Source organism: Salvelinus alpinus, chromosome 13 (genome assembly GCF_045679555.1).
Source record: "Salvelinus alpinus chromosome 13, SLU_Salpinus.1, whole genome shotgun sequence".
NCBI classification, from domain to species: Eukaryota; Metazoa; Chordata; class Actinopteri; order Salmoniformes; family Salmonidae; genus Salvelinus; species Salvelinus alpinus.
The window spans coordinates 936,394-1,008,482 of record NC_092098.1 but is presented as its reverse complement, the minus strand read 5'-3'; the positions used below and the strand labels follow the sequence as shown (position 1 = coordinate 1,008,482).

The window sequence follows — 72,089 nt, the reverse complement described above, 5'->3', positions numbered from 1 at the left end:
TCAAAGTTCTGAAATCGTGTCGATACGCTTCAGGGACCAACTCGTAGGACAGCGTAATCGTTGCTATCTGTAGGGCTAGTAGATGAGTAAGCCTCCTGAGTCTTACCGTTCAAAACACACAGTAGCATCAAAGTACAGTCTGCATCAGGCCAAGCCCAAGACTGCTACACGTTCAAATAACGGTAAAAAAATTATCAGGATCCTTTTCAGTAAATTTAGGCAACAACCGGAAATTACCAGCAACATCAAAAGGCGGAGAACGATCAAGGGAAGAGCGTCCCATTGGGTTACTTGAGTAGACATTCTCAAAAGAAAATTCACCTGAAATTCAGCTTGCCTTCTGACAAGTTCTAACCGCAGATCTGCTTGTTCCGTGTCTTGCTACAACCTTTCCAAATCACGTTATTTTTGCTGTAATAAAAGTAACTCATTTTTCCTGCTCAAATGTCAAACCAGCACTAGACAACATTGGTACACCCAACACAGCTGGACTAGGTTCACTCAATTCTGCCTTCAAAATACCAGCTGAAAGCAAATTAGCTGACAGAATAGACCTCACTGTAGCTTTGAGACGTGTGTCACTAATCCCAACATGATAATACTCACTCAACTTCAAAAGCTGTTCCTTCGTAAACTGCATAAGCAACTCTTCAGAAGGAGCACAGACAAAATCCTCAATAGACACCATAATGCCACAACCAAATGAACAGATTAGTAGCCCAAACTTTGAACTGCCCTAATGAGCACATCGACTACAGAACAAGAAGTATAGCTGACTTAACAGTGCAAAAACAGATGAGTGTATCACTTGAGTTCCCCCCAAATCCTATTGTTCAACTTTACCCTAGTCTTCAGTGGCTTTGCAGCAGGAATTGATGCACTAGAGCCCGCTGGCACGAAGGAGGAATCAGCTTGCTGGTAACCAACCCCGAACCACGGATGTGATCCCGAGACAACTGCTCTGACCGCTATCACCGCACAAAAGTAATAAACAACGCACAACGTGCTCCCAGCAGGAACACACCGCTATACCTAAGAGGGGAAAGACCATAGCTCTGGGCAATGAGTTATGGCTGCCTAAAAACTTCTCACTGTCATAATCCGATGACCCAACAGGGAACAGAACAAAGTGTCTCTAGACAGTACAGGAAAAGAAACTTTGTCATCTTCTCTCCACTGATGCACCAAATCAAAACTTGTAATAAATAAACAAGTCATCAAACCTATACCTTAGAAGGTAATTTCTCTAAACCAATTGAAGTGTGATTTAACACATCTACAAAAAAATACAAAAAACATGTAACTCCCAATATATAATAGCATGGCCAAATAGCCATACATGCTTCTGGGACAATACCAGAACTAAGCAAACCACAAGACCCACCAAAGAGTCACCAATTAGCGCTAATCAATTACCATATATACTCGGGGTAAAGTCAAAACATCCGAGGCAAGATCCCAGATGAGACCCCATTTGTCACAACTTGGCTCTTAGATGGTGACAAACAGGAGTGTCCACAAATCGGCAGTTAAGGGGTAACAAAAATATTTATGAAATAACTAACAAAGTATAAAACTACAAAGGAAAACTAACCTGTGAAGTGTGAACGTAGGCATGTGAGGGGTGTAATGGAGATGCATGGATGAAGGTAAAATGTGTGTAACTGTTGAAGGGTGCACCTAATCAAAAATAAATGAAACAAAATGGTGCTTGTGGAGAGCAAGAGAGGCAGGGCACCAGGACCTTTTATCTCCTATTTGATTCCAAACCCGTCTCCTTAACGACCCAATCAGCTCCACCTGTCCCCAATCTGCAAATATAAACATAAACACAGAAGGAGGAAGGGGGTTATGACATATTGGAGACTAAGATCACTTACCTTAAATGGGGTGGTGAACTCTTTGCTGCTGTTGTATGTATGTATGTATGTATGTATGTATGTATGTATGTATGTATGTATGTATGTATGTATGTATGTATGTATGTATGTATGTATGTATGTATGTATGTACAGTTGAAGTCGGAGGTTCCAGAAAATTATGTCATGGCTTTAGAAGATTCTGCTGGCTGATTGACATAATTTGAGTCAATTGGAGGTGTACCTGTGGATGTATTTCAAGGCCTACCTTCAAACTCAGTGCCTCTTTGCTTGACTTCATGGGAAAATCAAAAGAAATCAGCCAAGACCTCAGAAAACAAATTGTAGACCTCCACAAGTCTGGTTCATCCTTGGGAGCAATTTCCAAATGCCTGAAGGTCCCACGTTCATCTGTACAAACAATAGTACGCAAATATAAACACCATGGGACCACGCAGCCGTCATACCGCTCAGGAAGGAGAAGCGTTCTGTCTCCTAGAGATGAACGTACTTTGGTGCAAAAAGTGCAAATCAATCCCAGAACAACAGCAAAGGACCTTGTCAAGATGCTGAAGGAAACAGGTACAAAAGTATAATTTTCCACAGTAAAACGAGTCCTATATCGACACAACCTGAAAGGCTGCTCAGCAAGGAAGAGGCCACTACTCCAAAACCGCCAATAAAAGACCAGACAAAGGGGACAAAGATCATACTTTTTGCAGAAATGTCCTCTGGTCTGTTGAAACAAAAATGGAAATGTTTGGTCATAATGACCATCGTTATGTTTGGAGGAAAAAGGGGGAGGCTTGCAAGCGAAAGAACACCATCCCAACCGTGAAGCACGGGGGTGGCAGCATCATGTTGTGGGGGTGCTTTGCTACAGGAGGGACTGGTGCACACAAAATAGATGGCATCATGAGAAGGGAAAATTATGTGGATATATTGAAACAACAAGACATCAGTCAGGAAGTTAAAGCTTGGTCTCAAATGGGTCTTCCAAATGAACAATGACCCCAAGCATACTTCCAAAGTTGTGGCAAAAATGCTTAACGACAACAAAGTCAAGGTATTGGAGTGGCCATCACAAAGCCCTGACCTCAATCCTATAGAAAATTTGTGGGCAGAACTGAAAAAGAGTGTGCGAGCAAGGAAGCCTACAAACCTGATTCAGTTACACGAGCTCTGTCAAGAGGAATGGGTGAAAATTCACCCAATTTATTGTGGGAAGTTTGTGGAAGGCTACCCGAAACGTTTGACCCAAGTTAAACAATTTTAAGGCAGTGCTACCAAATACTAATTGAGTGTATGTAAACTTCTGACCCACTGGGAATGTGATACAGTGAATTATAAATGAAATAATCTGTCTGTAAACAATTGTTGGAAAAATTACTTGTGTCATGTACAAAGTAGACATCCAACTGACTTGCCAAAACTAAAGTTTGTTCACAAGAAAGTGGTTGAAAAACGAGTTTTATTGACTCCAACCTAAGTGTATGTAAACTTCCGACTTCAACTGTATCTATAGGTGCAGTGTTTTGCTTGCCTTTGCTCCACAAATTCAACCAAGACTACAACAATGTGTTGTCCACCTGTTGTGAGGTCTGCGGCTCCTCTAGTGTTTGGTGGGTGTGGGTTATATTGATTGGTCCATTCTGTTACTATGCCATGAGGCAGAAAACAGGTTTTGGGTTGAGGGGATCCGATTGAAATAAGAATTTAAGTGGAATGCAATTTAAGTTGGTGTAGGGTTAGAGTTAAGGTCAGTGAAAATGTGTGTATCTGTAGGTGTGGTGTTCTGTGTTTTGCCTACCTTTGTTGTAATCTTTGTTAAATTTGTGGAGCGATGTGTTATCTGGTTGTTCCACTGTAAAATTCTGAGAAGTGTGTGGGTTTGCTGCTCCTCTAGTGTTTGGTGGGTGTGGCCCAGGTGGTGTGGGCCTTTTTGGTTGGTCCGTACTGTTGCTATGCCATATGGCAGAAAACAGGTTTTGGGGTAAGGTGTTCAGATTAAGGTGGCAATTTGAGTGGGATGCAGGTAATGTTGGTGGGGGGTTAGAGTCAAGGTCAGGTACACATGACAACAATACATTGGTAACCCAATATGACAACGCTTGTTAAAACGTTATTCGGTATGGATAAAACTGTGGAGTGTGACAAAATGGGGATCACAACACATAAGGGGCAGACAAAGTTAACAACATGAGGTCAGGCACAGACACACACACACGTATATACCCAACTCTATACATTCACACATGCACACATATATAGGGGTTAGGTTTAAGAGGGTTTATTTTTGTATTGGTGTCAAACCTTGGGTTGCACGGGCCTATTGCACCTCTGACCGGTCTGGAGAAAGTGGGAGGACATGAGAGGCCAAGCGTTCCGAGGGGTCACCCACAACAGTTCAAAAGCAGAAGGAAGACAATCATCAAACACAACCTGGGAATAAAAGGTTTAACCCTAAACCAAATTCCATATAAAATCACATTAAAACATGCATACCGGATCAATTAGATAATAAAAAAAAATAATAATAATCAAGTAAATAATTAGAAATCCACCTCTGAAAATGAAGGGATCACATGCCATGCTAAAATGTATTATATAATAAAATTCTGCACAAAATACAAAAAAGACATCACCCGGTTGTGCAATCAAATGCTCTTTTTTTTTATATATATATATTTTTAAAATATAAATATGAACTTCCTCCTTGTTCTGTGGTCCCTCCAGCCCTCTTCATTAGGCCCCCACCCCCTCCCACTGTTAGTGTTTTCTGTTATTCTTTTATATTCATTCCCAGTGGAGTCAAAGTATTCCGTTTTGAAATCCACCTGGATTCGGCCGTTTTTCTCTGGCCTGTGGTCCAGGAGGATTTCGTCTCCAGACCGGTAATGCGGAGGGAGGTTGTTGGGTGGATTTGAAAATGTTGGACCAGGTGTGTTTGTAATATGTTTTTTCCAATTGTGTAGAGGTGCTGTGCTATTTGAGGCGTGTTAAGACTGTGTGACTGGTTTCTCCTATATAGATGTTATGGCATAGTGTGCATGTTATGGCATAGACAATATTGGTGCTTTGAATGGTCATGAGTTGTGAGACAGCACTGGAGGTTTGTGCATGTGGATTTTGAATGTGTGAAAGTTGTCTATAATACTGTTGTTCAATGGGTGGTTTAGGAGTGGGTTTATTTGAACATTTTGCAAAGATAAGAGATCCCTTAAATTGGGGTTTCTGGGGAAAGCTGATATGGGTCTGAATTCCTGAAGTGGGGGGAATGTGCGTTGTGTTTGGGTGAAAGCGACTTTGAGTCTGGAATGAAGGTGTCTGTTTATATCTGAGAAGGTGCTGATAATGGGTATAATCTGGGGTTCTGTGTCTGTTGGGAGAAAGGGAACAGGGGGTCTGGGAAAGGTCTGAGGGTGGAGGACAGGGATAGGATGGGGGGGATAGGGATACGGACCCAGAATCGGGAAAGGGATAAGGATAGGTCAGGATCTATATATATCTATAGTAAATAGGTGTGCATTTGCTGGGACTGGAATGTTGTGAAGCGTGTCTATGAAGTGGTATGTGTCCTTCAGGTAGCTGGGGTGCCTTTGTGAAATGGGATTGAGGAAGTAGTCAATAAACTCCGCTGCTGGCGAGGACTCACTCCCACAGTCCGACACAATAGGTCTTCCCTTCGGGACCTCAAAAGGGACTGTCCAGGCATCTGGTGTTTGATGGATCTTAGGAGGGAGATAGAAAAGTCTTTGTCTGGGTAAGTCTGGTCCATCTAGATATTCCTTTTATGTGTAATCTATTTCTTTTGATAAAGATCTGATATTATCTGTAATTTTTACTTGTGTCTGGATCTGTGTAGAGGCAGGGATAGGAGTATAGTGTTGTGTGTTAGAGAGTTGGCGGTGGGCTTCAAAGAGGTACTGTTGGTTGTCCATAATAATTATCTTTGAGCCTTTGTCTGCTGGTTTTATGGTTATATGTTTGTGATTCCTTAGTTTAGCTATGGCTTGTCTTTCTTCTACTGTGATATGGAATTCTCTGATGATGTGTGTGTTGGTTTTAATGAGTTTCCTAATGGGTGCTGATATTGTCTGTGATTTTGGTTCCCATCTGGATGGAGCTGTGAATGGTAGGGTTCGGTAGTCAGATGTATAGTCAAAGTGGTCCTCTCCAGCAGTCGAGTCTCAGGGTGATAAGTGAAATGTGGATGAAAGATTAAGGATGTTTGTGTCTTGGTGGAGGGGCTGTGATCTAGGCATACCCTCCCCCACTATTTTAGTTGTTCCATCCAATGTTGGAGTATTTTTGCCCCTGTATTTGGTGTCCAATATATGTTGTCTTTCTCTGTGTGGAAATCTAAATGGTGGATTTCTAATAGGGGGTTGTAGTGTGTGGCGATGTGTGACTTGATATATTTCAACATGGTTTGTTGATGGGGAAGTAAATGGTTGCATTGGGATACATCGCTGTTGCTTTACTGTGAAGTGATTGCAGTTGTCCTATGGGTGTTTGATCTTTGTTGTTCAGGCCCAGAGACAGCACAACCAACTTGGTGTTAGGATTTGGGGTAGATTTGTCCAATACCCCAGTAATGTGGTGGAACTGTGCTCGGGGATAACTATCAATTTGGATGTGTTTGTATGGATGGTAGGGTATTCTGTTAGGGTTGCGATGGTGGTTAGGGTTGGGATGGGGGTTAGGATTGGGATGTGGGTTAGGGTTGGGTTGAGGCATTAGGGTTAGGTTTGTGTTTGTAAGGAATCCACAAGGTCGATCTGATGCCTTCAAGCTAATGCAGAGGCCGGGGGGGTTTGTTTTGTTAGGGAATCCACAAGGTCGATCTGATGCTTTCAAGCTTATGCAGAGACGGGGGGAGGGTTGCACTCTGCTTGCCGAATGGGGGAGCCACAGATCCGCCCAGGTTGTAGAACCCTATAGTTGCCCACTTTAGTAGAGTTGGTTTTGGGGTGCGTTGGTTTTATGTGTCTTCATCCTTGGTCTTTCTTCTGTTTTAAGCAGGTAGGGGGTAGGGTTAGGGAAAGAGTGAAGTTAGGGTTAGGATAAGAGAGTGGGGTTAGGGTTAGGAAAAGGTTGGGGCTAGGATAAGGGTAGGGTTAGGGGAGTCCTTCTATTGGTCAAGGTGTCAACAGTGGTGAAAGGGCCACCAGAGAGGAAATCGACCACGAAACCGTCCTCCACTGCTGGTTGGCCAATTGTCACTCTGTGTCCGTCAGTCGTTGGGTTAGGGTTAGGGTTGGTTAAGGTTAGGTTTTGAATTTGGGTAGGGTTAAAAAGAGACTGGTTTGTCTTGTGGTGCGCAGGCCTATTGTTGTGTGCCCCTCCAATATAATGCTCTAAAAAAATCCACTGTTGAAATTAACTAGATTGCCTCCTAAGAACCTCACCAAAAGTAAGTAGGTTAATATTGTTTCTAAAATGATAGTCTGAGTTGTTACCTATGACCATGAAGGGACTCAGATATTAAAATATCAGGGTTGAGGTGAATTTTACAATGTAGGTATAACAGTCTGGGTCGTGGGGTGTCTGGTCAAAATAGAAAGTATTGTTGTTTCTTAGTGATGTGCCGTTTATCATGAAGTGTTTGTATGATTCTACGTAGTTTAGTCTGAGTCTGTGGTTGTAGGCTGTTTTCTATTGGTACATAGTACTTGGTGTTAGATAACTGTCTGTTTGCCTCATGTGTATTGATGTTTGTCTAGGATCACTGTTTTGGATCCCTTATCTGCTGGTTTCAATATTATGTGAAGGTTGTTTTTAAGTTCTTGTATAGCTTGTCTTTCTATGCGAGTGAGGTTGTCCTGTCTATCTGCCTGGGTGTGGTAGTTGTGAAGGGTGTCTTGGTCAGTTCTGATTAGATTCTATCTACCTGTGACAGTTTAGGTTCCCAGGTTGAAGGAAGGGTGAACGGTAAGTAGTTGTCATTTGCCTGATAGTCAAAATAGTCAAAGTTTAAGTCGTCTATGGTATTTGTGGGTGTCCTGTCCTTATGAAGTTCCTCCCAGTCTAATTTGACGGCACAGGGAATGAAGGACAACCCTCTCTCCAGGAGTTGGGTCTGTGCTGATGTAAGTTGAAAAGACTTTAACAAGTTCATGATGCTGGATAAGGAGGGGCGAACTGCCCCCTCTGCTGGGGGATCTAAGGAAGGAAGAGTGAAGCGGGTTGGGGAGAAGTCAGTGGCGCTGCTAGGTTTGTCCAAAATATAGGTAGGACCTATTCTAAATTTAGCTGATCACACCAATTCTTAAAAATTAGATCTGCTGTGGTTGTTGTCCAGTGTATCAGGTGTGTTGTTGTGTGAAATGTGTCATGCTGTATCTCCAAGAGAAATGGGCTATGTGTGGTGATGTAACCATTAATGACTAAGGTTTTGTTTCTGGTCTGGTGAAAGGAGGTGTGAGTGGTTAATGATGGGGATGTAGATAATTGGATTAGGGAAAGTGACTCTGGCTTCCTTGTGCATTGATGCAATCTGTTTGATTGAAGTTTTGTATGGGTGATTATCCATATTGTATATGCCCACGGAGAGAACCACTATGCTGGTGTCTACGCGAACCGCTGTTTTCTCCAGGACCTTTATGAAATGGTAAAAAGTTGCTCTGGGGTAGCTGTCAACTTGTATGTTTGGGTTGTGAAATGGAGGGATTCTGTTAACATTGGAGTCTCCCAACACATTCCAATCCACCACCTTGCGTTTTGGTCTGCCTTTATGTTACAACAGTTTCTGTAGGGTTGCTGTGGGTGGGGGTTGATGCTGGGATTGTGGCTGGGGCTGGGTTTGGGATTTGGACTGGGATGTGTTTATTGAGGCACCAGTTGTACAGGGGTCTCGGACTGACAGTGACATGGTGTCTTTTTGGGAGGGCTCAGATGGGATGTTTTTGGGGTGTTGACCATTGTTTGGCCCATCAATCGTCATTTGCCCCTGGAGCTGCCCAGTCCTAGTCTCACCCCCTGATCTGGCGCCTCCTGTTGGTGAGAAAGATAGGTGAAATCCTTTCCAAGATTTTAACTGAAACATTGTTATATTTATACACCTTGGTAGTAGGAGTGCTAGCCAGAGGATTGGGGAGTATTGCTGTGACATCAAGGGTTTCTGGTTGGCTGCAGGCCCTATGGTGGAACCACAACTGGGATCTGGATTAAATTAGAGGAGTTCATGGTTGTAAATTCAGGATTGGAGTCTATGGTGGGAGATGGGGGACCAATGATGCTAGGAATGATGTGCTCCTGAACGGTCAATGGGTTGTTTAATCTCTGTGGGCCGTGAGGGGAAGTGGAGGTAGGGGTTCTCATAATCCCCTCTCCTTCTGAATTGGGAGAGGGGGGGGGGGTATGGGTGCCGTGTTGTTTTTAGAGTGGGATGGGGATTTGGTTGTAGCGATGTTGCTGACATCTGTGTCTGCGAATGAGCAATGGGGGAAGAGGGTGTTGAGGTACGGATCCCTATCTCGGTGAAATATTGTGTCTGAGGAGGATGATGGGTTAGGGTTAGGTTTTTGTTTGTCCACAAGGTCGATCTGATGCCTTCAAGCTAATGCAGTGACCGGGATGGGAGGGTTGCACTCTGCTTGCCGAATAGGGGAGTCGAGGGGTCCGGGCACATATCCGCCCAGGTTGTAGAACCCTGTAGTTGCCCACTTTAGTAGAGTTGGTTTTGGGGTGCGTTGGTTTTACTATGGCCTCGTAAGTCGATCTGTTTCATGCTCAATGAAACACCCGTGAGAGTGGCCCTACAACAGCACGGGTCGATTCGGAGGCGCCTGGTGAACGATGACCGCAGCGATAATGACGTGGTGCCATCGGGGTTGAACGGGTATAAGGGTGAATGGAACAACCTAGCCCTGGGTAATCTCGACTTTAAGCACGTACCCTCTCACCTGATCGACTTGACTACCAAACACAGTCCTCGAGTTGGGGATATGTGTGTCAGACTCATGCCTATCATCAGTCAATCGGAGTAATACTTGTCGATTGTGGACCTGTACAACACCTACATCGCGAAAGGGAGCTCTCTGATAGCCAAGAGGTGTATAAACAGCTACACCGGTATCGAGGAGCTGTACATCCCCGCAATCCCTATCCACACCTTCGTCTCCGAGTGGAACAAATCGCTCCACCAGTTTCACGATATGATCAGGTGCGACGGCTTGGGTGGTCGTCAGACCCAGCGTCAGCGTTGCCTGACCGTTGTTTCCAACGTGACAGAGATTGCTCTCAGTAACGTACCCATTCTCAGTGACCATTTGTGGTTTGTGCTACACTCTATTGTGTCAAAGCCGTCCCTGGTCTGGCAAGTCGTGCAGCTGGTGGGCTTCATCGTGTTGATGTCGGGCATGGTGTACCACACATGCGAATTCGAAAACACCACGGTTCCAGGTGAGGACGCTATGCACGCTGTGAAATGGTACCTGATAGCGAAATCCGTCCCCACCATGGGAAACAATGTCACCATTCTGGGAGACGAAGCTGATGCGACGCTAGGTCTCATCTGGGTTGCTGACGAAGAGGAACTGCACGACCACCTGCGAAACTGCTATGTGCATATAGGTACGGAGACTGGGAACACCTTCAGGTGGAATGGGTTTTGTGAGTGGCGCTATTATAACCACAGCGTGTTCAATAGAATGACTACAATCGGACAGGAGATCGTGTCTAAGTTTGAGAGCACGACGCTGGCCGGTAACACGGGAGACTCCGCTAGAATGGTAAACCAAGACTAGCGGCCCAACATTTCATTTTTGGCACACATTAAAGATAGACACCACAGCCTATCGCTTTCGCTATCTATGGGACATGTTACCCAGAACGTTTTTACCTGATCACGACTTGATCCTGTGCGCCTCTCTGAACAGGACTATGTTGACAACAAATGGTCACCCCTTGTACTTGCCTCCCATCGTGTGCTGGCTCAATCGGGTGTGTCAAGGGTGTTGTTTTCAACATACTCAAGGTTATCTCGAGCGTGCTAGTTTTTGACACTCTCTTTGTGCACATAATCAGATTGTGGAACTTGTTCGCATGGGGTTTGTTGGGAACCCTGTGGTCTCTGATGGTCTGCATCACCTTGATTGGAGGTTCCATTCTTACCATCCTGAGCTCGGAGAGACGAAGCAGTCGCAGTGACATAAGCGTGATCGTTGACCCGATGTCAGGTGTATCCGTCTCCCATAAATGTAAATGTAAATAACGAGTTTAAGTCATTTAGCAGACGCTCTTATCCAGAGCGACTTACAAATTGGTGCATTCACCTTATGATATCCAGTGGAACAACCACTTTACAATAGTGCATCTAACTCTTTTAAGGGGGGGGGGTTAGAAGGGTTACTTTATCCTATCCTAGGTATTCCTTAAAGAGGTGGGGTTTCAGGTGTCTCCGGAAGGTGGTGATTGACTCCGCTGACCTGGCGTCGTGAGGGAGTTTGTTCCACCATTGGGGTGCCAGAGCAGCGAACAGTTTTGACTGGGCTGAGCGGGAACTGTACTTCCTCAGAGGTAGGGAGGCGAGCAGGCCAGAGGTGGATGAACGCAGTGCCCTTGTTTGGGTGTAAGGCCTGATCAGAGCCTGAAGGTACGGAGGTGCCGTTCCCCTCACAGCTCCGTAGGCAAGCACCATGGTCTTGTAGCGGATGCGAGCTTCAACTGGAAGCCAGTGGAGAGAGCGGAGGAGCGGGGTGACGTGAGAGAACTTGGGAAAGTTGAACACCAGACGGGCTGCGGCGTTCTGGATGAGTTGTAGGGGTTTAATGGCACAGGCAGGGAGCCCAGCCAACAGCGAGTTGCAGTAATCCAGACGGGAGATGACAAGTGCCTGGATTAGGACCTGCGCCGCTTCCTGCGTGAGGCAGGGTCGTACTCTGCGAATGTTGTAGAGCATGAACCTACAGGAACGGGTCACCGCCTTGATGTTAGTTGAGAACGACAGGGTGTTGTCCAGGATCACGCCGAGGTTCTTAGCACTCTGGGAGGAGGACACAATGGAGTTGTCAACCGTGATGGTGAGATCATGGAACGGGCAGTCCTTCCCCGGGAGGAAGAGCAGCTCCGTCTTGCCGAGGTTCAGCTTGAGGTGGTGATCCGTCATCCACACTGATATGTCTGCCAGACATGCAGAGATGCGATTCACCACCTGGTTATCAGAGGGGGGAAAGGAGAAGATTAATTGTGTGTCGTCTGCATAGCAATGATAGGAGAGACCATGTGAGGATATGACAGAGCCAAGTGACTTGGTGTATAGCGAGAATAGGAGAGGGCCTAGAACAGAGCCCTGGGGGACACCAGTGGTGAGAGCACGTGGTGCGGAGACAGATTCTCGCCACGCCACCTGGTAGGAGCGACCTGTCAGGTAGGACGCAATCCAAGCGTGGGCCGCGCCGGAGATGCCCAGCTCGGAGAGGGTGGAGAGGAGGATCTGATGGTTCACAGTATCAAAGGCAGCCGATAGGTCTAGAACAGGGGTGTCAAAGTCAAATGGACGGAGGGCCAAATAAAAAATTTAGCTACAAGCCGAGGGCCGGACTGTTCGAATGTTCATTGAAAAATGTCAGAAATGTCGGTGCTCTCATCCACAGCCAAGGAATATGCAATGAAATCTTTTCCCTTTTTCACAAGCTGCTCTTTTAGATTGATGGACAACTGGTCTACTCTCTCGGCAATGGTGTTTCTGCTCAGACTCACATTTAAAAAGAGTTGCCTTTTTTCTGGGCAAACTTCGTCACAAACTTTAATCATGCAGTTTTTGATGAAATCCCCCTCCGTAAATGGCCGGGCTGATTTAGCGATCTCTTCTGCCAAAATAAAACTGGCCTTGACAGCAGCCTGGCCTTGTGATTTGGCTTTTTTGAACAGAGCCTGTCGAGATTTGAGGCCTCGTTTTAATTCCTCTGCCTTTTGTAGCCTTTGTTCCATGTCCATATTCTTGTTTTTGTCCGCGTGTTTCGTTTCATAATGTCGTCTCAGATTATACTCTTTCAGTACCGCCACACTTTCTCCACACAGAAGACACACAGGTTTTCCAGCTACCTCCGTGAACATATACTCCGACTCCCACCTTGTTTGAAACCCCCGGTTCTCAGTGTCCACCTTCCGTTTTGCCATTTTTGATGGGTATCTGAAAGTTAATTTTACTGTGATGCTGACGACTGCTGTGCCAATAAATATTGAAATGAAGCAGCCTACTGCTCGGTGCGTCACCGTTGCATTGTGGGAAATGTAGTATTGGTGCGTGTAAAAGATCTGCGGGCTGCCGGCTTGCTGCGGTCTGCGGGCCGGTTCTAATAATAAATCAAGATCATCCCAGGGGCCGTAAAAAACCTTCTCGCGGGCCGGATGTGGCCCGCGGGCCTTGACTCTGACATATGTGGTCTAGAAGGATGAGAGGAGAGAGAGTTAGCTTTAGCAGTGCGGAGCGCCTCCGTGACACAGAGAAGAGCAGTCTCAGTTGAATGACTAGTCTTGAAACCTGACTGATTTGGATCAAGAAGGTCATTCTGAGAGAGATAGCAGGAGAGCTGGCCAAGGACGGCACGTTCAAGAGTTTTGGAGAGAAAAGAAAGAAGGGATACTGGTCTGTAGTTGTTGACATCGGAGGGATCGAGTGTAGGTTTTTTCAGAAGGGGTGCAACTCTCGCTCTCTTGAAGACGGAAGGGACGTAGCCAGCGGTCAAGGATGAGTTGATGAGCGAGGTGAGGTAAGGGAGAAGATCTCCGGAAATGGTCTGGAGAAGAGAGGAGGGGATAGGGTCAAGCGGGCAGGTTGTTGGGCGGCCGGCCGTCACAAGACGCGAGATTTCATCTGGAGAGAGAGGGGAGAAAGAGGTCAAAGCACAGGGTAGGGCAGTGTGAGCAGAACCAGCGGTGTCGTTTGACTTAGCAAACGAGGATCGGATGTCGTCGACCTTCTTTTCAAAATGGTTGACGAAGTCATCAGCAGAGAGGGAGGAGGGGGGAGGAGGGGGAGGAGGATTCAGGAGGGAGGAGAAGGTGGCAAAGAGCTTCCTAGGGTTAGAGGCAGATGCTTGGAATTTAGAGTGGTAGAAATTGGCTTTAGCAGCAGAGACAGAAGAGGAGAATGTAGAGAGGAGGGAGTGAAAGGATGCCAGGTCCGCAGGGAGGCGAGTTTTCCTCCATTTCCGCTCGGCTGCCCGGAGCCCTGTTCTGTGAGCTCGCAATGAGTCGTCGAGCCACGGAGCAGGAGGGGAGGACCGAGCCGGCCTGGAGGATAGGGGACATAGAGAGTCAAAGGATGCAGAAAGGGAGGAGAGGAGGGTTGAGGAGGCAGAATCAGGAGATAGGTTGGAGAAGGTTTGAGCAGAGGGAAGAGATGATAGGATGGAAGAGGAGAGAGTAGCGGGGGAGAGAGAGCGAAGGTTGGGACGGCGCGATACCATCCGAGTAGGGGCAGTGTGGGAAGTGTTGGATGAGAGCGAGAGGGAAAAGGATACAAGGTAGTGGTCGGAGACTTGGAGGGGAGTTGCAATGAGATTAGTGGAAGAACAGCATCTAGTAAAGATGAGGTCAAGCGTATTGCCTGCCTTGTGAGTAGGGGGGGAAGGTGAGAGGGTGAGGTCAAAAGAGGAGAGGAGTGGAAAGAAGGAGGCAGAGAGGAATGAGTCAAAGGTAGACGTGGGGAGGTTAAAGTCACCCAGAACTGTGAGAGGTGAGCCATCCTCAGGAAAGGAACTTATCAGGGCGTCAAGCTCATTGATGAACTCTCCAAGGGAACCTGGAGGGCGATAAATGATAAGGATGTTAAGCTTGAAAGGGCTGGTAACTGTGACAGCATGGAATTCAAAGGAGGCGATAGACAGATGGGTCAGGGGAGAAAGAGAGAATGTCCACTTGGGAGAGATGAGGATCCCAGTGCCACCACCCCGCTGACCAGAAGCTCTCGGGGTGTGCGAGAACACGTGGGCAGACGAGGAGAGAGCAGTAGGAGTAGCAGTGTTATCAGTGGTAATCCATGTTTCCGTCAGTGCCAAGAAGTCGAGGGACTGGAGGGAAGCATAGGCTGAGATGAACTCTGCCTTGTTGGCCGCAGATCGGCAGTTCCAGAGGCTGCCTGAGACCTGGAACTCCACGTGGGTCGTGCGCGCTGGGACCACCAGGTTAGAGTAGCAGCGGCCACGCGGTGTGAAGCGTTTGTATGGTCTGTGCAGAGAGGAGAGAACAGGGATAGACAGACACATAGTTGACAGGCTACAGAAGAGGCTACGCTAATGCAAAGGAGATTGGAATGACAAGTGGACTACACGTCTCGAATGTTCAGAAAGTTAAGCTTACGTTGCAAAAAATCTTATTGACTAAAATGATATAGTACTGCTGGCTGGTGAAATAGGCTAGCTAGCAGTGGCTGCGTTGTTGACTTTGTTATGTTCATCTTCTTCTTACCCACCTACATTTACACATGGTTATACCACGAATTTTGCGGCGGCTCGGAGGTCGTCGTCTCGTGGATCGAATGCTCAGGCAGACAAGGTCCCTCTCTGTTCCCGATTCTAAAATGGACGACGTTCGTGTTTGTCTGGATTAACACTATCGGCTTCGTCAGACTAGTTCGATCCAATTGAACTCATGTCATCTTACCAAGGGACTCGGTTATACTTTCTGTTCTTTTCCATCGTCTACCTGTCGTACGACCTGGCACGGGGGATCTGATGCAAAGGAACTCCATCTGGCTCGCCGGGTACAAGGTGATCTTCTTGGTAGCGGCTGTCAAATCCGTCACATCGCACGTATGCCTGGAACTGAACACCCTACTCGAGAGGATCAGGCAGCTGCAGTGCTCGGCCCTCTCGACCACCAGCAAAGGCGAGGTGCTCGCTCTGTACAGGGAGGAGAGACTGTCTGACAGCGCCGAGGCGCGCTACAGCAAGCAAGCTTTCGGACATGGCGAGCAGATACTATTTAACCCTCATACCAACACAACCCAGCTCCGGTCTTCTGATACACTCATGGCGTTCTTGGTCCTCTACAACACGGCCCATCTTGCTCTAGTTCCCTTTTTGTACACATCGCCTCTATTCTGCGGTGCGCCCACTTACGTGCTGTACTGGGGAGCTATGCGAACGACCTAGATGATGTTAAGCTGAACACGTTTTATTTTTATTTTATTAAGGAAAGAGGCAACCCGTCTCACTAGGTGCCAAAGGACATGTACTCGGATCTGCAAAGAGAGCCAAAAGTCAGCTCAAGACAAAGTGTATCTGTTTCACTGGAGAGTCGTTTGGATCAGTGTATTACTGTAATCCTATGCATACTGGTCCTATTGAACATCGGCCTGTGGTTCGCTAGACTGTGTTTCCATACCAGCGCCATAGTTGAGTAACAAGTGAGATGACTCGAGGTCTTGGCGAGGAATGGATTGTCTTGAGGAGGACAGCTGGTGGATGAACCTTTTGAAAGAGAAGCCCAATCAACGACACCGTGAAGACCTGTGTGGATATCGACAAGCCGATAACTGGTGGCTCGACATGGGACACGTGAATCTCCCCAAGATCACTAGCGAGCCGTGGTCTGATCAATGGTGGATGACCATAGCGTTTGGGAAAGGAGAGAGTGCTGAGGCTGCCGAGTCTGCTAACAACAGCCTAGTAGACAGCAACTCTAACCCTAACAACTCAATCGCGAGCGCCCAGGTTGTGAGCGACCTGACTGTGAGCGCCGGGGCTGCCAGTGAGTCTAACTCCGCCGTTGTATTCAGCAGTTCAAACCTCCCGTCGACACATCTACCATGCTTCAGATGTTGTATGCTAAAGTTGACAATGCCATCCCCGTCAGTCGCTACCGCATACAGGATAAGGATAGTCTGAAGGGCATCAAAAAGTTTAAGAAGGTCTCCTTTGGGAACCCTGAGCGCCACTCGAAAAATAAATATGTTACCAATTTGGTTTGATTTCAGTTTTGCTCCTCTGTTTATACTCTTTGTTTTGTACTCTTATCTTGTGAAAACAAATAAAGATATATGGCACAGGTATATGTCCTAGAGGGTATTTTATTTGTTCATCCTTTATTATGATACAAACACAACACCTTGTACAAATGATCCCAACCAAACAAACTTACAATGATGATACAAGATACAGTGGAACTGTTTACTACACATAGCCAAAACAGAGTAGGGAATGTCTATATCTTGTTCTCCATGGAACCTTTCACAAAAGCCATCTGTTCATATTGAGCTGGGCCATGAATATGTCACCAGTCTTGATTGTGTTGAAATTATAACCGTTGCAGGCTCGTACCACCTGTCCTCCTGCGAAGCCTTGCACACTTTCCCCGATGTTCATCGCATGCCTGACCGCAGTCCTCATAAACTGTTTGACACTGTCGTTCTCCACGATGGCGCTGATGGTCATCGGGTCAAAGTCCTGGTTGACGGCCACAGCGGCGCTGTTTCTCATCACATCAGTGACTTCGTGATAATCAGCCCCGTTGGCCACCAGCGTCATCATTGACAGTACACTCTGGGGTGTTAAGGTGAAATCAGTTGAAACATGTCGAACTCGTGCTTGTGCTTAATAGCCTGTATCACCTCTTCCACGGGGTCTCCGCCTGACTCACAATTCACTTTTCTAGTAGCCAGCAGTCCTCCCCAGATGCCCTTGTTCACGGACATGTTGTAGCCTAGATCAACGTCCACCTCCAGTTGAGCAGCCATGTCTTCTCGGATGGGGTGCTGCACTGTGAAACGGTCTCCCTGCTTCAGGTACTCGTGTCCTGTGTTGGCCACTTCGTACAGGTGCGAGGTGTTCAGGAACAGTCTATTAGCAATGGAGCTGCTGGTGGCGCAGACTGCCACTTCTTTTAGGTTTCTTATGAAGTCGGCGCTCAGCCCATGTATCGTCGGCACGTATGAATCCGCGTCTTTGACGAAGTGGAACTGGCCACCGGGTAGGTAGATCTTAGCTGACTCATATTTGTAGCACCCGTAAGAGACTTGGGTGGTACTGGTCCGACACTCGCTCAGATTGTGTGTGTGTACGTACGAATCGGTTGGTGTACTCTGGTGGACGACATAGCGATTAACATGAAATACGCAATACATGGGGTATACTTTATTGTGTTTCATAAACATCACAGCGTTTTTATTTTAAAAGAAGACATCTATCATGAAACACAGCCAGTTCAGGGATATGTTTGGCCAGGAATATTGTATCATTGTCTATGAGGACACACCACCAGTCAGTTTGTACACTCCCTCATTCGTCCGCTGTTCTCCCGGTTAGTTGGTAATGTCTGAGAACATCGTCAAGGGACAGTTACATTTCTGGTGAGTTACGACGCCTAGGACACCGAAGACCAATCCGAAGACCTTTAGTTGCTTTGGTATATATAGTATACTCGGCATTACATTCCAGAACCTCACCGGGTATATCCGCGGGGACCAACCTGGATTCAGATTTGAGGTGAGTGTAGCTACCCTCGAGTACTTCTGAGCTGAAGCGGCCGTCATATTTTAAAGATTCCCTTCTGGTCTTCGTTGGGTCCACCACCACCAACATTATTATAGGTGTTAAACCCATCCTTCGAACATTGAGTAGACGAACCCCTGCAGAGCTGTACCTTAAATCTAGCCGTATAGCAAAGATTTCATTTCGAGGCTTTATGCTTCTGGTTGGGGAGTAGACGTAGGTTCCACAATGAGGAAAAGTTCATTGTCTACCTTCATATCAGGCATAAGATTACAGGAAAAGTTGTGAGGCAGCCACAAAAGGTCGGGGCTTCTCAGAATCCGAATGTTACCCACATCCCTCTTATCTTCTCTGGGATATGTGGGACGCTTTTCAGCGAAAGCAAACAATGCTATTATCTGAGGATAGCAACAGAGGAAACAAAGAGAGAGAAGCATATTTCAACCCTGCAGGCGCGACACAAAACACAGAAATAAAAATATAATTCATGCCTTACCTTTGACGAGCTTCTGTTGTTGGCACTCCAATATGTCCCATAAACATCACAAATGGTCCTTCTGTTCGATTAATTCCGTCAATATATATCCAAAATGTCCATTTATTTGGCGCGTTTGATCCAGAAAAACACCGGTTCCAACTTGCGAAATGTGACTACAAAATATCTCGAAAGTTCTGTAAACTTTGCCAAAACATTTCAAACTACTTTTGTAATACAACTTTAGGTATTTTTTTACGTAAATAATCGATACAATTGAAGATGGGATGATCTGTGTTCAATACAGGATTAAAACAATCTGTAGCATGCTTTCTGGTCATGCGGCTCTAACAGTACACAACAAGTGACACTGATTCAAAATGGCCGTACTTCTTCATTACACAAAGGAAAAACCCTCAACCAATTTCTAAAGACTGTTGACATCCAGTGGAAGGAACTGCAAGAAGGTCAATTAGAAATCTGTATTCCCAATGAAAATCCATTGAAAAGAGAGTGAACTCAAAAAAATAAAATCTGAATGGTTTGTCCTGCTAAACTCACAGACATGATTCAAACAGTTTTAGAAACTTCAGAGTGTTTTCTATCCAAATCTACTAATAATATGCATATCTTATCTTCTGGGGATGAGTAGCTGGCAGTTGAATTTGGGTATGCTTTTCATCCAAATGTGAAAATGCTGCCCCCTATCCTAGAGAAGTTATCCAACATACCAAAAAACGGACAGTTGTCCAGGGCGTTCTTGATAGTGCCCAGGTCCTTGCAGTTACACTGTACCATGTACCGTTTATCTTTTACTTGGTACCCAAAGACGTTTTGCTTCGAATGCAATTCTGTCGACGATCCTGAGTTTGAGAGAAGACCGGTGTGTTTGTTGAGACATGACTACAACGGTAGTTATTTCAGCGAGACTACAAGAGCGCAAAGGACATTTATTTTATACAGCATTTATTCCTTCCACAATTCTACTTTGACCGCAAACCACCTACAACATTCAGTTTTCCAACCCTAGCGCATTTATCAACTGGTTATTTATCATACTATTATCCAACCATAGATCATTTGTCCACCCACTGTTGAGTCTATGGGAGAACTTTCATCTGACCATAGGTCATATAGCCAACCGGGGCTCCTTTATCCAACCCAGGATAAAAGATACAACTTTTAATATATGCATATACTGTCACGCCCTGACCTTAGTTCCTTTTTTATGTCTCTATTTTGGTTTGGTCAGGGCGTAAGTTGGGGTGAGCATTCTATGTTTTTTTCTATGTGTTTGGCCTGGTATGGTTCCCAATCAGAGGCAGCTGTCTATCGTTGTCCCTGATTGAGAACCATACGTAGGTAGACTTTTCCCACCTGTGGTTTGTGGGTAGTTGTTTCACCTTTCAGAACTGTTTCGATTTTCGTTGTTTTCACTTTGTTATTTTGTATTTCGTGTTCAGTTATAATAAATTAACATGGACACTTACCATGAGAAGATCGTTACATATACACAGAAATGAACTACTGCATGCCTGATTCCGCTTACCCGATTCTTAAGGTAGCAGCAAGTAAGCCGAGACATATATAGCGATAAATAAAAGGAAACACTCCACTCACACAAAGGGAACCGTTTTATTGTGTATCATAAACATCACACTATATTCAGTTCAACAAAGACATCCATCATGAAGCAAGAAACATATGATGACACCACCCCAGTCAGTTCGTACACCCACTTATTCATCCCCTGTCCTCCCAGTTGATCGGGAATGGTTGGGAGTATCAAGGGCCCGTAGCCGTTTATTTTTTGTTATTGTAAAATAAGTTTCCTGACAATGATGAAGACGCCTTTTTGTCTAGTACACCCTTTGACACGCCATGTGGTACTCCTTGTTCACTGTGTTGTCTATGTCCTAGATGCTTCGTAGATAAATTAATCTCCACGTTCATGAATGTGTGTCTTGCAACATCAATATAAAATCTTTATTTACATTCACTTAGCTATGAGGTATACATTACATACTCTACAATCAATGGATACATTTCATATAACATACTACTATGAGAAAGGAAGTTGCTTCCTCACTGCCCAAATCAGTCATAACTGTATTGGCTAACTACATATCAGGCACCTTCTCCATCAAGGACGCCACAGATAACTGAACATTTTCAGCTCGGCGCTTTATCAGGGTTACAGCGTCTTCGGAGAATCCATGAATTGTGGTTAGAGTTATTTTAATCTGTAATGGGTAGGGATTCATTTTCAATGTGGGTTCCTATTCCTTCTCACCTCCCAAAGTATCACCCCCAACCTGAAGTTTGAGATTCTTTGGTAATTTTTGTCAATGTTTCTCTTTGGGACTCAGACAAACCTTCCGTGTTACACTTAAACTTTTCCATATCAACACTGGCCCCAAACGTACCACCTGTCACCTCTGCTTTCGCACCAAAATCATTACAGTGCTGGCAGTTGAATTTGGGTATGCTTTTCATCCAAACGTGAAAATGCTGCCCCCTATCCTAGAGAAGTTATCCAACATACCAAAAAACGGACAGTTGTCCAGGGCGTTCTTGATAGTGCCCAGGTCCTTGCAGTTACACTGTACCATGTACCGTTTATCTTTTACTTGGTACCCAATTTTTGTCAATGTTTCTCTTTGAGACTCAGACAAACCTTCCGTGTTACACTTAACCTTTTCCATATCAACACTGGCCCCAAACGTACCACCTGTCACCTCTGCTTTCGCACCAAATTCATTACAGTGCTCTGTGGAAAAGTCCAGGCCTTCTATAGCCTTGTTGTTACAGGTTGAAAAAATATTGAATGAACTGTAATATCCACCCACTGTAATAGAGCTCACAAATGCGTAACCCCACTTTCGTAAAAAGTAATCTATGTTGTTGTAAGGATCTTTGTTCAGGGTGTTTATGTCTTGTTTGAGTGTGCTACTGGGCGTGTAGGAGGAAACAATCACAGAACCCACTTCACATTTCTACCAAATCTCTATCAAAATGCTAAATGTGCAACCAGAGGGAAAACATTTCTAGATCACCTGTACTCCACACAGACGCGTACAAAGCTCTCCCTCTCCCTCCATTTGGTAAATCCAACCACAACTCTGTCCTCCTGATTCCTGCTTACAAGCAAAAATGAAAGCAGGAAGCACCAGTGACTCGGTCTATAAAAAAAAGGTCAGATGAAGCAGATTTTTTTTTTTTTTCACCTTTATTTAACCAGGTAGGCTAGTTGAGAACAAGTTCTCATTTGCAACTGCGACCTGGCCAAGATAAAGCATAGCAGTGTGAACAGACAACAACACAGAGTTACACATGGAGTAAACAATAAACAAGTCAATAACATGGTAGAAAAAAGAGAATCTATATACAATGTGTGCAAAAGGCATGAGGAGGTAGGCAATAAATCGAATAATTACAATTTAGCAGATTAACACTGGAGTGATAAATCATGTGCAAGTAGAGATACTGGTGTGCAAAAGAGCAGAAAAGTAAATAAATAAAAGCAGTATGGGGGGTGAGGTAGGTAAATTGGGTGGGCTATATACCGATGGACTATGTACAGCTGCAGCGATCGGTTAGCTGCTCGGATAGCAGATGTTTAAAGTTGTTGAGGGAGATAAGTCTCCAACTTCAGAGATTTTTGCAATTCGTTCCAGTCGCAGGCAGCAGAGAACTGGAAGGAAAGGCGTCCAAATGAGGTTTTGGCTTTAGGGCTGATCAGTGAGATACACCTGCTGGAGCGCGTGCTACGGGTGGGTGTAGCCATCGTGACCAGTGAACTGAGATAAGGCGGCACTTTACCTAGCATAGCCTTGTAGATGACCTGGAGCCAGTGGGTCTGACGACGAACATGTAGCGAGGGCCAGCCGACTAGGGCATACAGGTCGCAGTGGTGGGTCGTATAAGGTGCTTTAGTAACAAAACGGATGGCACTGTGATTACTCAGCAAACTGGATGCAGTTTGAGTATTGGAAGCTATTTTGTAGATGACATCGCCGAAGTCGAGGATCGGTAGGATAGTCAGTTTTACTAGGGTAAGTTTGGCGGCGTGAGTGAAGGAGGCTTTGTTGCGAAATAGAAAGCCGACTCTAGATTTGATTTTGGATTGGAGATGTTTGATATGAGTCTGGAAGGAGAGTTTGCAGTCTAGCCAGACACCTAGGTACTTATAGATGTCCACATATTCTAGGTCGGAACCGTCTAGGGTGGTGATGCTAGTCGGGCGTGCGGGTGCAGGCAGCGAACGGTTGAAAAGCATGCATTTGGTTTTACTAGCGTTTAAGAGCAGTTGGAGGCCACGGAAGGAGTGTTGTATGGCATTGTAGCTCGTTTGGAGGTTAGATAGCACAGTGTCCAAGGAAGGGCCAGAAGTATACAGAATGGTGTCGTCTGCGTAGAGGTGGATCAGGGAATCGCCCGCAGCAAGAGCAACATCATTGATATATACAGAGAAAAGAGTCGGCCCGAGAATTGAACCCTGTGGTACCACCATAGAGACTGCCAGAGGACCGGACCACATGCCCTCCGATTTGACACACTGAACTCTGTCTGCGAAGTAGTTGGTGAACCAGGCAAGGCAGTCATTAGAAAAACCGAGGCTACTGAGTCTGCCGATAAGAATATGGTGATTGACAGAGTCGAAAGCCTTGGCCAGGTCGATGAAGACGGCTGCACAGTACTGTCTTTTATCGATGCCGGTTATGATATCGTTTAGTACCTTGAGCGTGGCTGAGGTGCACCCGTGACCGGCTCGGAAACCGGATTGCACAGCGGAGAAGGTACGGTGGGATTCGAGATGGTCAGTGATCTGTTTGTTGACTTGGCTTTCGAAGACCTTAGATAGGCAGGGCAGGATGGATATAGGTCTGTAACAGTTTGGGTCCAGGGTGTCTCCCCCTTTGAAGAGGGGGATGACCGCGGCAGCTTTCCAATCCTTGGGGATCTCAGATGATACGAAGGAGAGGTTGAACAGGCTGGTAATAGGGGGTGCGACAATGGCGGCGGACAGTTTCAGAAATAGGGGGTCCAGATTGTCAAGCCCAGCTGATTTGTATGGGTCCAGGTTTTCCAGCTCTTTCAGAACATCTGCTATCTGGATTTGGGTAAAGGAGAAGCTGGGGAGGCTTGGGCGAGTAGCAGCGGGGGGGGCGGGGCTGTTGGCCAAGGTTGGAGTCGCCAGGAGGAAGGCATGGCCAGCCATTGAGAAATGCTTGTTGAAGTTTTCGATTATCACGGATTTATCGGTGGTGACCGTGTTACCTAGCCTCAGTGCAGTGGGCAGCTGGGAGGAGGTGCTCTTGTTCTCCATGGACTCTACAGTATCCCAGAACTTTTTGGAGTTAGAGCTACAGGATGCAAATTTCTGCTTGAAAAAGCTGGCCTTTGCTTTCCTGACTGACTGCGTGTATTGGTTCCTGACTTCCCTGAACAGTTGCATATCGCGGGGGCTCTTCGATGCTATTGCAGTTCGCCTCAGGATGTTTTTGTGCTGGTCGAGGGCAGTCAGGTCTGGAGTGAACCAAGGGCTACATCTGTTCTTAGTTCTGCATTTTTTTAACGGAGCATGCTTGTCTAATATGGTGAGGAAGTAACTTTTAAAGAATGACCAGGCATCCTCAACTGACGGGATGAGGTCAATATCCTTCCAGGGTACCCGGGCCAGGTCGATTAGAAAGGCCTGCTCGCAGAAGTGTTTTAGGGAGTGTTTGACAGTGATGAGGGGTGGTCGTTTGACCGCGGACCCGTAGCGGATACAGGCAATGAGGCAGTGATCGCTGAGATCTTATTTGGAGGGCAAGTTGGTCAGGATAATGTCTATTAGGGTGCCCATGTTTACGGATTTAGGGTTGTACCTGGTGGGTTCCTTGATGATTTGTGTGAGATTGAGGGCATCTAGCTTAGATTGTAGGACTGCCGGGGTGTTAAGCATATCCCAGTTTAGGTCACCTAACAGAACAAACTCTGAAGCTAGATGGGGAGCGATCAATTCACAGATGGTGTCCAGGGCACAGCTGGGAGCTGAGGGGGGGGTCGGTAGCAGGCGGCAACAGTGAGAGACTTATTTCTGGAGAGATTCATTTTTAAAATTAGAAGTTCGAACTGTTTGGGCATAGACCTGGAAAGTATGACAGAACTCTGCAGGCTATCTCTGCAGTAGATTGCAACTCCTCCCCCTTTGGCAGTTCTATCTTGACGGAAAGTGTTATAGTTGGGTATGGAAATCTCAGAATTTTTGGTGGCCTTCCTAAGCCAGGATTCAGACACGGCAAGGACATCAGGGTTGGCAGAGTGTGCTAAAGCGGTGAGTAAGACAAACTTAGGGAGGAGGCTTCTGATGTTGACATGCATGAGGCCAAGGCTTTTTCGATCACAGAAGTCAACAAATGAGGGTGCCTGGGGACATGCAGGGCCTGGGTTTACCTCCACATCACCCGAGGAACAGAGGAGTAGTAGGATGAGGGTGCGGCTAAAGGCTATCAAAACTGGTCGCCTAGAGCGTTGGGGACAAGGAATAAAAGGAGCAGATTTATGGCCGTGGTAGTATAGATTCTGGGCATAATGTACAAAGGAGGTATCAGAGGTACGGAGAGTGGAACTACGGGGTCCATTGCAAACCAAAACAATGATAACTAGCCTGAACAACAGTATACAAGGCATATTGATATTTGAGAGAGACATACAGTAAGGCATAAAGTGATTGCAGGTCTTGATTGGGAGAGCTAGCTAAAACAACAGGTGAGACAACAGCAGCTAGTCAGCTAACACAGCAACAGCAGGTAAAAATGGCGACGACTAGGCAGAGAGGGTCGGATTGACTACACACAGAGCCTGAGTTAAAACACAAATAAACAGAATGGAGTACAGTGAATTAATGGACAGTCCGGCAGGCATCAGCTATGTAGCCAAGTGATCATAGTGTCCAGGGGGCAGCCGTAGATGGAGCAGGGAAGCCGCCACTAAGCTAGCACGCGACGTTTAAAGTTAGTAGCCCGACGTGGTCGTGTCGACAGAGAATCCAAGCCGGATGGCGATGGCGAAAGAGAGGTTGTGATTGTAGAATTGTGTTTGCTAACTGGTGCTAGCTTCGTGGCAGTGGCGCTAGCTGCGCTAGCTGCAAGCTAGCTGTGAGGATCAGAAGTAGTGGCTCAGGGATTACGGCAGGAATCCGGCGTTGTTGTCGAGAGACAGTCCGATGCTGGTAAATTGGTGAGTAATATCCAGGCTAATAACAGGGCTGGTGTCTGTGCAGAAGGTAAAAGCTGCTAGCAGCGGGTAAAAATGGCTAAATAGCTTGTAGCTGGTTAGCTACTGGGGGTTCTTGAATGTGTTCCAAAGTTAAAAAATAATAGCGATTCCGTATCACATTGGGTGAGGTAGGTTACCGGAAGGTATAATCGAATTAAAAATCGAAAAGAAAATTAAAATATATACAAGACATACAAACGTACACGAGAGGAGAACTAAACAAACACGTCTACACTGCTACGCCATCTTGGATCCATGCATTGACATTGAGGAATACACCACATCAGTCACTGACTTTATCAATAAGTGCATTGAGGACGTCGTCCCCACAGTGACTGTACGTACATACCCCAACCATAAGCCATGGATTACAGGCAACATTCGCACTGAGCTAAAGGGTAGAGCTGCCGCTTTCAAGGTGCGGGAAGCTTACAAGAAATCCCGCTATGCCCTGCGACGAACCATCAAACAGGCAAAGTGTCAATACAGGGCTAAGATTGAATCATACTACACCGGCTCCGACGCTCGTCTTATGTGGCAGGGCTTGCAAACTATTACAGACTACAAAGGGAAGCACAGCTGCGAGCTGCCCAGTGACACAAGCCTACCAGACGAGCTAAATCACTTCTATGCTCACTTCGAGGCAAGCAACACTGGCATGCATGAGAGCAGCAGCTGTTGCTTGATCACGCTCTCCGTAGCCGATGCGAGTAATTCCTTTAAACAGGTCAACATACACAAGGCTGCGGGGCCAGACGGATTACCAGGACGTGTGCTCCGGACATGTGCTGACCAACTGGCAGGTGTCTTCACTGACATTTTCAAAATGTCCCTGATTGAGTCTGTAATACCAACATGTTTCAAGCAGACCACCATAGTCCTTGTGCCCAAGAACACAAAGGCAACCTGCCTAAATGACTACAGACACATAGCACTTACGTCCGTGGCCATGAAGTGCTTTGAAAGGCTGGTAATGGCTCACATCAACACCATTATCCCAGAAACCCTAGACCCACTCTAAGTTGCATACCGCCCAAACAGATCCACAGATGATGCAATCTCTATTGCACTCCACACTGCCCTTTCCCACCTGGACAAAAGGAACACCTATGTGAGAATGCTATTCATTGACTACAGCTCAGCTTTCAACACCATAGTACCCTCAAAGCTCATCACTAAGCTAAGGAACCTGGGACTAAACACCTCCCTCTGCAACTGGATCCTGGACTTCCTAACGGGCCGCCCCCCAGGTGGTGAGGGTAGGTAGCAACACATCTGCCACGCTGATCCTCAACACTGGAGCTCTGACCTTAATTGCCTACCATCTGTAAGCTGTTAGTGTCTTAACGACGGTTCCACAGGTGCATGTTCATTAATTGTTCATGGTTCATTGAACAAGCATAGTGTTTAAACCATTTACAATGAAGATCTGTGAAGTTATTTGGATTTTTACGAATTATTTCAAAAAGACACATTTCCTTTTTTGCTGAGTTTATATAGTCCCACTAAACTGCAGAATGCTATGGTAGTCATGCTGGTTAAGTGTGTGATTTATTTAGAATTCAAGGCAGACAGTGTCACCAGAAAAGCACCATCACACCTCCTCCATGCTTCACGATTGGAACCGCACATGCAGAGATCATCCGTGCACCTACTCTGCGTCTCACAAAGACAAGGCGGTTAGAACCTAAAATCTCACATTTGGACTCATTTGACCAAAGGACAGATTTCCACCGGTCTAATGACCTTTGCTTGTGTTTCTTGCCCCAAGCAAGTCTCTTCTCCTTATTGGTGTCCTTTAGTAGTGTTTTTTCTCTTCAATGGCTGTGCGAAGTTGCTGGTTATTGGCTGGAGCTGGAACACTGTCATACACGTTGATCTAGCTCATCCCAAAACATGCTCAATAGGTGACATGTCTGGTGAATAGGGAGGCAATGGAAGAACTGGGACATTTTCAGCTTACAGGAATTGTGTACAAAATCTGAGTCTACAGATTCCTTTTGTGTATTTTAGATTGTACCACACAGAGTGAAGGGTTTGAAAGAATGAAGTGTCTGGTTTTATATGTTGAATTCGCTTATTTTAATAAAGTTTAGAACAAAGTTAGTGGTCTTCAGTTGAAAAACCTCCCATACTGGAGCTCCTGAACCTGACAGTTTGTTATGAATATACTTGTCTAAAATGTGATCCACTGTAACAGCTTATCCTTGCATTCAGAATGTACCAGCATATCTTTTAAATTTGTGTTTTGCCGATATGCTGATATTACTCTGAATTGTTGGAGAACCTCCTCATCCTCCTTTGCCTGCTGGAAATGACCTTTCACTACAGAGTTCAACTTCATAGAAGACTGAATATGTGGTGACAAAAAGGATAACATAAACATCATTACTGGTCCCCTCATATACAGGTTCAGTCCCAAACATAGTGTCCACCTCTACTCGTATGGTGCGGAGGAAACATTTGGAATTCCCTCTAGGCCTAAGAGCCTTCAAGATAATTCCTATAGGCCCCTTCACATGATTTTCCTGTGTACAAATCCTGTGAAATCTGATAAGCTGCGACTTTATCAATCCTCTGTATGTGTGTTTTGGATGAAAGCTAGATTTGTGTAAGAGGGCATGGGTGTCTGTAGGTTTGAAATAAACCATTGTTGCTAATTGTTTCATGTTATCATTAACCTCTACAAAAAAACTGTCCAAAAAATCTATTCGTTCCGGCTGAACATTATGTTTAATCGTAATCTGCACAAATTCAATAAATTCTGAGAGGGAATGTGTCCATAACCCAAATGTGTCATCTAAATATCGTAGATACAAGATTTATGCATTTAGAGAAGACTGATTGTTCCCTTTCGGCCATATAAATATTGGCATATGACGGGGCAAACTTCTTCCCCATAGCTGTGCCATGAATTTGAAGAAAGATTATTAGAGTTGAATTTAAAGTAATTTCTTGTTATGCTAAGTTCTAGTAATTGTAATAATGCCTCATCCGATCTGTGTCTGGACATCTATGATTAAAAAAAATTTTAAAAAAAATTGCTCTAAGATCCAAGTTGGTGTCAATGTTGGCATACAAAGAGTCAATATCAATTGAGTAAAAACACTTATTGAGGCACACAAATTTCTCTCAGTATTGTCACAAATTCATACGTGTCTTAAATAAAGCTTGGATGTTTTCCGTGACAGAGGATTTATAAAATGATCTAAGTACTCAGCTATTCTATAAGATTCAGAGCCACAATCAGCCTACTACATGGGATTGTCCAAGTCTCAGGAGTTTTATGGATTTTAGGTAGTAAATAAAGTTGTCTAGGGCGTGGGCTGTCTGGTCCATATAAATAAAATAGTTGTTTGTCACTAATGTAGTTGTTCTCATAAAGTTCCCCTATGATCTTCCTCAGTCTTGAGTCTCCTGCTGCAGTGAATGAGTCAGTGGTCTATAATGTTAAAACTTACTCTATTGACTTTTAGCATCTGAGGTACTGAGTTTAATCCATTAACCATTTGTTGTATTGTAATAAATATCATTTATTATAACACAAGCATATTTGCTATTACATTGTTATAACTAACTTCTTTCCAAACAGGGTTTCTCACAAACTCAAAAGCAGATACGGAGACCCACACACACCCAGAGACAGATGGCTGACACAGGCCTTTTCATAAAGACTGATAAGAAAAGGGGTGCCTGGTACTGCATATCACGAGAAACTGAGACACACACATACCCAAGGACAGAGGGCTGACGTAAACCTTTCATAAACACAGATAAGACAGGAACATCTACGCACACACAAAAACTCCTCTTCAGTCTGAACATTTTACAGAGACACACAGAAATGTCAAAATAGGAACATCTACGCACACACCTAATCTCCTGTTTTAGCTGAATATTTCTGAAGACAAAGAAATCTACTCAGAGCCAATGAGACAGTGATACTAGCCTGAAGGGGACCTCGCCCAACTCATCAGGACCAACCAGAGGACAAGAACTTCCAGACTCAACCTACTTTCTATCTTTGTATAAAATGTCTATGCACTGTTATCTGGGCTTCTTTCAGAGAGTTCCATTTGAGCTTGATGAAAGGGTCCGTGCACGCTATTTCAGATATCTTTACACTTTAATAAACTGCCTTATATCATACCTTATCCACCTGGTCCAGCATCTCAACTTGGTCTCACTCTATTAGTAAATGTATCATCAACAAATTGGTAGCAGAGGATGGTTTTCTAAGAACCTGAATTCGGTCCATAGGAGGTTGATGAGAAGAGAGAGAGAAGTTGGAGACAAATCCAGAGAGACGGGTGACCTGAAAAGGAGCTGCCGGGGATTCATCTCACCTCAGGAACCTGATCTAAAAGTCGACTAAACAAAGGTAAGCAGAGCCTGTTAAATCAAAAATCTGCATATTGTATTATAGACATATCCAAATTTAAGATCAGTAACTGAGTGTGAGTATGAATTTCTGTTAAAATTACTTGTGTTACATGTGAAGGCACTTGTGTAAAGATATCTGCCATTTATTCTGAAATATCTTAGAAATGGGGCTAGCTGATATGTTGATCAGCTAGGAGTATCCATAAGATAAAGTGTGAGATATATCTTAGAAACGGGGCTAGTTGCAACTAGGAGTATCCGTAAGATAAGTGAGAAGTAATGACACATCTTAGAAATGGGGCTAGTTGCTAGAACTAGGAGTATCCATAAGATTGAAGTGTCTGTTCAAGTTTGTATCAGTGTCCGGGACTAGAAGTTAGTGTAAGTTGAAGATGTAAGTTGTTGGCAACCTCGTACACGCCTCGGACACCCTTCTAGGTAGCATCGGAATTAAACTGAGCTTGATCATTCGGGAGCTCGTGCTGAATTGGCAAATCCGGGTCAGGTTAATAACTATTTTTTAACTGGTCGCCGCTCGGTACCTAAGTCCAAGCCTGAGGTTTAATGTGGTGAGGACTTAATCCTCTTGGCCATGTTTTAAATTCTTGTGACAGGTATAACTATGTAATTCTGAAATATCTTAGAAATGGGGCTAGCTGATATGTTGATCAGCTAGGAGTATCCATAAGATAAAGTGTGAGATATATCTTAGAAACGGGGCTAGTTGCAACTAGGAGTATCCGTAAGATAAGTGAGAAGTAATGACACATCTTAGAAATGGGGCTAGTTGCTAGAACTAGGAGTATCCATAAGATTGAAGTGTCTGTTCAAGTTTGTATCAGTGTCCGGGACTAGAAGTTAGTGTAAGTTGAAGATGTGAGTTGTTGGCAACCTCGTACACGCCTCGGACACCCTTCTAGGTAGCATCGGAATTAAACTGAGCTTGATCATTCGGGAGCTCGTGCTGAATTGGCAAATCCGGGTCAGGTTAATAACTATTTTTTAACTGGTCGCCGCTCGGTACCTAAGTCCAAGCCTGAGCTTTAATGTGGTGAGGACTTAATCCTCTTGGCCATGTTTTAAATCCTCTTGGCCATGTTTTAAATTCTTGTGACAGGTATAACTATGTAATTATGTTTTGTTTGTAGTAAACGTTTGGGTTAAGGGGATTTACATGTTCCCAGAGACAAGGTATCTTAAAGGGGCACACTCATATATGGAATATTCAGAGTTTTATTTTCTGAGTTTTAATTAGACAAGGAAATGTTTAATTTTTAAAGATAAGGGGTTCTTTAATAGGTCTAGACATGGTATGGAACACGAATGTAAGGGGGTGTTGTAACCTTTGACCTGCATCATGGCTGTCTCTTGAAGTCTGATCAGCTTCGGGGGAGGGTCATGTAGATAATGCATTTGTGGTCATTTGGTATACTGGTTTTGAGGTAAATTAATATGTAAGGACTCTAGAAATTGCCACCATAGACATGTTTTTCTAAAAATCCATGAGTTTAGATGAAGCCAAACAGTGAGACATTTAGTTAAAATTTGGAAACAAAACAGTTGTTACAGACAGATAAGGGAAAGGGCAGACAGACAGGCCCTCCCTACACTGCTGAGACCTTGAAGGTTTGAGAGCAGAGAGGGGAGTTTCGGAAGGGGCGCCAGGACATGGATAACAGAATGGGTAGATAACAGTTACTGAATGGAGACAACAGGGAGAATTGGACATGTGGAAAATGAAAGGGGCGCTCCTACATGATAATGTAGAACATAAGAATATTTTACTATTCTTACCTAAGTCATTATTTAGAATAGGTAAGGTTGTTACCTGGCTAGAGCCAGGTATCAAGAGGGGGATGGGTACATTGTGGTCTAGGATAGGATGGGGCCTATTGGATAATAAACTAATTATAAAAAATAAAATAAAAAATTAAAAAATAAATAATAATAATAATTCTAGCTAAAAAATAGGCATAGAAGTTAAATATATAATCAGATAGAACAAATGAGAAACTGTTTGCTAACCAAACCTGTATGTCCAAGATTTTATGCATTACAGATGAATTAAAGGAGAAGGTGATTGTTGATAAAACGTTTACTTGAGACAGGAGAACAAGTGGAGACATAGGACGAGGTGGATAATTTTATAATAAGGCCGTTTTATTCAAGTGTAAAGATATCAGGCAAAAACGTGCACGGCCCCTTTCTGTCAGATTCTTATGAAATCGTCGGAGAAGAGACCGCTCTAAACAGTACATTCAAATTATATAGGCAACTAGCAAAGTAGGTGGTCTTGTCGTCTGGCCTTCCTCTTGGTCAATCTTGGTCGTGAGTGGTCCTGTTCGGACCAGGTGTCGACATTCCATTGGCTCTTGACATAGTTCTTTGTCTTGAGTCACACCCTTGAAAAGAATGTGTATGTCTAAATGATGTTTCAGGGGCCTGTCCTGAGTGGGGTGTGTGTGTGTCTGAGGTTAGTATCTAATGAGATCGGCATGTGCCTAAGGACAAAGAGAGGGTGGGTTCATTTTGTACAAAGGATAGCCTATGTTGGAATGTTGTTATACTAGTCTCCAGTATCTATTTCAATTTCTTACAAATCCCCCTCTTCACGTCTTCTAGACGTGAATAAACTAGATAAAATTTGTCAGAAGACAAATTTTTGATTCCCCCTCTACACGTCTCACAAGAGACGTGACATAAAAATATCTTAGTCCTCAAATAGATAGACAGGTCCAGCTTCCCCATCATCAAGCAATGGGAACATTTGGGCCCTTTCCTGAATAGGGTCTATGGCGGCAGTGTTAACACGGCTAACAAGCGTGCGCGCACATGGAATGCAACAGCATCCACAAAGTACAAGAATGGCCGCAAGAACAGAAATTGATACTAGGATGGAGGAAACCAGCGTCTTATATTTACCAAAAGCATCCATCCATGAGTCCCACATAGACGTGTCCACTCCAGAATGCTGTTTCATCTTACCATTAAGGGTACGGAGTCCCTCCAATACCTCAGTCAGACTCCCATCCGTAGCTGTATTGTTGGGAATGAAAGTACAGCACTGCTCACCAAACATGGCACAGACCCCCCCTTTCTCAGCCAATAACATATCTACCGCGATTCTGTTTTGAAATGCCATCAGGGACGTAGCTGCCAATTGTCCATGGACCGCCTCGAAGCCTTGTTGAGTCCAATTGCCCAGTTTCTGGACATTAAAATGAATGTAGTTAATTCTGTCCACATTTTTATTAACTGTACACCACCAACAGACAGAAGATTCAAACCCAGCTGTCACTTAGTCCACCAGTTTATATTCATCTGGCACCCCCTAGGGACACCACTAGCATCAATGTAAGTTGAGTCGTAAATAAGCAAGGACCAAAAAGGAGACCACTCCAATAACTACACCTGGAGTGGCCAACCACACATTAGTAACCCAAAAAACGAGAATATGTTAAACCCTCAGGTCCATCCCTCTATACAACCTGTACCAGGTGGGCTCGTCGCCACCCGGGAACTTCAAACCTTCACAACAGGGAGGACAAACATCACTTTTTATTCATTCGACAACATCAACTACAGCAAACCAAGGGTCCTCCTCTGTCAAGCCCACTTTCCTGCGGAAGCTTGTTTTCGTATCAGCCTCTCCAACTGGAGCATCAAGCAGCGGCATCATACCATAGGCCCTTTCCACATCTGTAACAGACTTCAAACAAGGTATGATACAGGCAACACAAAAATGAAAAACAACAACTAGTGTCAGAAATCCAGTAATCATCATTGTAGTGTACTTACCAAACCAACCACCCAGCCAGAGAACAGTCCACTCTCCTCCACACCTGCAAGACCCTTCATCTCCACTGAACCTTGCCAACCCACTCAGAGCTTTTGAAATGCTCCCATCCGGACTAGTATTGTTTAGGGACAAACGTGCAACACTGTTCTCCAATCATTTTACATACACCTCCCTGGTTGGCCAGAATCATGTCCAGTTCTAGTCTATTTTGTCTACTGGTTTGAGAGGTAGCCTCCAATCGTTCAGCCATCCCCGTAAGTACTGTGTGGGTGTAGTTTAACAAATCATTGTTGATTATAGTAGATATAATTGATCCAAGCATTCTGCTTAGCATCAACAATAGCTGGGCCAAACTGGGCAATAGATGCCACAGGCCATCATTCCTGTTTGATGTCTGGTATTCGTGGGGGACCCCTATTGGGACCCCAACAGGTTGGTGTGCATGTTATCTGTACCCTCGGACCAAGGAGCGTCACGGTTCTGCCGTCTCCTGGGTTGGTACCGAGTCTCTGTGTCATGTGCAGCTCCCAGAAGTTGATTAGCTGTAACCTCAATAATAGGCAATGGTGTTATCAGACTGGCCAAAACACATGTGCAACGACAATTTCCTTTCAAAATGGGGGTCAACTGCCTGGCAGGTCCACACATCCACCATACATCAGCAACACCTCTAGTTAATAGTGACATTAGTGATGCAGGCAGCAGTAGGGAACCTCCCATAGTCTCTACCTCTACCTGTACCAGTGTTACAGCTGTAATATCCTCCATATGCCTTAACTCCCCACGGTACCTTCTGGGGAGGTACTTCTGGGAACACAAAACTCAAGAGTTTTACACAAGGTTGAATTTGGCTTAAACTTTCCAATATACACATCCAACCTTCCACATTACTTAGGGCAAATGGGTGAGCAGCCAGAATAGGTCTGGCATGTCCACATACGACACAGTCCTTTCTATTAAGTATTCTGTAGGCCAACCACATATTCTCCCTTTCCTCATAACCAGTTTCAGTCCCCAATTGTTCACTATCTTAGATGTCTTTTATATTTATTACCTGTACCGGATTAGAGAGCTTAGGTGATGGCGTGGGACTTGGTCTTGAAGTGGTGGAGGAGGCCGGCTGAACCCTGGTCCGTTAGAACTGGTGGTGGTTCTGGCAACACTGTGATGGTAACATCCCCATCGTATCCTAATCAGACAGCTCAGGACTGCAAGCAGTCCTGTAAAACCCCACCCTCTCCCAAAGAACACATCATCAGCCAGAGGTCAAACAACACTTTCACTTCTATGAACGTACACAGTGAGGAAAGGTCGGGGTCAGGGAATTTTCATTAAGGAGTTGACCCCCGAGCTTTATTAGCAACAGTTCTTCTCCTTAACTCTGTGATCATTCGGCAGTGTCAGTGTGCCTCACCCTCCAAGTGCGATATGCCCCCAGGTCGAGTGAATCACCTTCTCCTTTAATTCACCTGCAACGCATAAAATCCTGGACATACAGATTTGGTTAACCACCAGTTTCTCATTTGTTTTATCTGATTATATATTTAACTTCTATACCTATTTGTTAGCTATAATTTTGAATTTTACATTAGTTTATTTTCCAATAGGCCCCATCCTATCCTAGACCACAATGTACCCCTCCCCCGTTTGATACCTGGCTCTGGCCAGGTATCAACCTTACCAACTCTAAATAATGACTTAGTACATTATAATATAGAAACGTCCCATTCATTCGCCGCATATCCAATTCTCCCTTGGGCGTACATTCATATCTATTTTTTTCCAATTCTCTGTCAAGTGACTTATCTACTTTAAAATGTATCTGTGCTGCTTATATATGTTAAACCCTTTCTCTCCTTTCTTATTTCACAGCCTACCTTGCTCATTTCCTGGTCCACCCTCCCCACTCTGCTCTCAAACCTTCAAGGTCTCAACAGTGCGGGGTAGACCCATCTGTCTGCCTTTTTCTAATAATAGTCAATAACAACTATGTGTTCCTTTACAATATTAACTAAGTGTCTCACTGTTTTGACTTTATCTGCATGGATTTAAAAATAACAACAGGTCTTATAGTGTCAATCTCTAAAGTCCTAACATAACCTTAATTAACCTATCTCTATCTTCTAATGGCCAATACAAATGCTTACCTTATGGTCAAGAGTTATAAACTCTATTATAATCAATTTACCTCAAAACTAGTATCCCCAATGACACAACTTCATTATTCTCACTACATTTTCCCCGTGAGTGATCAAGTCACCGGAAAAATGCAACGAAAACAGAAAATAGGCCAAAAGGTTACACCTACATTCGTGTTCCATATCTAGACATACCAAAAGAACCCTTTATCTTCTCAAAGTCCCTTGCCTAAATAAAACTCAGAAAGTAAAACTCCTATTCCAATATGAGTGTATTCTTTTAAGATATCTTATCTCTGGGAACACGGAAACCCTTAACCTTAATGTTTACTCCAAAAAACAAAATCATGTCACCAGCATTCAACCAGGCCCCCCGTCGACTGGGAGACCATTGGGTGCTGCAATACTGCCATCTTCTGTCCATTCTCTGCACAGCTCTCCACCCACTCTTATTCAACCTTCTCAATTTGAGCCATATTAGTTTCTTATTTTAACTATTGTTTTCAAAATTTTTAATAATTTTTTTTTTTTAAATTTTTTTTAAATTTTTTTTAATCTATTATTACCTAGTTAGACTAGAGTGTCCGTGACATACATCCATGGGGATCCGGTTATAGTTATTCTATTAACCATGTGAAAGTGCCCAGGGACACCCCAAATATCAGTAGGAATATCACAAATAAGGGGCCAGATATCCCTAGCCTTGCCCAGGGAGGGAGAAATATCCCTCTAACTGGGCGAGGTTCCTTTATCAGGGGAGGCGGAGTTTGATTCCGCATCACCTGAGTCAGGAATGTCTTCATTTGGAATCGAATTTAAGCTGTTTAAATCAGCTCTGACTTCTGTCAGTGTTCTAGAAGGGATTGGGGCTGGAGTGCAATGTGTGAGGTGGTGCCAAGGTGCGCCTGATTTACCTTTGACCTGGACTGAGTGTGAAGTAACTTCCCTCACTTCGTACAGTCCAGTCCACCTGGGTTCTAGCCACTTTCTCTTGCGGACTTTTAACCCCACCCAGTCACCAATTTTTTACCTTCAGTGATGGCGGATCTTCTGTCAGCTTCCCCATTTGGACCTTGTGAATCTGTGTGGAGAGAGCTGCAGAAAGTTCCGTCAATTATCAGACATTACAATTTGTTATACATCAAGGGCGGGCATATGACCTCCCTCCCTTGGTGAACCCAGCATGACTCCTCCAGCCATTGTCTCATGAGGAGAGAGATGGGTGCCTGCACCTGGAGAGGCTATCATGGCCAGCAACGCCAGGGGCAGGACTTTAACCCAAATCAACTTCAAACCTGCACATACATTTGATTGGCGCGTTCCACGAGACTTATGAGATTGTGGCCTGTACACTAACCCCATCATTAAACAACATCCATTAATCAGTTGACATTTACACATCCGACCCTATTGGTACATGGAGCGTTTGTCATTAAACAATACACATGAGTTCGGTTTGCAGCCACTTCCTTTCAGCGCTGAACGTGAATTCTTTGCTCATCAGATATGCTGCAACCCCATGGTGGGTGTGGATTTCCAATGGATGGCACATTATCATGTGGGCTGTTTTTCCAATAGCTTTTGCCACTGCAGCCACATACCTGGAGCATGTGGTTTGCCCTTCTTCAATGTGGTCCAGTTTGGAGGAGTGATACCTCAACACTCTACTCTCCCCCTCTAGGTTCTGGAAAAGGATGGATGATGTAAATCCTTCCTTTTCAGAAACATCCAGATGGAACTTGTTTTTTTTAGTCAGGTGCTGTTAGGGCTACTGCCACTTAGAGATCTGTTTTCAAGAGTGCAAAAGCCTTTGATGCTTCAGTAGTCCAGGACAATGATGAGTGTAGGTTAGTGGTGAGCAGCTTCAGGGCCATGGGGCATATTCGTCAGCCATGCCCTGAAAAGGGGGAGGTGATTGCTGATTCGGGTCTGGATTGGGGTGATTGTATGCGGGTTGAAGGGCCGCACGTGGTTGATACATCATTGGCCTGACTCCCCCTTGGTCTAGGGGCGTATCCTCGTCCCCTTTTGGCCAGAAACTGGCTTTGGGCCGGGGTTATTGGGTGCGGACACTGTCGCACCATGTGCCCAGCTTGTTTACAATTATGACAGCTTCCATAAGATCCAGAGTACCTCTGGGGCTGTCCCCATGTGGGTGAATAGTTTGATTGTGGTAGTGGGTAGTAGGGTTGTAGTGGTGGTTCCGACGAAGGGTATGGCTGAAGCGGGTAGGCATACGGCAGTTGGAATGGCTGCTCCTGGGGTGGGTGTATAGTTGGTCCCTGCTGGGTGAAGATGGGTAGTTGTTGTTGCTGTATCATTCGGGAAACAGTTTTTTCAATAATTTGTGAGATTTCTTGTTGGTCTTCAGCCACCATCTGTTTCTTGGGTTTCTCTCCTTTCTGGGCCTCTTTCAATTGTAGTTTCAAAAGTTGTACCTGTAGGGACTGGATTTGTGGTTCAGCCCCTCCCTTATCCTTATTGTATTGGGTGATGTGGTGATGCACATGGGAGTTGAACTGAGCCTGGGGAATTGCCATTAACCCCACAGTGCCCCTGAGATGGATTGGGGCCGATGGGGCTGCTGTGGTGGTAGGTGGGGCGTCATTATTGTTGGGCCTGCCCTCTTTGGTGTCAGTTGGTGCTCCAGTGCCCACCCCCATCGTATCAGGTTTCCTGTAAGGGAGTGCTCTTCTAATTTCTTCAATTGCCCAAATTCCTATTTTCAGCTCAGCCTCTGCTCTTTCCCTTTGCTTTGTTCCTTCCTTTTTAAATAAGTGACTCTTATTCTTTTCAGCTTCACTTTCTATCTTTTCCTTCACTGCTTCCCCTAATTTTTTCTCCATAGTGAGGAGCTGCCCTTTTGATGGGGAGACTCCACTAAGGAAACCGGCTTGCGTCCATTTCAGCCTCACTTCTTCCCAAATTCTTTTAACGGGTTTGTAATGTAATCTCCCGCCTGCTCTGTCTTTCATTCTCTGATCTAAATATTCGTTGAATTTGTGTTTGGGGACGATAGTCGTGGTCATTTTGTCGTTAAGCTATGTCTGGGTCTATTATTATCTTTGTATACTTTAGCCCGTCACTGATCGAAACCAGCGATGTATTTTTTCTCTAACCCCCCTTAGTCTCGTGTCCGACCCGCGTGGACAAAGAATTTTATTGCCGTGTATTCGATGAATTATTTTCGTTTTCCAACAATATTTCAGCTATATCTTTTTGAAACAATATACGAATATATTCACGCGCTCCTGATATAATTGGAATGACAGTTTTAGGTACTTATAATAAAAATATTATTGCTTTTCGCTTATTCAATTAATTAAATACCTTGGCAAAATATTTCAGAAGTTTCCTTTGGGAACAATATACTAATGAATTCAGGCGCTCCTGATATAATTGGAATGGCAATTATAAGATCTTTTATTCGAAAGATATTATTACTTTTAACTTTTTCGATTAATTTGAACTCGTTTTTTTTTCTCGATTAATTAAATACTTTGCCAAAACATTCAAGAAATTTCCTTTGGGAACAATATACTAGTAAATCAAGCGCTTCTAAAATAATTGTCAAATTAATTCTAACCCTTAAGGATTTATCAACAGCACGAGAGGGAAAAATCAGGTCAACTTATCAGCAGAAAATAGCTGCTTCTCTGACCCGGCGGTCACTTCCAACACAGCCTCAACTTAGCATATGGCTAATTATTAGCAATCGGCCTCGTGGAACGTTCAATCACTCACATTGATTTGGCGTTATCGACTTGTCTCGGTTCTGCTCATGCAACGTATTTCATCGATTCCTCACTGGTATATCAGACTACTTGGAATACATTTCAGCATTTAATTCCTCACTGTTATCAGACTACTTGGAATACATTCAGCATAGCCTTCTGTCTACTGGAATGCCAACTCCAGTAGGCTCAGGTTCGCTATTACCACAATTCCTCACTGGTATATCAGACTACTTGGAATACATTTCAGACAAAATTCATTTAATTCCTCACTGTTATCAGACTACTTGGAATACATTCAGTTAATTCATTTAATTCCTCACTGTTATCAGACTACTTGGAATACATTCAGACAAAATTCATTTAATTCCTCACTGTTATCAGACTACTTGGAATACATTCAGTTAATTCATTTAATTCCTCACTGTTATCAGACTACTTGGAATGGGATTTTTAACGCAGATATCCTTACACCGTGCCTTAGATTCTAGACAATTCCACATAAATTTAGCAACAATTCACACTCACCTCAGTACTCCTGATCATAATTTAGATATTGGCTATAATACAATATGCAGATTTTGATTAAACCGGCTCTGCTTACCTTAATATTTTCGAGCTCTTTGATCAGTTTCCTGGGTGAGTTGAATCGCCGACGTCTCCCTCGAGCGGGTCACCTCTCCTTCTTGAATCTTTCTCCCACTCGCCTCCTGTCTGATCAATTTTCTATGGACCGAAATCAAAGGTGTATTACCATCCTCTGCTTACCAAGTCTGTTGATAAAACGTTTACTTGAGACAGGAGAACAAGTGGAGACATAGGACGAGGTGGATAATTTTATAATAAGGCCGTTTTATTCAAGTGTAAAGATATCAGGCAAAAACGTGCACGGCCCCTTTCTGTCAGATTCTTATGAAATCGTCGGAGAAGAGACCGCTCTAAACAGTACATTCAAATTATATAGGCAACTAGCAAAGTAGGTGGTCTTGTCGTCTGGCCTTCCTCTTGGTCAATCTTGGTCGTGAGTGGTCCTGTTCGGACCAGGTGTCGACATTCCATTGGCTCTTGACATAGTTCTTTGTCTTGAGTCACACCCTTGAAAAGAATGTGTATGTCTAAATGATGTTTCAGGGGCCTGTCCTGAGTGGGGTGTGTGTGTGTCTGAGGTTAGTATCTAATGAGATCGGCATGTGCCTAAGGACAAAGAGAGGGTGGGTTCATTTTGTACAAAGGATAGCCTATGTTGGAATGTTGTTATACTAGTCTCCAGTATCTATTTCAATTTCTTACATGATTCACTTGACCTGGGGGCATATCGCACTTGGAGGGTGAGACACACTGACACTGCCGAATGATCAGAGTTAAGGAGAAGAACTGTTGCTAATAAAGCTCAGGGGTCAACTCCTTAATGAAGAATTCCCTGACCCCGACCTTTCCTCACTGTGTACGTTCATAGAAGTGAAAGTGTTGCTTGGTCTCTAGCTGATGATGTGTTCTCTGGGAGAGGATGGGGCTTTACAGGACTGCTTGTGGTCCTGAGCTGTCTGTTTAGGATACGATGGGGATGTTACCATCACAGTGCTGCCAGAACCACCACCAGTTCCAACGGACCAGGGATTCAGCCGGCCTCCTCCACCACTTCAAGACCAAGTCCCACACCACCACCTAAGCTCTCCAATCTGGGACAGGTAATAAATGTAAAAGACATCTCAGATAGTGACCAATTGGGGACTGAAACTGAATATGAGGAAAGGGAGAATATGTGGTTGGCCTACAAAACAATAAATAGAAAGGACTGTGTCGTATGTGGACATGCCAGACCTATTCTGGCTGCTCACCCATTTGCCCTAAGTAATGGGGAAGGTTGGATGTGTATATTGGAAAGTTTAAGCCAAATTCAACCCTGTGTAAAACTCTGAGTCTTGTGTTCACAGAAGTCCCTCCCCAGAAGGTACCGTGGGGAGTTAAGGCATATGGGGGATATTACAGCTGTATCACTAGTACAGGTAGGGGTATAGACTATGGGAGGCTCCCTACTACTACCTGCATCACTAATGCCACTATTAACTAGAGGTGTTGCTGATGTATGGTGGATGTGGGGACCTGCCAGGCGATTGACCCCATTTTGAAAGGATATTGTCGTTGCACATGTGCTTTGGCCAGTCTGATAACACCATTGCCTATTATTGAGGTTACAGCTAACCAACTTCTGGGAGCTGCACATGACACAGAGACTCGGTACCAACCCAGGAGACGGCAGAACCATGACGCTCCTAGGTCCGAGGGTACAGATAACATGCACACCAACCTGTTGGGGTCCCAATAGGGGTCCCCCACGAATACCAGACATCAAACAGGAATGATGGCCTGTGGCATTTATTGCCAATTTTTGGCCCAGCTATTGTTGATGCTAAGCAGAATGCCTGAATCAATTATATCTACTATAATCAACAATGATTTGTTAACTACACCCACACAGTACTTACGGGATGGCTGAACGATTGGATGCTACCTCTCAAACCAGTAGACAAAATAGACTAGAACTGGACATGATTCTGGCCAACCAGGGAGGTGTATGTAAAATGATTGGAGAACAGTGTTGCACGTTTGTCCCTAAACAATACTAGTCCGGATGGGAGCATTTCAAAAGCTCTGAGTGGGTTGGCAAGGTTATCAGTGGAGATGAAGGGTCTTGCAGGTGTGGAGGAGAGTGGACTGTTCCCCTGGCTGGGTGGTTGGTTTGGTAAGTACACTACAATGATGGTTACTGGATTTCTGACTCTAGTTGTTGTTTTTCTTATGCTCATGTGCTGTGCTACCTGTATCATACCTTGTTTGAAGAAGTCTGTTACAGATGGGGCAAGGACCTCTGGTATGATGCCGTTGCTTGATGCTCCAGTTGGAGAGGCTGATACGGAATCAAGCTTTCGCAGGAGAGTGGGCCTGACAGAGGAGGACCCTTGGTTTGCTGTAGTAGAGGTTGTCGAATGAATAAAAAGTGATGTTTGTCCTCCCTGTTGTGAAGGTTTGAAGTTCCCGGGTGGCGACGAGCCCACCTGGTACAGGTTGTATAGAGGGATGGACCTGAGGGTTTAACATTTTCTCGTTTTTTGGTTAAAAATTAGGTAATTGGACTCAACAAGGTTTCGAGGCGGTCCATGGACAATTGGCAGCTACATCCCTGATGGCATTCCAAAATAAAATCGCGGTGGATATGTTGTTGGCTGAACGCGGAGGTGTTTGTGCCATGTTCGGGGAGCAATGTTGTACTTTCATTCCCAATAACACAGCAACTGATGGTAGTCTTACTGTTGCCTTAGAGGGTCTTCGTACACTTAATGAGAAGATGAAGCACCACTCCGGGGTTGACACCTCTATGTGGGACTCTTGGATGGATGCGTTTGGGAAATATAAGATGCTTGTTTCCTCCATACTGGTATCTATATCTGTCTTCACTGCGATACTGGTGCTTTGTGGATGCTGCTGCATTCCATGTATTCGAACGCTGACCACTAGGATCATAACTACTGCTATTGATCCCAACCAGGCAGAGAAGGGACAGATGTTTCCTATGCTTGCCCTGGAGGATGCTGAGCCAGGCTATTGGACTGATGACTAATTAAACGCCATTCATAGCCTTTGTCACGTCTCTGGTGAGACGTGAAGAGGGGGAATAAAACTTTCTCTCTGAGAAAGTTTCCCAGGTTGTTTACTTTTGCTTTTCTTACTTTTACCTAGTTTATGTCACGTCTCTTTGGAGACGTGAAGAGAGGGAATATGAAACTTTTTCTTCTGGAAAAAGTTTCCCTTCTTGTGCCTGGATTCGCTTAAAGTTATGTCACGTCTCTTGTGAGACGTGAAGAGGGGGAATAAAACTTTCTCTCTGAGAAAGTTTCCCTGGTTGTTTACTTTTGCTTTTCTTACCTTTTTCTAGTTTATGTCACGTCTCTTAGGAGACGTGAAGAGAGGGCATATGAAACTTTCTCTTCAAGAAAGTTTCTGCATATACTACTCCTGCTTGATCCCATGTTTATGTCACGTCTCTTAGGAGACGTGAAGAGAGGGAATATGAAACTTTTTCTTCTGGAAAAAGTTTCCCTTCTTGTGCCTGGATTCGCTTAAAGTTATGTCACGTCTCTTTGGAGACGTGAAGAGGGGGATTTGTAATAAATATCATTTATTATAACACAAGCATATTTGCTATTACATTGTTATAACTAACTTCTTTCCAAACAGGGTTTCTCACAAACTCAAAAGCAGATACGGAGACCCACACACACCCAGAGACAGATGGCTGACACAGGCCTTTTCATAAAGACTGATAAGAAAAGGGGTGCCTGGTACTGCATATCACGAGAAACTGAGACACACACATACCCAAGGACAGAGGGCTGACGTAAACCTTTCATAAACACAGATAAGACAGGAACATCTACGCACACACAAAAACTCCTCTTCAGTCTGAACATTTTACAGAGACACACAGAAATGTCAAAATAGGAACATCTACGCACACACCTAATCTCCTGTTTTAGCTGAACATTTCTGAAGACAAAGAAATCTACTCAGAGCCAATGAAACAGTGATACTAGCCTGAAGGGGACCTCGCCCAACTCATCAGGACCAACCAGAGGACAAGAACTTCCAGACTCAACCTACTTTCTATCTTTGTATAAAATGTCTATGCACTGTTATCTGGGCTTCTTTCAGAGAGTTCCATTTGAGCTTGATGAAAGGGTCCGTGCACGCTATTTCAGATATCTTTACACTTTAATAAACTGCCTTATATCATACCTTATCCACCTGGTCCAGCATCTCAACTTGGTCTCACTCTTCTAGTAAATGTATCATCAACAGTATCCTTTATCCGCTGGCTGGTTTTATAAGTGTTTGAATTCTTGGTTAATGACTTTAAAGCTTCATCTGTTTTGTAAGATTATCTGTCTCTGCTACATGCAACCTACATTTATTAAAAGAAGTGGAGTCCTTTTGAATTAAGGTCTGCATTGTATGAGACTGACTGTAGCTTACGTTCCCAATGGGATGGACTAATAAATGATCATCTTTGATTATCAGTATTATAATTCAAATGATCAACTGGTTTTAATTTCCTATGATAAGTCCTGAGCTCCATGCTATCGATCTTAGCGGGTGTAGGGATAAACATGAGGCCGTCCTTCAGAAGTTGCTGTTCTGCCACTGTAAGTCTAAATGTAACTGATAAGTTAAGGACATTTGAGTGTTGGGGAGTAACACTGGTACACTCTTCCCCTGTCAATAGTTGAATTGGTCTAGCCAGTAGTTTAAAATATTTACTTGTCTCCAATGTACTGGATCGTACTGCACTGTGTGGAATCTAAGTTTGCTCAGATCCAAAAGTTCTGTACAATTTTTCTGGATATGCTGGGAGCTCACCTGAGAAATGTATGATGGGAAAATAAACTTAAGCTGTTGTCACGATCGTCTTGCTGAGAGAAAGTGGACCAAGGTGCAGCGTGTGCAAAATACATTCTCTTTTATTGTAGAGAAAGGGAAAAAACACGCAACAAACACTATAACAAACTGAAACAAAACAACAAACGAATCGTGAAGCTAATGACGTAAGTGCACACACAGGCTACAAACGTACAACATAGACAATTACCCACATTAACCTAGTGCCTATGGCTGCCTTAAATATGGCTCCCAATCAGAGACAATTAATGACATCTGTCTCTGATTGAGAACCATTCAGGCAACCATAGACACAGCTAGACATATTAAACACAAACCCATCTACTCTATTTAACCCCCTAAACCATACAACCACCCTAGACACTACAAAAACACATACATTCCCCATGTCACACCCTGACCTAACTAAAATAATAAAGAAAACAAAGAATACTAAGGCCAGGGTGTGACAGCTGTTCTATTCAGTAGCTGTTGTAACCATTTGACTGCAGTGGTATACTGCTGATTCAGACCATTAACAAGACCCACTGATATAATAACCTTCTGTGTGTCCAGCTGTGGCTCCAGCTTGCCTATCAGACCCACTGATAGAATAACCTTCTGTGTGTCCAGCTGTGGCTCCAGCTTGCCTATCACTCCTGCAATATGTCTGAAAGTTGCTCCAGGGAAACTATCTATCTGTATGTTAGTGTCAGTGAAAACTAGGAATGTGAGCAAGGTTGGAATACCCAATGAAAACCACAGGCTTTGTTATATGAATACTCCAATAATTTACACCCTGTGGTGTTGCTGTTGGTAGTCAGGCTGGGGTGTATCTGTTGGTCTACAGGGTTACAGAGGGCCTGGTATACCTTACCGAGATGTTGCTAGGGCCCCCTGGAGTGTTCCTGCATGTTTCAGAGTCTGAGCCTGAGCTCCCATCAAGACCCTGCCAGTAGTGCCAGTAGTGGCTTGCTGGTCACTGCAGCAGCATAGCTGGAAGGGGCCTGAGGGGAAGGTATCAGATTAGTAGAAGCATGTGGGACAATTGGTTTTTCCAGCATGTTTTTTAGAGTAACTACTGAGGAAAGTGTACATTTGTGTTTGTATCTGGCCTTTGCCCACATCACAGCCTTATGAAAAGCTTTTTGGTTGCAGGTTAAAGCATTCTGAATGGATAAAGCAATGACCCCATCATAATGCTCCCTCAAAATGGGCATATTATTCTCCAACCACTTACTGGTGTTAAGTTTTACCTTTGCCAGAGTCTGTGGGATAGGAGAAGAGGGTTTGATAAAGGCCGTCAATTTGTTCACCTGTCTGACCATGCCTGCTGGGAAAGAATAATTATATGAGTGATGAATTGCTTGAAGGGCCTTAAAATATCCCTTTGTTAGGATGATGCATGGCAGGAAAGGAATATTCCTAGATTCTCCAGTAGATTCATTTAGATTAAATAACCTTGAAACGGTTATGTAGTGGCACTGCCATGGTAGAGGTGCACAATTGGAACTGGCCGGGTATTCCTATTTAAAGGATCAAATCATAACAATTAAACCCACCCCCAAAAATACAGACTTGGAACCAATCAACAAAGAAATAAATCAAAATAACAAACAATAAAACAATAACAAATTAGCCCTGTTTTAGAAAATAAGAATCAAAGCCCAATGTAAAAAGGATAATGGGGAATGGAGGTCAACACTCAACTCATTTTCTCCTACAAAATTAATTGTCTGTTGCAATCTGATGGTTGTTCCAGGACTGGCATTTCAGCCTTCAAAAATGCTGAATACAAACAAGCAATCGATACGAAATTCTCACTGTAGATTCAGTTGACACTCCATAAAAAATTGCCTTAGAACAAGCACTCTACGCAAGCGTGAGAAAAACACTGCACTCTAAGGTGATCACTTCTTTATAATTCAATCATGATGATGATTCATTTTCAAGGCACTCCAAACTTTAAAGTCTGGTTTTGGGGTGGAAAAAATGGGAATACTCACCACACCCAGAGAATAGATATTTCATACGGACAAAGGCTCTTCCATACCAATTCAAACGAAGGCCCAAATGTCCCATGTGCTTGGCTTTGTTTGTAGGAAAAATGTCCCTGTGGAACAAGGAGATAGAGGAATCCTGTTCTTTCTCACTTTCGTTTGAGGGTAAAAAAAAAAGGGGTCATTAAAATTTAGGGAAAGATCATGAGGTTTTGCGCAATTCGTGCTTCTTCAGAGGAAATAGGGGTTGGAGTTAGGGTTAGTCTAAATGGCTGATTAAGTTCCTGTCGACATGTTGCCATTGGCAGATTGATTTGAGACTGCGTAAACGCAAACTTACGAGGCTGGATCGTCATCTACGCTCGGTTCACAAACTTAACACTATGAGCCAGAAGTACAAAGACGCTATGCGGGTGCCTTTGTCGACCGAGGTGTCAGATAATACAGCCCCAGTAGCCACCCTGTCTTCCGGTGACGAGACCAACCTTCCCCCTGGGCAACTTTCAGATATTACGTTTGCAATCGCAACAAATAATCTGCTCAGACCCCAACCAAGGAGCATCAAAAGTCGTGCTATAAATTCTCAGACAACACAAAGATTCCTTGATGCCCTTCCAGACTCCTTCTGCCTACCCAAGGACGTCAGAGGACGAAAATCAGTTAACCACCTAGCTGAGGAAGTCAATTTAACCTTGCACAATACCCTAGATGCAGTTGCACACCTAAAAACGAAAAACATTTGTCATAAGACACAAAACGCAGAAATAAAAATAGAATTCATGCCTTACCTTTGACGATCTTCTGTTGTTGGCACTCCAATATGTCCCATAAACATCACAAATGGTCCTTTTGTTCGATTAATTCCGTCGATATATGTCCAAAATGTCCATTTATTTGGCGCGTTTGATCCAGAAAAACACTGGTTCCAACTAGTGAAACATGACTACAAAATATCTCAAAAGCCAAAACATTTCAAACTACTTTTGTAATACAGCTTTAGGTATTTTTTTACGTAAATAATCGATAAAATTGAAGACGGGATGATCTGTGTTCAATACAGGATTAAAACAATCTGTAGCATGCTTTCTGGTCATGCGCCTCTATCTAACAGTACACAACAAGTGACACTGATTCAAAATGGCCGTACTTCATTACACAAAGGAAAATCCTCAACTAATTTCTAAAGACTGTTGACATCCAGTGGAAGCGGTAGGAACTGCAAAAAGGTCAATTAGAAATCTGTATTCCCAATGAAAATCCATTGAAAAGAGTGAACTCAAAACAAAAAAATCTGAATGGTTTGTCCTGCTAAATAAGTTCTGTTATACTCACAGACATGATTCAAACAGTTTTAGAAACTTCAGAGTGTTTTCCATCCAAATCTACTAACAATATGCATATCTTATCTTCTGGAGATGAGTAGCTGGCAGCTGAATTTGGGTATGCTTTTCATCCAAACGTGAAAATGCTGCCCCCTATTGTGAACGCTGCGTGTAACACATCCGGTGTCAGGATAAATAAAAAGCCAGGTCTGCTAACTTTCTTTAATTATGTTTAATTACCGCAAACAATGAATGGCAAATGCAATTTTCGTATATACGGGTTCGCTGTATCACCGCACAGGGTTAACAGGGAACTGGCAGGAAGTACATAAACAGCTGTTCTTATACCGTGATGACGTAGTTTCAACGCGTCTGTTGGCCTATCACAGTAGAGGCTGGGCGTGGTTTAGACTTTGCCCCCCTCGGATTTGTCCAAGCCCCTTGGCGCGTTCCTTTTGTCCACATCTGGTTGCTGGGTAGATTAGATCCGTCTTGTGTCTGTCGATTCTACACTGAAACAGTTCCTAATATGGTATTGTCCAGTATTCTAAACTCCTGGTTGGTCTAGAGAGATGCACCGCTCCCCTCTCCAGACTGTCCACAGCTTTTATGGCCTGTGTTGGTCAGTCCTTACACCTACACACACACCCCCCTCTGTATTGTTTGTGTGTGTGTGTAACAAAACAATATTCCTCTTCAACCAATATGCTAACAGCCTATAGTGCATAAACATAAATCCTAACACTATCCTAGAGAAGTGACTAACATGTTTAATGTTTTACCTTTGTTCGATCATTTGTACAGATTTTATGTTTTTACAATGAAAAGTACTTTTATTCATGGTTGTTTTTATTGGTTTTAACAAAATTTACTTAGCATTTAAAGATTACATTTCAATTTGTTGTGTTTTATGCTTATTGCCGTTTGTATGTGTATGAAATGTAAAAAATATATGAGCTGTTTTTAGAGGAAATGTGACAATAAAACTTTTCCAAAAGAAAAAATCTGTTCTTATCAGTTAAACATCTGATACGTCCCCCATCGGGGGACTAGATATTAAATGGATTTTTAGAACAGGAAATGGGGCTTGCTCCGTCCGCGCCAATCATCTGCAGTATGCAACACATTTCTCCCGTTGTCAAGGGAAAAAAATACACAAAGCTATGTAAACAGCTAGCAGAAGAAGGAAAGAAAAAAGAAGAAACATCCAAACTGAAAGAAGGGCGAAGCGCCCTTCACGGGGTCCCCCGTTTCACTTTAAAAAAAAATAAAAAATAAAACATTGGCCAGGATAGTGAGTGTGTCTGTCTGTGAATGTTTACCCACAGCCCTAGAAAACTTGGAAGAGTGGGTTCGGGGACCACCCGCGAGATCCCGGCCTAGAGTGCACAGAGTGTGTCTCGGGCCCCAACCTCTGACTTCCATACGACTCTGGTTTCTCTTTATTACGCACAAGCCTTTCGCCTTTTACTAAAGACTTCGACAGAGATGACGGCGAGACTTTTTGCTCAGGCGTTTGACTTCAATCGGGCTGACCGACCGGTGTATTTTTCCACTCCAAAGTATTCAAGCCCGACGACAAGGACGACTGGCGTATTTTCCGGCCTTTGAACAAACAGTCGTCGCACTAGGCGTAAAGAGCTAGTGACTTAAAGACGCATTGGCGACTTTAAAAAACAAACACCTGCCTGTCACCAGGGAAACGTTGGGTGGGGAGGAGCCAACTTTTGCCAAACCGCTGAGGTCTGCCGAGACCCCCGGGTGCCCGGCGGGTGCAGGGGTCAATTTGTGGGTTATCGCTTCTCGGCCTTTTGGATCAGATCAAGCTCGGTTCTGCGGTGCCTCAAAGCTCGCTGAGTCAAAGGGCGTAAAGGGCAGTTTCCTTTCTTTTTTTAGGAAAAGTTTGGAATCTGCAGGCATTCTCCGTGAGGAGATGGCCAACACTAACGGTGGAGCTGGGTCGGTCCCTAGGACTGGACTAAAAAACACGATTAGTTTTGCTTGGAAGGAGGATGAGGGCCGGATACCGAGGGACACCTTCGCAAGGACCGTGCTGATGGGGGCCCTAAAACTTTGAGTACAAGAGGTGATGTGTCTACAGGGAAATGCGATGGAGGAGACGTAAGATGTAACCTTCCACACGGAATTAATGTGCGATACGACGATGGACCGAGCTAAGGCTGTGGAGAGGCCGCTGTCTTTCTTCAATGTGACGTGCCTAGCGAAGACAAACTTCAGGCTAATCAACGTACATATGTACAACCCCCATGTGGCGGATATCGCCATAAGGGATTACCGGAGTCGTTTCTGCGACGTAACATCAGGGGCAAGGTATGTAAATGACTCCCTGGGGTTCTGGAAAGGCCGACGTCAATTCCAGGTGCTCCTTAGGCCGGATCAGGGAGGTTTTGATGGTTCCCTCCATCCCCTGGAAAGTTTCTCGATGGTTCGGATAGAGGGATGCTGTTTTACACCCGCCCACCTCCGTACTGCAAAAAATGCAGAGAATATTGGCACATTACAGCTGCCTGCAGTGCACAGAAGTGCCGTTTTTGCCAAGGGAGGTGAATGTGGAGGGAACACACGTAGCGATGCAGGGGGTGTTTTGGGGGTAGACATAGTATTAGGGGATTATAGGGGTATACGGGCCACAGACGGTGCCAGGGAGAAGGGAGATGGTGAAGCTTCTGGCACCTCTGTGTGCCACAAACAGGGTTTTGGTAGTGGGAGGGGAATTTAATGTAGATTTAGGAGGGGTAGCAGATGGTAGTGTAGGGGCCATCACCAGACTTATGGCAAGCCATGGTCTGGTGGATGGCGGCCGTAACACTGCTCCGGCGCTGGCGGGCCCCACGTGGCTTAACTCCCGGGGGGTTGTGCGGAGGCTGGACTACGTCTTTCTACCCAAATCCCTGGGGCTTTTGTCTGGGCGGTTGCTGCCTGTGTTTCTCAGATCACGACGGGGTTCTCTTTAGGGTCAAAGTGCCTGTCTGCCTTTTCGGTAGGGGGTACTGGAAGCTCGACCGGGATATCCTGGAGGAGGGAGCTTTCGTCAACACTTTGTTTTTTGGGGGGGAGCTTGAGGGTCTCCGACCTATGTGCGGAGGCGTGTTGGAGTGGTGGGAGATAGCCAAAGTCAGGATTAGGGGTTTTATTAGTGGGTTTTGTAACAGGAAGGTGAGAGAGGAGAGAAGTGAGGTGGAGCAGCTCCAACGTTTACTTGAGCTTGAATACAAGGCTGGCAACCTCGGGAGCTCGATGGACGTTGAGTGTGCAACCAGCCTCAAGGCTCAACTCAGGGAGATGCATGAGCGGAAGCCCCGTGCCTTCCTGCAGCGTGCACACTGAGACCTGCTCTGCAGTGTTTTTTAAAATCAGTTAGGGAAAAGCTGGTAAGACAGGGTAGGATAGTCAGGGAGCCGGCGCAGATGGTCAGGGTGGCAACTCACCATTTCCGGGGGGTTTTCCAGGAGAGGGTAGTAGAGGAAGAGCAGGGTACCGTGTTCTTAGAACGCCTGTGCCGGAGGACATTTGAAAGGCGATGGAGGCCCCGATAACACTAGAGGAGGTGGAGAATGCACTCAAGAGGATGGGGAAAGGGAAGGTGCCTGGGATGGATGGGCTGGTGGCTGAGTTTTACCTCAAATTTTGGGGTATGCTTGGACCGGTGGTACTCGAAGTCCTGACGGCCGTTCTCGAGACTGGAGTCTCGGGCAGGTCAATGGCTGTAGGCGTGCTGTCCCTCCCCTACAAGAAGGGAGACACAGCCAACCTTAGCAACTGGCGGCCGTTGACCATGCTGTGCTTAGATTACAAGATACTAGCTAAGGTCCTGGCAGACCGTTTGCGCACAGCCCTTCCCTACGCTGTCCATGAGGATCAAACGTGTGGGGTGGAAGGCCGTTCCATTAGGTGGAACCTCCAACTGATCAGGGACTCCATCGCCTGGGTTGATGATAGAAGTCTACCTCTAATGGTAGCAGCGCTTGATCAGGCCAAGGCTTTTGATCGCGTCAGTAGGGCTTTTCTTTTCAGAGTGTTAGGTAGGTTAGGGTTTAGTGATTGCAGATTTTGTATGTGGGAGCGGGGTGCCGGGTGAGCATAAACAGCCATCTGAGTGACGTGTTTGGCCTCTCCTCAGGGGTCAGGCAGGGATGCCCGGTTTCGGCACTCCTTTTCGTGCTCTATATGGAGCCCCTGGCCGCTGACGTAGGGGTGGAGGGTTTGCGTGTTAAGGTGACACAGTACGCCGATGACACCACCTTGCTTTTGTGCAAGGACTCGTGTCTGCTAAGGTCTCTGGCCATAATTGGAGACTTTACCCGCGCGTCGGGAGCAGTCCTTAACAGACGACTTGGCGAGGTTAAGTATTTCGGCAGATGGCGGGGCAGGACGGACGTGCCCGGAGGGCTATCTCTCTGTAATGGGGCCCTGAGGATTCTTGGGGTCCACTTTGAGACCTCCAGTTCCGCGACACTGAACTGGAACATGAGGGTTGCTGTGGTTCAGAGAAAGCTGGGCAATGTGGAAGGCCAGATCCTTGTCTTTCTTGGGCAAGGTCCTGGTCCTGAAGGTGGATGTACTGCCTTCCCTTCTGTACTTTGCATCCATTGCCGGCGAGCATGAGGGGGCTAATAAGGCTCGTGTTTCAGTTCATGTGGGGGTGGCAGGTATGAGTATGTCGCCAGGGCTTGCATGCTCTCAACCATTGGGGAGGGATGGGAGTCCACACTTCCCACTCAAGCTGGACTCGATTTTTGTTTCGTTGTTGTTGAATGAGCTCAGCTCGTTAATCGGGTGATTCATCCCTCCGGTTACTTCCTGCGGGTGTTCTAGTCGTACCAGGCGAGAAGCGTACTGGTGTGGTCCAACACGGGTCCTCGGGCTGAACAGCTGCCGTGGCACTTCAGCCATGCGGCGAAGTGGCTGCATGCGCATCCCGAGGTTGAAGTTGCCCGAGTATGTTTGGATCACAGACACCTGTACGAGGAGGTTAGACGGAGCGTTTGTGCTGCCCCTGTGGTGGGTACCCCTGCTGTGGTCTGGGAGAACATACAGGTGCGGGGCTTGGACAATCGCCTCAAGGATCTAAACTGGTTAAGCCTCCACAAGTGCTTGGCACGATCCCCTCAGTGTCTGAGACTTGCGTTGGGGAGGAGACGATACGCCACATGTACTGGGACTGTGCCTTCGCTGGAGTAGTGTGGGCCAGGGCACAGTGTTTACTAGGTAGAGTTAAGGGGGACTTTGTTTTAACATGGGCTAGGGTGGAGAGAGGAATAGGGAGAGCTGGAGGGGTAAGGAGGGACCGTTTTTTGTTGTGGCTGATCATCAGCCTTTTTAAACAAGGGCTGTGGGATACCAGGCAAGGTTTGGTTAAGTCGGGGCAAACTGTGGGGTGGAAGGAGATTTGAGAGGGAGGAGAGGAAGTGGGGCCACCATGCCGCCCTAGAGCGGTGGAAAGGGGGGCTAGGGCTGGTCAGATAGGTAAGTCCTAGAAGGTACGTTTGGTAGGCTGTTGTGGGATTTTTATGTCTTATGTTTATTGATGTATTGTGGTTTTTGTGCAGGTTAAACACCAGTACCCCGTGTTTATGAGCCATAAAAATTATGTTTCCAAGTACCATAAATTGAGAAGGGGGAAATGTCATTCGGTTGGAAAATGTATTTGACGTGCTGATTTTTCAACTGAAATAGATTATGGTGTATGTTATGATGTGGTGGTACAACGTTTTGAAAACCAGTGGCTTTTTTGTTATGAAAACGATTTGTATGGGTATGTTATAAATGTGTGAATAGTTCACCGTTTGGATGTATGAAAGGAAGAATAAAACTTTGAATCATCTGTTCTTATCAGTTTAATATCTGATACGTCCCCCCATGGGGGACAACATATTAAATGTTTTTTTTCCCGAACAGGGAGTCAGAAATGGGGCTTGCTCCGTCCACTCCACGCATCGACCCGTTATTGCAGTACCTCCGGAAATGGTGCAAAACATTTCTCCCGTTGTCAAAGGAAATAAATACACAAAGCTATGTAAACAGCTAGCAGAAGTAAAGAAACATCCAAACTGAAAGAAGGTCCCCCGTTTCCCTCCATTTTACTTATAAAAAATTGGCCAGGATAGTCTTTCTGTCTGTGACTTTTTACCCACAGCCCTCAAACTTGGAAGAGTGTGTTCGGGGACCACCCGCGAGATCCCGGCCTAGAGTGCGTCTCGGGCCCCGACCACTGACTTCCATACGATTCTGGTTTCTCTTCATTACGCACAAGCCTTTCGCCTTTTACTAAAGAATTCCGTGGAAAGGAACACTTACGAGTTAACATATTTTTGGAGGGGCTTTGCTTCTGGCAGAGCCCGTTATATCTTGTTTCAAGAGAAATCGACAGAGATGACGCCGAGACTTTTTGCTCAGGCGTTTGACTTCAATCGGGCTGACCAACCGGTGTATTTTTCCACTCAAAGTAGTCGCTCGGGCAATTTGAGTTCAAGCCCAACGATGACGACGACTGGCTTATTTGCCGGGCTTTGAACAAATAGTCGCACTAGGCGTAAAGAGCTAGTGACTTAGACGCATTGGCAACTTAAAAAAAAAAAAACACCTGCCTGTCACCAGGGAAACGTTGGGTGGGGAGGAGCCAACTTTTGCCATACCGCTGAGGTCTGCTGAGACCCCCAGGTGGACGGCGGGTGCAGGGGTCAATTTGTGGGTTATCGCTTCTCGGCCTTTTGGCTCACCGAGGTGTCTCAAAGCCCGCTGAGCCAAGAGCCGAAGGCCGGTAAAGTTTTTTAGATTTTTGGGGTATTGACTCTCGGCCGTTTTGGTATTTCTTTTCTGGGAAGAGAGCGGGAGCGGCGTTGCGTGCTCCATTCTCCTTGCGGAGATGGCGCAAAATTCATCATACAGGTCGGTCCCAGTGATCGGGCATCTTTTGGAAGGACATCTTGATCGGGATCCTCAAGCTGACGGTGAAGGATGTGTTCTGTCTCCAAGGTAACCCGTTGGAAGGAGCTTACGACGTGGCTTTACACACAGAGGAAAAGCACGATGAGCTCCTGAGAAGGGCAACAGCAGTGAGAGGTGCGAGGCCGATGTGCAACTATGAGGTGACCAGCCTGGCGAGGAATAATTACAGGGTTGTAACTGTAAACATTTATGTCAAGGATGAGGTGAGGGCCTTTCTGGGGAGATACATGGATAACGTCTCCTCAGCAAGGCACATCAAAGATTCGCTGGGCTTTTGGAACGGGTGGAGAGGCTTCTAGGCCCTCCTCAGGGAGGATCCGAAGGGGCTGAGCGGCTACCTTCATCCTCCAGCTACGTTCTCCCTGGGGGCTGACAGGGGGACTTTAATTTATGCACGTCAACCACCGTTTTGCAGGCGCTGTATGGCCTACGGCCATATTCTAGCCTTGTGCAGCACAAGAGAGTGCAGATTTTGTGGATCTGGGGAGCACGAGGCTAAGGACTGTGACGAGCATAAGGCGTGCCACTGGTGTGGCTAGTCAGCACACCTGTGGCGGGGATGCCCGTCTCGTCAGAGGTCATACGCGTCTGCAGCTGGGGGGGGGGGGGGGCAGACCAAGACCTGTCCACAGGCCCAGGTGACGGCCTCACAGGAGGAGGAAATACCGGCAGCAGTAGGAGAGGGGGACGGAGATGGTACAGGAGCAGAAGAACAGAGCTGCGGCTGTGGGAGCAGTTGCTCCGCCGCCCTCCTCTCGCCACCGTTGGAAGTTCGACGTGCGGCCCATCTCGGGGGCTCTCGTTTGTGGTCTCGCAAGGGGCTGAGTGTGGGGGTTCATCGGAGTGGTGTCCGCCGACTCTGGACGCGTGCCGGGCCCTTCTCGCAGATCTCCCCAGCTACGGTGCTCGTCGGGCACATTAACACGGGGTCTCCGGTGGGTTGCCTCGGTCAGCGCCTAGCAGCACAGGTTAGTGTAGGGAGGTAAGGGGGGGTCCCTCTAGTAGGGCCTCTTCAGCCCCTACTGGTAGGACTCCTGGCAGATATCTAAGTACGTACGTACGTACCAAGGGTTGAAAACTAAAGGAATTTACGGGAATCCGAGCCACTTGAGCATCAGAGAAATGTATTCGAGCCATTTCTCAACCCAAGTGTCCAAACTGGGGTATCAACCATGGACCCACACATGCTACGCCAGGGGCATGATTGTGAGCAGCAAAGCCTGGAGATGCGGAAAGGAAGCGATCAGATAAGAGATGACAAATGCGAAAAGCGGAATTGTAAAATCAAGCATTGCTTGAAATGTAGATTGTCGAGGATGTCCGGACCAAAGGGGGAGAAATCTCCTCCTCGCAAGAGAGGAACTTGGGAAAACGTATCCTTCCAGGATCAGTCTCAGGCCTCGGACCCAGATCCTCCCGATGCCCCAGAGACACGGACTCGGTGGCGCCTCAGTGTGTCGGCGAATCAAAGGCCCTAGCATCGCGGGATGGGGGTGGTGATGTCGTGCTGCCACCACAACCAGTTCATGCGGTGGAAAAGGCCCCAGTCAGCTGCTCAGTGGAAACGGCTGCACAAAGTACTTTGCTGGTATCATTCCCCGTCCGAGATTTGAGATGTGGGTTATCACTTGAGACCGTTGGGAAGGCGGTGAAGCACTATGCGGTGGTTCATTCAGCGGTCTCGGTGGTATTTGTGTGTCGAATGTGTGGGAAGTCCAGCGAGAATAGCCACTCCATCTCCTGCCATACCCCTAAATGCAAGGGAGCGCCAGAGACCCGGATAGAATCGGACAGTGATTACGTTTGTGGACACTGTCCGGAAAGGTTTACAACGGCTGGAGGGCTGACTCAGCACAAAAGACACAGACACATTGCTCTCTGTTGTCGGGAGAAGGAGGTGGAGATGACAGCAAGCAAAGATGCAGCAGAGAAGTGGAGCGAATGGGAGGAGAGTGAGGTGTCGAGGTTGAGAAAAGGGCTGGCGGGGCTAAAAAAGATCAACAGGCGAATCGCAGATAGCCTGGGTACTGGTAAAACCGCTGATCGGGTGAGGCAGAAAAGACGAAGAATGAGACCTGAGAAGATACGATGTCACAGATCCAAGGAAGCTACTGATCGAGAGGAATCTTATCAGGATGCTGTCCAAGCCGGGAACACCACCAACACCCCGAACTGGTCTCCAAGGAATCCTCCTTGGATTCGAAACAAGGGCGAGTATCGGAGAGTACAGAGGATGTTTCGTGCCAATGAGAATAAGATTGCTAAATATATTCTGGATGGCAATGGAGATGGTAAAGCTGCCTCCCTGCCACTGGAGATTGCTTTGGCATTCAAGAGTCGGTGGGAGACAGCCGGGGCATTTCATGGTCTTGGTCAGTTCTGCTCAAGTGGCGACACGGATAACGGGGTCTTTCGGTCTCTTATTTCAGCAGCCGAAGTATGTGAGAACCTTAGGGCAATTAAAAACGGTACAGCAGCTGGGAAAGATGGGATAACGAAAACGGCATTGCTACCTTTTCCGTATGGTTGACGTCGGGTACCCTGCCTGGGCCATTCAAGAAGTGCAGAACTACTTTGATACCCAAGACCGATGACCCGATTTTACTCACTCAGGTGGCTGGGTGGAGACCGCTTACTATCGGGTCGGTGGTGTTGAGGCTATACTCTCGCATCCTGACGCACAGGCTGGCGCGGGCGTGTCCCATTAACCCACGCCAGAGAGGATTTGTTTCCTCACCTGGGTGCTCAGAAAACTTGATGATCTTGGGAGGTCTAATCAAGCAAAGTTGGGCAAAGGGCGAGAGGTTGGCCGTGGTGTTGATGACTCAGTGAGTCATTTGCACATCTTGGAGGTACTCAGGCAGAGAGGGCTTGATGAACACATCATTGGAATTTTAGGTGACTCGTATACCGATGAAGCGACCGCAATAACAGTCAACGGGGAGCTGTCCCCTTCCGTTGACCTGAGGGTAGGGGTCAAACAGGGAGATCCAATGTCTCCTCTGTTGTTCAATCTGGCCCTGGACCCAATGATGGAAACCCTTTAACGCTACGGCTTGGGGTACAGACTGGATGATCGTCAGATCACGGCTTTGGCCTTTGCTGATGACCTAGTTCTGGTGAGCAGTTCTTGGGAGGGCATGGCGCACAATATCCGGATTCTGGAAGAATTTTGCCGACTGACTCGACTGAGAATTCAGCCCAGACAGTGCCATGGTTTTCACTCAAAAAGTTTGGGGAACGCGTCTGATCAACCTCTGTGAACCCTGGATAACGTGTGGAGAAGAACTGCACATGGTCGGGCCAGAGGAGTCGGTTGCATACATGGCGTGAGGGTGAGTCCGTGGTATTGCATTATGGAGCCAGAACCTGTCGAACGACTCCGTAACTGGATTAGATCAATTGGGCGGTCAACGCTGAAGCCTTTTCAGAAGGTGAGGATGTTGAATGTCTATGCGGCTCCGAGGATGGTATATCAGGCTGATCATTGCGGGCTGGGGCCAAAAGTCCTGAATGTACTCGATGGGATGATCAGGAAAGTGGTGAAGGTGTGGCTTCACCTTCCGCCGTGTACCTGTGACGGGTTGCTTTACTCAAGATGCCAGGATGGTGGGCTGGGCATAGTAAAGTTAGCTTGTCAAATCCCATCTATCCAAGCTATGAGGGTCTACCGCCTGTGGCATTCTGCCATAATGCGGTTAGTTACCCGCCGGACAGTCGAGCCGAAAGAGTACCTTGGGATGTGGCTGAGAGCCGGTGGGGATGAGGCAGGATTGCCTCCCCTGGATGAAAGGGAAGATAGAACTGTACGGAGTACAGACCCTGCTGACTAGGTGAGGCAAAAATGCCCAGTCACCCCTGATTGGAGGCAAGTAGAGTTCCTGAGATGGCAGAACCTAACATCGCAAGGAAATGGAGTGCAGGCCTTTGGCAGAGACAGAATCAGCAATCACTGGTTGGCAAATCCGGCAACGTTGGGATTTAGAGAGCGCCACTATATTGCAGGTCTCCAGCTGAGGGCTAATGTATATCCATCTCGCTAGGGGCAAGAAAGACTTACCGAAAGTTTGCTGCCACTGTCTATCAGGAACTGAATCTTGCTCGCACATTCTCGGACAGTGGCTTGCAGTGAAGGATCGTCGCATCAAACGGCGTGACCTGTTAGCAAATGAAGCCGAAAGCGCCGGATGGAACGTCAGAGAAATGTGCTGCAAGACCCATGCCAGGGTATTGCGGCGCCTAGACCTGGTGTTCGTTAAAGATGGTAACGCTTTGGTGGTGGATGTTACTGTGCGGTACGAGATGGCCTTTTATATGCTCATGGTCGCGACGGCAGAGAAAGTTGCCCGGTACACCCCGATTGCTTCGTACGTTGCGACTGCCCTGAAAGTGAGGAAAGTAAAGGTGTTTGGCTTTCCACTGGGAGCTCGAGGCAAGTGGCCAGCTGCATGCTTTGGGATGCAGCTGCATGCTTTGGGGGTGAGTTGCGGTAAGAGGAAACAACTTGCCAAACTGTTCAGCAGAAGGGCTCTTCTGTACTCCTTGGATTTCCTCAGGGACTTCTACAGAACGGATGGGGAGGCAGTGGACTCGGAATGCGAGAGCGAAGATAGCCATACCCAGGCTCGATAGGCGACTATCGGGGGGTGCTTGCCGCAAGATGGGAGCACTTTCACTGTCGTCCCTTAAATTCTGCCCTGATTCCTCACACTCGAACACAGCCCTAGCCTTGCTAGGAAATCCAATAGGACTTGGCCTATGGAGCATCATGACGGTGGAAGTACTGGGGAGGTGGCGGCAATGTTGAGTCATGGTACCACAGGCAAGCAAGGCAAGAGGGTAGGGAGGAAGATGATTACTGGGCTCAGTGTCATCTCACCCTAGGAAATGCGGTGGGGCCACGGTTGTACATGGGTGAGTGGATAGGCCGGTAAAGGGTCAGAGTTGGTCGGAGGAAGGAAGTTAAGAGCGGTTGCTCATTTGTTAAGTTATATAAGGTTGAAGTTAAATCCTGAGTCAGCAGGTTTCGAACAAGGCCAGAAGATGCCTAGAAGTGGAAAGTATAATTTGAGGAAGCCTGAGGGTTACAGGTATATGAAGGCAAAGGGCCACGGTTGGTTGGTGTGCTTATTTAATTTATCCTTTTCTCAATAGGGGGGCGCTATTTTCACTTTGTAAAAAATCGCTCCCAAATTAAACTGCCTCGTACTCAATTCTTGCTCGTACAATATGCATAGTATTATTACTATTGGATAGAAAACTCTCTCAAGTTTCTAAAACCGTTTGAATTATATCTGTGAGTAAAACAGAACTCATTTTGCAGCAAACTTCCTGTCAGGAAGTGAAAAATCTGAAATCGAGGCTCTAATCCAGGGCCTTCCTATTCATTTGCTTCAAATCTATGGATATACATGCACTTCATACGCCTTCCACTAGATGTCAACAGGCAGTGAGAGGTGAAATGGGGTGTATAGCTTGATCTGAGGTCAAAAGAGAGCTCTTGGAATGACATGACCCCAATTTCCTTTGTTCAGCAAGGCGCGGGAAGGAACTTTGGATTGCCTTCTGAAAAGCTTTCGTTATAGACGGCTAATATCTCCGGCTTTGATTTTATTTGATAAATGTGATAATATCATCGTAAAGTATGTTTTTTCAATATAGTTTTATCAGATTATTGAAAGTTTATCGGGAGTTTTGGCGTGTTCCGTTCTCTGCGTTTGGTGGAGATGGACAGCTTCGCGCCACTTGGCTAGCTTTGGTTGCTAATTCGACAGGAAAAAAGGACATTCTAAAACCAAACAACGATTGTTCTGGACAAAGGACCCCTTGTACAAGATTCTGATGGAAGCTCAGCAAAAGTAGGAACCATTTATGATGTTATTTCGTATTTCTGTCAAATGTTTAGTATTATTTTCCGCCCTGATTTTGGGCGCTGTCTCGCTATAACGTAAGTTGTATGTCGTACTAAAGTTATTTTTAGAATTCTAACACGGCGATTGCATTAACTTCTTGAGAATACAGGGGGTGCTATTTTCCCATTAGCATAATTTGCTCTACAGATTAAACTGCCTCTTATTCAATTATTGCTCTTACTATATGCATATAAATAATACCATTGGAAAGAAAACAATCTCTAGTTTCTAAAACCGTTTCAATTTTGTCTCTGAGTGATACACAAGTCATTTGACAGCACTTTCCCTGACCAAGAAGTAGAATGCAAGAAGTCTATGCTCGCTTCAACGCTCTGCCTATATATGGTCATGACCCCTATGACCAGAAACACACTTCATTCGCCTTCCTCTGGGTGTCAAGAGGACGTCAGAGGAGAAATTCTTTGTTTATCTGGTACTGACGTGAAATAAGACCTATTTCTTTGGCGTGACCGACAACTTCCGGTTTTCTGATTCGCACGAGTTGGAGCTGCGATTGTGTACTGTTTTGCTGGCGTTATGGATGAAAACTATCTCCGTGTCGAATTTTGTTTGATACATGTGACCATATCATCGTAATGTATGTTTTTTCAATATAGTTTAATCAGATTATTTGAATTTTTTCGGGAGTTTTGTGGTGTTCCGTTGTCTGATTTTATTTACGTTTGAGAGATCCGTGCCACTCGACCAGTACCTGTGCTAAATGGAGTGGGAAAGGAACAATTCTGAACGGAACCAACGACTCATCTTGACAAAGGACACTTTGATCAACATTCTGATGAAAGATCAGCCATAGTAAGACCCAATTTACGATGTTATATCATATCTGTTGTGCATGTGAACTGGCCGTGGGCGCCTAGCCGAATCTGCCTGGTATAGCTATGCTAATTTAGCGCTACATTTTGTTTTCGTTATAAAACATTTAATAAATCTGAAATATTGTTTGGATTCACCAGATGTTGGGCTTTCAATATCTGTACGCTGTGTATTTTTCTGAAATGTGTTAAGATGAGTAATTAGTTATATGACGTTGGTCTCTGTAATTGTTCTGGCTGGGTAAGCACTATTTCAGATTGCAGCTGCAATGTAGAACTGTGATTTATACCTGAAAAATGCACATTTTTCAAAAAAAAAACTATGCTATACCATAAATATGTTATCAGACTGTCATCTTATGAAGTTGTTTCTTGGTTAGTGGCTATATATATTTTTTATTTAGTCGAATTAGTGATAGCTACTGACGCAGGAAAAAACTGTTGGGAGTAAAAAAATCGTGTCCTTTGCTAACGTGGTTAGCTAATAGATTTACATATTGTGTCTTCCCTGTAAAACATTTAAAAAATCTGAAATGGTGGCTTTATTCACAAGACCTGTATCTTTCATCTGGTGTCTTGGACTTGTGATTTAATGATATTTAGATGCTACAAGTTACTTGTGACGCTATGCTAGCTATGCTACTCAGTGGGGGGGGGGGGGGGGGGGGGGTGCTACCGGATCAGGGTTGGTGACTCGTGAGAAGTTAAGAACTAGTGTATCTTTCATTTGCTATCCAACATGTATTTTTTAGTAAAGTTTATGATGAGTTATTTGGTCAGATTAGGTGAGTGTCAGAAATATATCCGGAGATTCTGGGAAAAAGTTGCTACGTTTTCACAATGTATAACCACGGATTTCAGCTCTAAATATACACATTTTCGAACAAACCATATGTATTGTGTAATATGATGTTATAGGACTGTCATCTGATGAAGATGGTGAAGGTTAGTGAATAAATTTATATCTTTTGCTGTTTTTTTCGCTATCGCTACCGTTGCGTTGAATGAATGCGGTTGTGTGGCTGGCTACTGTAGTAAGCTAATATAATGCTATATTGTGTTTTCGCTGTTTATATCTTTGGCTGGATTCACAAGATGTTTGTCTTTCATTTGCTGTACACCATGTATTTTTCATAAATGTTTTATGATGAGTATTTAGGTATTTCACGTTGGTCTCTGTAATTGTTCTAGCTGCTTCGGTGCTATTTGTGATTGTAGCTGCAATGTAAAACTATGATTTATACCTGAAATATGCACATTTTTCGAACAAAACATAGATTTATTGTATAACATGTTATAAGACTGTCATCTGATGAAGTTGTTTCTTGGTTAGTGACTAATTCTATCTCTATTTGGTCGGTTTTGTGCAAGCTACCTGTGCTGTGAAAGAAATGTCTGTGCTTTTTTGTATTTGGTGGTGAGCTAACAAATATACGTGGTGTTTTCGCTGTAAAACATTTTTAAAAATCGGACATGTTGGCTGGATTCACAAGATGTTTATCTTTCATTTGCTGTATTGGACTTGTTAATGTGTGAAAGTTAAATATTTCTAAAACATTATTTTTGAATTTCGCGCGCTACCTTTTCAGTGGAATGGGGCTAGACAGGTTAATGGATAGTTTAATGATAAAAGACACAAGGATCATAGCGAGAGATATGACTGGAAACGAGCTAGTAGTATCTTTCATGAATCTTCCAATATACATCGAAGACAAAGTTATACTGGATAAGCTGAGTAGCTGGGGTGTAACTGCTGTCTCAGAAATAAGGAGGAGAGTTTGGCCAGGTACGGAGATAGTGGACGGGACGAGATTCTGTAAAGTAAAATTCACTGAAACAGTACAATCATTGCCATATTCGACAAAATTTGAGACACTGGAGGGAGGAGAGTATTTTAGAGTAATACATGATAAGCAGGTCAGGGTTTGTCGACTGTGTATCCAGCCTGGGCACATAGTCAAAGACTGCCCTGAGTTTAAATGTTTCAAGTGTGGTAAACAGGGTCATTATGCGAGGGATGTGGTGGATGCCGAAAGATTCTAGAGAAGTGCAACTGTGGAGAGGTTTTGGCTGAAGAGGGGAGTCAGGAACTTTGAGGAAGCAGTTGTATCACCGCAAGAAGGAGAAGAAGATGGAGGAGAGGACGTGGTGGAGGGTGGAGAGACGGAGAAAGGAAGAGGGGAGAAGATGGAACAGAAGATATAGGGAGCAGTATGGATTCAGAAATAAGAAGAGGGAGTTTTCAGGAAGAGGGGGGGAGTGGGCTGGGTGGAGGCACTGGGGAATCACAGATGTTGGGGGGAGGGGCTCGGGCTATGTGGGTGCCTCGGAAGGAGGTGAAGTGGAGGGGAGTGGGACGCTGACGACGGAAATGGATACAGGAAGCACAACAGGCACAGGAAAGAAGATGTTGAGTTGGTTGGAAGAGATGGATTTAGAGTCAATTTCGGATTCAGAAGACATGGAAAAGATTGATAGAACAAGGGGAGGCTACAGGAAGAGGAAAGCGGCGTTGGAGGTGAAAAAGGACAGAAAAGGAAGAAAACATGACAACAGGTAGAGGATAATGAGAAAATATTTATTATTTATTGAAATGGTTAATTTTATGTCAATCAATGCGAATGGTTTAAGAACAATGGAAAAAATTCAAAGAATAGTAAAAATGAAGAATTCTGATATTTTATGCCTTCAAGAAACACATTGGGACAATGTATGTATTTTATAAGTAAAAGAAATATGGAGAGATTTTATTTTTGTTAATAACAATGGCAGGGGGAATTCAAGTGGTGTTGCTATTTTATTGAGGAAGGATGTGGCAGATAATGTGAAACATATATATTGATAATAATGGGAGGATTTTAATTTTAGATTTTGAATATATGAGTATGGTTTTTAGAATTATAAATATTTATGCACCTAATACTGAAATAGAGCGCAATGATTCCTTTTTAGAATTAGGAAAATGGTGTGAGTGAAACTGTATTGTAGTTGGATTTTAATGTTAAAATGGATAGACTGGATATGACAAGAGGAGCTATTTTTAGAAGTGATGTATCTAGTTATTTTTTAAAGAAGATTATGTTAGAAAAAGGAATGATTGATATTTGGAGAGATGAAAATCCAGACAAAAGAGAATTTTCTAGAAGGCAGGTGGTTTTAGGGGATTTGAAACAAACAAGGATAGATCTGGTTTTAGTAAAAGATGGTTTAAGGAATTTTATGAAAGATATTAAGTATGTTTTTCCAACTTTTAGTGATCATGCAGGTTTAACATTTTCAGTGGGTTTAGATAAGGAAAGAACAGGGGGTGGAATATGGTGTATGAATGCAGGGTATTTAGTAGATGAGGAATATGGGAAACAACTTAAATCTTTGATAGCATGTGAAATGGAGGATAAGCAGAAAGAGAATGATAAGTGTTTATGGTGGGACAAGGTTAAGGAAAAAATACACGTTTTTAGTATAAGATATGCAAGGAAAAAGAGAGGTAGGATGAAAAGAGAAGAAAATTAGTTGAGAGCCAAATTAGATTAAGAAATGGGGAAGTGTGACAGTGAACCTAATTATAATATAGAAACGTTTTTGGATTTAAAAGCACAATTGAGTAAATTTGAAATAAATAAGTGTAATGGTGCAATTATAAGAAGTAAAGAAAAGTATGTTTTGGAAGGGGAGAAATGTACTTAATCTTTTCTTGGTTTAGAGAATAATAAAACAGGAGAACATATATTAGAGAGATCGAAAATGTAAAGGTATTAGAAACAGTGCAGAATTTTTATGAGGATTTATTTAAGAAAGGGGAGGTGGATGAGGGGTGTGTAAAGGAGATATTGGATAGTGTGGATGTGCAAATTGATGTAGAGGATAAACAAATGTGTGATGGGAAGATAACAGTGAATGAAGTTAAAGATGCGATTAAGGGTTTACAAGTAAATAAGAGTCCTGGAGTAGAAGGAATAATTGCAGAGTTTATAAAATATATGAACGTTTTTTATCACCTATTTTATTGGAAGTTTATCAATATATGGAGGATAATAGTGTTTCAGAATCTATGGTGACAGGGCTGATAACGATTTTATATAAAAACAAGGGGAGCAAATTGAAACTGGAGAATTATAGGCCAATTAGTTTATTAAAACCTTTTCTCAATAGGGGGGCGCTGTTTTCACTTTGTAAGAAATCATGCCCAAATTAAACTGCCTCGTACAATATGCATATTATTATTACTATTGGATAGAAAACACTCAAGTTTCTAAAACCGTTTGAATTATATCTGAGTAAAACAGAACTCATTTTGCAGCAAACTTCCTGATAGGAAGTGAAAAATCTGAAATCGAGGCTCTGTTCCAGGGCCTTCCTATTCAATTGCCTGAAATCTATGGATATACATGCACTTCATACGCCTTCCACTAGATGTCAACAGGCAGTGGGAGGTGGAATGGGGTGTCTAGCTTGATCTGAGGTCGAACAAGAGCTTTTGGAATTTCATTGTCTTCGAAGGCGCGAGAAGGAACCCCAGATTGCCTTCTGAAAAGCTTTCGGTATACACGGCTAATATCTCCGGCTTTGATTTTATTTGATACATGTGATAATATCATCGTAAAGTATGTTTTTTTCAATCGAGTTTTATCAGATTATTCAACGTTTATCGGGAGTTTGAGTTTTGCGTTGTTTGCGTTGAGAGAAGATGGACATCTTCGCGCCACTTGGCTAGCTATGGTTGCTAATTCGACAGGAGAAGAGGACATTCTAAAACCAAACAACGATTTATTCTAAACCAAAGACTCCTTGTACAAGATTCTGATGGAAGCTCAGCAAAAGTAGGAACCATTTATGATGTTATTTCGTATTTCTGTGGAAAATGTTTAGTGGAACTTTCAGTAAAGTTTGATGAGTTCTTTGGTCAGATTAGGTGAGTGTCAAAAATATCTCCTGACATTCTGGGAAAATGTTGCTACATTTTCACAATGTATAACCACGGTTTGCAGCTCAAAATATGCACATTTTCGAACATAACATAAGTGTATTGTGTCACATGATGTTATAAGACTGTCATCTGAAGTTGGTCAAGGTTAGTGATTTAATTTTATATCTTTTGCTGGTTTTTGCGATCGCTACCTTTTGCTGCTGATAAATGCATTTGTGTGTTTGGCTATTGTGGTAAGCTAATATAATGCTATATTGTGTTTTCGCTGTGAAACACTTTAAAAAAATCGGAAATATTGGCTGGATTCACAAGATGTTTATCTTTCATTTGCTGTACACCATGTATTTTTCATAAATGTTTTATGATGAGTATTTAGGTATTTCACGTTGCTCTCTAATTATTCCGGCTGCTTCGGTGCTATTTGTGATTGTAGCTGCAATGTAAAACTATGATTTATACCTCAAATATGCAAATTTTTCGAACAAAACATAAATGTATTGTGTAACATGTTATAAGACTGTCATCTGATGAAGTTGTTTCTTGGTTAGTGACTAATTATATCTCTATTTTTTGTGATAGCTACCTATGCGGTAAAAAAAATTGTGGAAATATGCGGTTGAGTCTTTTGCTATTGTGGTTAGCTAATAGAAATACATAGTGTTTTCGCTGTAAAACATTTTAAAAAATCGGAAATGATGGCTGGATACACAAGATGTGTATCTTTCATTTGCTGTATTGGACTTGTGATTTCATGATATTTATATGCTAGTATTTACTTGTGATGCTAGGCTATGCTAGTCAGTAAGTAGAAGTTAAATTCGGATTTTAAGATTTTAGCTAAGATTGGCAAATAGAATGAAGAAAGTTTTAAATGATATTATAGCACCTACACAGAATTATAGTGTTCCTGGTAGAGATATTGCTGATACAATTAGAGATGTGATGAATCATGATAAGATGGGGGGAATTGTTTTAAGTATAGATTTAAATAAAGCTTTTGATAGGGTGGAACATGATTTTATGTTTAGGGTAATAGAATAATTATATAAGGCAAAAAGTAGGGTGAAGTGTAATGGGGTTTTAACTGTTTATTTTATTCTTGAGAGATCTGAGAGACGGGTGCCCTTTATCAGCTTTATTATTTGTTTTATCGGTGGAACCTTTAGCAGCATTTCTTTAAAAATATAATTTTATAAAGTGTGTACAGACTCCGCAAGGAGGTTTTAGTTTGATTCATCAATACGCAGATGATACCACTATAACAGTTAGAGATGAGGGAAGTGTAAAAAGTGTGTATGTTTTAAAGTATATGGACAAGCATCAGGTGCAAAGGTTAACATGGAGAAGTCAGTAGTAATGTATATTGGGAAGATTAATGGGGGAATTTTACTTTTAAGGCGGTTGTCACGCCCTGGCCTTAGTTATCTTTGTTTTCTGTAATATTTTGGTTAGGTCAGGGTGTGACAGGGGGATGTTTGTGTGTATTTTGTCTCGTCTTGGGTGGTTGTATGGTATAGGGGGTTTTGGTAGAGTGTATGGGTTTGTGTTGAGTGTAGGTGTCTAGGTAAGTCTATGGTTGCCTGAATGGTTCTCAATCAGAGACAGCTGTCATTCATTGTCTCTGATTGGGAGCCATATTTAAGGCTAATGTGGGTAATTGTCTGTGTAGTGTTCAGTACTATTTTGTTTGAATAGCTTCACGGTCGTCTGTTTGTTTTTTTGTTCGTCTTCATAATAAAATAAGATGTATTTCTCTCACGCGAGAGATCTCTTCAAAGCTGGTCCTCTCTTCAAAGTTACGACGATCGTGACAGAATTACCCACCAAACTCGGACCAAGCAGCGTGTCAAGCAGGAGCAGCGCATACAGGATTCTTGGACTTGGGAGGAGATACTGGATGGTAAGGGACCTTGGGCACAACCGGGAGAATATCGCCTCCCTCGTGAAGAGCTGGAGGCAGCTAAAGTCGAGAGGAGGCGATATGAGGAGGCAGCACGGAAGCAAGGCTGGAAGCCCGCGAGTCAAACCCCAAAATGTATTGGGGGGTGGCTACAACGGAGTGTGGCGAAGTTAGGTAGGAGACCTGCGCCAACTCCCTATGCTTACGTACGGGCAGACACCGTGTTATGCGGTACAGCGCATGGTGTCTCCTGTACGTGTGCATAGCCCGGTGCGGGTTATTCCACCTCCCCGCACTGGCAGGGCTAGATTGAGTATTGAGCCAGGTGCCATGAAGCCGGCTCAACGCGTCTGGTCTCCAGTGTGTCACCTCGGGCCGGCATACATGGCACCAGCCTTACCCATGGTGTTCCCGGTTCGCCTACACAGCCCAGTGCGGGTTATTCCACCTCCCCGCACTGGTCGGGCTACGGGGAGCATACAACCAGGTAAGGTTGGGCAGGCTCAGTGCTCAAGGGAGCCAGTACGCCTGCATGGTCCGGTATATCCGGCGCCACCTCCCCGCCCCAGCCCAGTACCACCAGTGCCAACACCACGCACCAGGCTTCCAGTGTGTCTCCAGAGCCCTGTTCCTCCTCCACGCACTCGCCCTATGGTGCGTGTCTCCAGCCCGGTAACACCAGTTCCGGCACCACGCACCAAGCCTCCTGTGCGTCTCCAGAGTTTTTAATTGTTTTTTAATTTTAATTGTTTTTCTTTTCATTTTCTGATTTTGAATAAAGGGTGAATTGTTCATCCTTATTTATTATTGACTGAATGTTGTAAATATTGTTTGTTTTTCATAATAAAAATACACTGCTCAAATAAATAAAGGGAACACTTAAACAACACAATGTAACTCCAAGTCAATCACACTTCTGTGAAATCAAACTGTCCACTTAGGAAGCAACACTGATTGACAATAAATTTCACATGCTGTTGTGCAAATGGAATAGACAAAAGGTGGAAATTATAGGCAATTAGCCAGACAACCCCAATAAAGGAGTGATTCTGCAGGTGGTGACCACAGACCACTTCTCAGTTCCTATGCTTCCTGGCTGATGTTTTGGTCACTTTTGAATGCTGGCGGTGCTCTCACTCTAGTGGTAGCACAAGACGGAGTCTACAACCCACACAAGTGGCTCAGGTAGTGCAGCTCATCCAGGATGGCACATCAATGCGAGCTGTGGCAAGAAGGTTTGCTGTGTCTGTCAGCGTAGTGTCCAGAGCATGGAGGCGCTACCAGGAGACAGGCCAGTACATCAGGAGACGTGGAGGAGGCCGTAGGAGGGCAACAACCCAGCAGCAGGACCGCTACCTCCGCCTTTGAGCAGGATGTCAGTGTTGCTTCCTAAGGGGACAGTTTGATTTCACAGAAGTGTGATTGACTTGGCGTTACATTGTGTTGTTTAAGTGTTCCCTTTATTTTTTTGAGCAGTGTATATATATTTTTTTAAATACCACAATCTCGTCAGATCTCGGAAGCTAAGCAGGGTCGGGCCTGGTTAGTACTTGGATGGGAGACTGCCTGGGAATACCAGGTACTGTAAGCTTTTTGTCCACTAGGGTGTGCTCTTGTGTTATTTCATCTGGAACACTGCCTTGTAGTAATCATTTGATACTGAATGTTTATTTGACTAAATGAATCTTGTATGGGCTAGTCTCCCCTGTCCTATTAATAGGATCATTGATCCTTTTGTTGTCAGGGAGCAACTGCCTTGAATTTATAAGACAAATAAGAATATTGTTACTGAATGCAGCTTGTGTGTGCTTTGTGCTCCCTCACCCTGTTCAAATGATCAATGGAAATAACGCTGGTTAGTGGAACTGGACTGGTGTCTGATGGCTGTGTGTTTTCCATGGTGGAAATAAAACCCTATGTCTGTTTTTTCCCACAAGGCTGAAATATGTGGCGTCGCTTTGAAATGTAAGCAAGGTTTGTTTGTATTTCATCCAACTATCTGTGCTACAAAGTGGTGGCTACAGTAAATGCAATTTCTTCCACTTTTTGAGTGACACAAAGTTGAAGCTGCTTTTGTAATTGGTGAAAATGCAACATCTGTTAATCAGACTCACTGACTTTATATAGTGTACCAAGAGATGTTCTCTCGCTTACGGCCATACCAGCCTGAATACGCCCTTCCTGTGTTGGAGAGTGAAACAGGTGTTGGGGTGTGTGACAGAGCATGGGGTGTGTCTGCGGTATCACCGGTCCAGAGGCGCTTCTGGCTAGGGACAGACGTTGCGGATGGTACGCGCTTCTGTAAAGTGAAATTCGCAGACACTGTGCGCTCGCTGCCATATTCGACCAAATTTGAGACGTTGAAAGGGACCGACTATTTCAGAGTGATACACGATCGTCAGGTCAAGGTCTGCAGGCTTTGTATTCAGCCAGGACACGTGCTACGTGAGTGCCCTGATTTTGCCTGTCATAAGTGTGGTGAGCAGGGGCATTACGCAAGAGAGTGTAATGGGAGAAGAGAGCACAGTTGTGTTGGTTGCGGGAGGAGTGTTGTGCAGTGCTCCTGGTTTGTCATCTCAGGTCTTCCGCGGAGGTGGCGTCGTGGAGGAGAGCGAGGTGGAGGAATCTGGGGGGAGATCAGCATGGGGGAGGAGTCCCAGGGACAGATGGGAGGACGAAGAAGACCAGAGGCAGTCGGAG

At 44.7% G+C, this 72,089-nt stretch overlaps 1 long non-coding RNA gene, 1 other non-coding gene and 2 pseudogenes across 2 annotated transcripts; all 4 read left to right on the top strand.

Moving 5' to 3' along the window:
- The first annotated feature begins 30,108 nt into the window (after positions 1-30,108).
- Positions 30,109-31,957, top strand: LOC139536782 (uncharacterized). The gene is made up of 2 exons (XR_011667392.1): positions 30,109-31,036; positions 31,540-31,957. It is a non-coding gene; the product is annotated as an uncharacterized lncRNA (long non-coding RNA).
- A 17,873-nt stretch (positions 31,958-49,830) lies between these two features.
- On the top strand, positions 49,831-49,975 carry LOC139538079 (U2 spliceosomal RNA; annotated as a pseudogene).
- Positions 49,976-54,677: 4,702 nt separating this feature from the next.
- On the top strand, positions 54,678-54,847 carry LOC139538077 (U2 spliceosomal RNA; annotated as a pseudogene).
- Positions 54,848-55,092: 245 nt separating this feature from the next.
- On the top strand, positions 55,093-55,208 carry LOC139538082 (U5 spliceosomal RNA). Its single transcript, XR_011667656.1, has one exon. It is a non-coding gene; the product is annotated as a U5 spliceosomal RNA (small nuclear RNA).
- The last annotated feature ends 16,881 nt before the right edge of the window (positions 55,209-72,089 follow it).